General features: G+C 39.1%; 7 protein-coding genes and 2 non-coding genes across 13 annotated transcripts; 7 read left to right on the top strand and 2 right to left on the bottom strand.

Annotated features, from left to right (window-relative positions):
- The first annotated feature begins 4,031 nt into the window (after positions 1 to 4,031).
- Positions 4,032 to 7,723, top strand: LOC149389255 (ABSCISIC ACID-INSENSITIVE 5-like protein 6). 2 transcript variants are annotated; one of them, XM_089621738.1, is made up of 5 exons: positions 4,032 to 4,218; positions 4,741 to 5,828; positions 6,106 to 6,177; positions 6,269 to 6,298; positions 7,388 to 7,723. In XM_089621738.1, exons 2-5 carry the CDS (start codon positions 4,839 to 4,841, stop codon positions 7,460 to 7,462), a joined length of 1,167 nt encoding a protein of 388 aa, XP_089477864.1. In that variant the 5' UTR covers positions 4,032 to 4,218; positions 4,741 to 4,838; the 3' UTR covers positions 7,463 to 7,723. The 2 variants fall into 2 exon arrangements, with proteins under 2 accessions (XP_089477864.1, XP_089477863.1); XM_089621737.1 differs by lacking the exon at positions 4,032 to 4,218 and having other exon boundaries at positions 4,230 to 5,828.
- A 380-nt stretch (positions 7,724 to 8,103) lies between these two features.
- Positions 8,104 to 11,563, bottom strand: DJ1C (Class I glutamine amidotransferase-like superfamily protein). Its single transcript, XM_089621736.1, has 8 exons — positions 11,267 to 11,563; positions 10,823 to 11,023; positions 10,248 to 10,397; positions 9,955 to 10,134; positions 9,710 to 9,787; positions 9,126 to 9,326; positions 8,723 to 8,860; positions 8,104 to 8,655 (listed from the first exon to the last, which is right to left on the bottom strand). Exons 1-8 carry the CDS (start codon positions 11,522 to 11,524, stop codon positions 8,467 to 8,469), a joined length of 1,395 nt encoding a protein of 464 aa, XP_089477862.1. The 5' UTR covers positions 11,525 to 11,563; the 3' UTR covers positions 8,104 to 8,466.
- A 5,527-nt stretch (positions 11,564 to 17,090) lies between these two features.
- MCCB (3-methylcrotonyl-CoA carboxylase) lies at positions 17,091 to 20,766 on the top strand. The gene is made up of 10 exons (XM_089624487.1): positions 17,091 to 17,471; positions 17,576 to 17,695; positions 18,008 to 18,442; positions 18,581 to 18,671; positions 18,862 to 19,103; positions 19,196 to 19,360; positions 19,531 to 19,605; positions 19,870 to 20,001; positions 20,331 to 20,387; positions 20,485 to 20,766. The coding sequence occupies exons 1-10, from the start codon at positions 17,268 to 17,270 to the stop codon at positions 20,686 to 20,688; spliced, it is 1,725 nt and encodes a 574-aa protein (XP_089480613.1). The 5' UTR covers positions 17,091 to 17,267; the 3' UTR covers positions 20,689 to 20,766.
- A 567-nt stretch (positions 20,767 to 21,333) lies between these two features.
- LOC149389252 (U6 spliceosomal RNA) lies at positions 21,334 to 21,436 on the top strand. Its single transcript, XR_016301122.1, has one exon. It is a non-coding gene; the product is annotated as a U6 spliceosomal RNA (small nuclear RNA).
- A 53-nt stretch (positions 21,437 to 21,489) lies between these two features.
- LOC149389251 (Transducin/WD40 repeat-like superfamily protein) lies at positions 21,490 to 28,534 on the top strand. Of its 3 annotated transcripts, XR_016300776.1 has the most exons (17): positions 21,496 to 21,711; positions 21,870 to 22,041; positions 22,167 to 22,266; positions 22,368 to 22,408; positions 22,537 to 22,627; positions 22,828 to 23,711; positions 24,335 to 24,466; positions 24,875 to 24,947; positions 25,357 to 25,396; positions 25,572 to 25,644; positions 25,872 to 25,937; positions 26,017 to 26,094; positions 26,178 to 26,350; positions 27,071 to 27,117; positions 27,400 to 27,649; positions 27,735 to 28,241; positions 28,380 to 28,534. XR_016300776.1 is itself a non-coding variant. In XM_089623999.1 (16 exons), exons 2-16 carry the CDS (start codon positions 21,878 to 21,880, stop codon positions 28,070 to 28,072), a joined length of 2,550 nt encoding a protein of 849 aa, XP_089480125.1. In that variant the 5' UTR covers positions 21,496 to 21,711; positions 21,870 to 21,877; the 3' UTR covers positions 28,073 to 28,534. The 3 variants fall into 3 exon arrangements, 1 of the variants encoding a protein (XP_089480125.1); XR_016300777.1 differs by lacking the exon at positions 28,380 to 28,534 and having other exon boundaries at positions 21,490 to 21,711; positions 27,416 to 27,649; positions 27,735 to 27,897; XM_089623999.1 differs by having other exon boundaries at positions 27,735 to 28,534.
- A 278-nt stretch (positions 28,535 to 28,812) lies between these two features.
- On the top strand, positions 28,813 to 28,885 carry TRNAR-UCU (transfer RNA arginine (anticodon UCU)). Its single transcript has one exon. It is a non-coding gene; the product is annotated as a tRNA-Arg (tRNA).
- A 7,988-nt stretch (positions 28,886 to 36,873) lies between these two features.
- ATHM3 (Thioredoxin superfamily protein) lies at positions 36,874 to 38,842 on the top strand. The gene is made up of 2 exons (XM_089624720.1): positions 36,874 to 37,180; positions 38,289 to 38,842. The coding sequence occupies exons 1-2, from the start codon at positions 36,967 to 36,969 to the stop codon at positions 38,627 to 38,629; spliced, it is 555 nt and encodes a 184-aa protein (XP_089480846.1). The 5' UTR covers positions 36,874 to 36,966; the 3' UTR covers positions 38,630 to 38,842.
- Positions 38,843 to 50,659: 11,817 nt separating this feature from the next.
- Positions 50,660 to 53,672, top strand: LOC149389248 (Putative endonuclease or glycosyl hydrolase). 2 transcript variants are annotated; one of them, XM_089624782.1, is made up of 3 exons: positions 50,660 to 50,855; positions 51,573 to 53,080; positions 53,297 to 53,672. In XM_089624782.1, the coding sequence occupies exon 2, from the start codon at positions 51,594 to 51,596 to the stop codon at positions 53,073 to 53,075; it is 1,482 nt and encodes a 493-aa protein (XP_089480908.1). In that variant the 5' UTR covers positions 50,660 to 50,855; positions 51,573 to 51,593; the 3' UTR covers positions 53,076 to 53,080; positions 53,297 to 53,672. The 2 variants fall into 2 exon arrangements, with proteins under 2 accessions (XP_089480908.1, XP_089480907.1); XM_089624781.1 differs by having other exon boundaries at positions 51,573 to 53,672.
- A 1,022-nt stretch (positions 53,673 to 54,694) lies between these two features.
- LOC149389247 (Protein kinase superfamily protein) lies at positions 54,695 to 60,156 on the bottom strand. The gene is made up of 9 exons (XM_089624457.1): positions 59,888 to 60,156; positions 58,713 to 59,261; positions 57,963 to 58,253; positions 57,615 to 57,876; positions 57,241 to 57,293; positions 57,064 to 57,131; positions 56,897 to 56,986; positions 56,712 to 56,796; positions 54,695 to 55,537 (listed from the first exon to the last, which is right to left on the bottom strand). The coding sequence occupies exons 1-9, from the start codon at positions 59,970 to 59,972 to the stop codon at positions 54,996 to 54,998; spliced, it is 2,025 nt and encodes a 674-aa protein (XP_089480583.1). The 5' UTR covers positions 59,973 to 60,156; the 3' UTR covers positions 54,695 to 54,995.
- Positions 60,157 to 60,948: the final 792 nt, after the last annotated feature.

The following is a 60,948-nucleotide window of genomic DNA, read 5'->3' as shown; positions in this document are numbered from 1 at the left end:
AGGTATACCCTAACTTTTCCCTTGCAGTCGCCGTTCTCTCATGCGATCCGGACGCTGCGACTGGACGTTTGTCCAGCAGCGTGCTCCAAACTTTTTTTTTTTCCATTTTCTCGTTTCTCCGACCTGTTTTTCTTTCTCTTGCGACCATTCTCCACGCGCCACAATGAGTTTATTTTCTTATTTTCAGCTTGTGGTTATCGACTCTGAATCCATCGTCGTTGTGTTTCGACTTCTCTATGAATTCCGGCTTCGAGAGGTGTCGGAGGGGATGGTCTTCTCCAACGGCGACTTCCACTTCTTGGAGGCGGTGGTTGTCATCATCGGCAGTAACCGCCTTTGAAATATTGTCAATGATGGTACGTAGTCAGTTCTTGGCGAGGGTGATTGGTCTCAACGGAGGTAGCCGGTTCATGGAGGTTTTGTCCGTCATCAACTTTAGTGGTCAGATCTTGGCGAGAGTGATTAGTCTCAACGCAGGTAGCCGGGTTCATGGAGGTTTTGTCTGTCATCAACTTTAGTGATCAGATCTTAAAGGTGAAGGCTTTCTTCATCGATATTGGTCGGATCTCAACTTTAGTGGTAATCATCTTTATCAACGTTGGCCGCAGAATGGTTGTCATCTTTACCGACTTTGCGCTGTTGATGGCAAAATGAGGTGTTGACACGTGAGGAGGTGTGTTTGGAGATCGAGAAAGGGCTTTTTAGAGGTGAGACATTTTCGGAGGATTTTGTTTATTTGTTTGTGTCTTTTTCATGTTATCTTTGCATCTTTTTATTTTGTCTTTGTAGACCGTTTGATTTGGACGTGGTACCTGTCGTCCACTATTCCGGTGTGGGAGTACTGTTCGATTTTCGTGTATACAATATGAAGAGCAATCAATGTGGTTATGTTGAAAGAGCAAGATAAGTGATCGAATTGTAGTGTGCCTATTGTTCTTCTCTAAGGTGGAAGTGTACACATGATGCGCGATCCAACTTCGATTTATATGCCGCCTTGTTTAGAGATGTTATGTATTTTAGAGTGTTTTACCAAAATGTTAATGGAAAGTTTCGGCAGCCCTAAATATTTAAAGTTCAAACTTTAGCCGATTTGTTAAAATTAAAAGTTGAAGAGCAAATATAATACCGGTCATGATATTCTCACGAGATGATTACTTATTGTATTGTATATATGATGATTACTTATTGTATTGTATATATCTTATCTTTATTGGGTTGGCATATATCATCATCTTTTATTTTTCATATATGTGAGTGGGTAAATGTGCAAGATCTAAATAATAGAGCTATTCTATATATATATATATAGAATAGCTCTATTATTTAGATCTTGCACATTTACCCACTCACATGTTCCATCATAAGTAATTATAAAGAATTGAATGAAAAGCAACGACCACATCCACATTACATGAGCAAAGTCTTTAATATCAGTTTATATATTTCCATAGTAGATATGCCTCATCAATTTTGTTGGTTTTTGTGATTCTTCAAGCCAATATATGTATGTTGGTTAACTAAACTTAATTCAATTCCTAAATAAGAATTAGACGAAGCAGTTTATCAATAAATAAATAAAAAATAAAGGAAGTATATGGATGCATGAAAAAAAATACTATCTATTGTGAACACATGATCACAACATATATATATATATATACATACATATATATATATATATATATATATATATAATAAATGTGATTATTAACTTTCATTAATTGATTAAAGAAAAAAGGAAGTGAGTTAGAAAAAAAGAGAAGAAACTTGGACAAAAAGATAGCAAGTGAATGAGACAAATCTTTTTTGTCGATAACCTCAGACCAATCAATCGCATATTGATTAATACGTGATCGATCGAACACTACTTGAAAATGGCTCTTCTGCTCAGAAATGAAATGTTCCTGTAAATTCTTGCTCAAAAATTACGCTTTCATTATGGTCTTACAGAACAACAATTACTTAAATACGTTCATATCGCCGGAAAGGCAAAAGGGTCCACAGGTCAAGTTTTACTACAATTGCTTGAAATGCGGTTGGATAACATCCTTTTTAGATTAGGTCTAACTTCGACTATTCCTCAAGCCCGTCAATTGGTTAACCATAGACATATTTTAGTTAATGGTGGTATAGAGTTGCCACTGCAGAGTCTACAATGACAATATCATCAGAGCATAAGCGGAGAATGGCTTAACCGGTATGCTCTCTTTGCTGCCAAAACACGGTGTGAAAGCGCGAAGATGGCCCCGTAATATCCTAATGGTTGCCCTGAAACAAAACACAAGAAAGAAGGAACCTTCACCGAAAAGGATGGAGGACCAACATATATAATAATAATAATAATAATAATAATAATAATAATAATAATTATTATTATTATTATGATTATTAACTTTCATTAATTGATTAACTGTGAACTAGATTGGAAATCTGATCGACACTTCAATGAAAGTTTTAGATGCTTACTATTTTTACAAGCACAGATTGATAAAATCATCTAGATCTTGGTAGAATAAGGATAATAATAAGAAATCTCAACTTAAAGTCAAATGTTTTAAGATAACATTTATAAAATTAGTCAATATGATTTGTGCGCCATATCGACCACGTCCGAGTACATGATTGACAATATCATTACATTTAACTACATCATGGTCAACCATGTCACCATGTATGTAATTAAAGAAGGTAATCGACCAAATTTAAGTTAACGAGTGGTGCTTCCATGGATGTATCTCTAATGGCGAAAGTGGATCTTGGGCCTTTGACTTCTTTGACATTGTCATTTTTGTATTAAATTATGGTAAGTTGGTAAAACATATTGTTTGTTTGTCAGTTAGACCGTCGATCCTACTGGCGATTCCTTGCGTTTTTTATGCACATGCTAGTCGTCAACAAAAGTGCAGTCCTCGACTTAGAGTCTGTTTGGATACCGAGAAATGCGAGGGAAAGTGAAATGAGAATCCGTTCATTTTGCTTGTGTTGATTTGATTGAGAACAAATCGGAAATAAAATCAAAGAAACAATACAAGGGAATATATATATATATATATATATGTCACTCTTCTCATTATCTCAAAGAATTTCTTTGTGCTTAAAATTTTCTTAGATTTTCTTTCAAATTTTCATGCTTCTTCAAATTTTCACAACCTCTAGCATTTTTTTGGGTTTTAAATAGACATTTAAAGGTTGACGATTATTCTTGATAAACATCTGCGGCCGCGACAAAATTAACTTATCGTACATTGCAACAATTATTTATGAAATTATAAATTATTTTTTCTAAGGACATTTGTTGGCGGTGGGTATTGAACTCTCGATATTCACTTTAAAAGTGACATGAAAATACCAACAGATCAAGTTAGATACCACAAGAAATAAAAAAATATGAACATCAATCTATTGAGGTGAGCTATATGTGTTTTAATATATATTTTCGTTGTTTTTGCAGTGACTCGAATTGGCTCTCACATTGGGTTAAAACTGAAATTAGCTTATTTTATCATGAGGTTCATTTTTGAAGTGCATTAAATATTTCTATTTCAAAAACTTTTTTTTTGTCATTATGAATAAAATGTCTACAATATGACACGCTTTTTTTTTAAGGCAGCTTAGCTGCAGTGAGAATTGAACCCACGACCTCCACACATGAGGTGGTGTGGAATTAACACTAGGCTATCCTAGGTACCACTACAATATGACACGCTTAGAAGTTACATATAATCACTTGCTCTTACTCTTACCTTTTTAGATAACAAAAACAATAAATATAATTAATTCCATTACCAAATAAAATAATAATAGAAAAAAAAACTCATTCAAACAAAAAAATAAAAGCACTACCACGTCATTATTCCCGAACCACAAAGATCACCATCGAACATGATGTCGGAAAGGTCGATCCAACGGCCAGAATCGCTCCATTTATCGCAATCCCATTGGCCAACGCATCACATCACACCCTTAAACCTATTCTCGTTGGGCCACGTATCAAGTTCTGGATGGCTCCGAAAGTCTTTACCAATCAATCAAATTAATTAAATAATACAAAATATCGAGAGATCGAATCGAAGCTCTCTAAAAACCCTCCTTAAAATGGCGACCCGTGTCAAGGCCTCAAAGGACACTTGTCGTCTCTGCCATTGCCAAGGAAAGCTTCTCCGAGTCTCTCACTAAGCTCTGAATTTCGTATTTTATCTTCCTCTTTTTTTCTCACAGGTAAAAGTCATAACAGCTCGTATTTTTTGCTTTGTTTTACTGTTTCCATTCAGATTTTCATTTTTGTCTTTTCTCCGATTTAGTTCGTTTCTAGTAGGATTCAGTTATGCTTAAATGAGTTTAAAGCTTGTTAAAAGCTTGATTGAGAAAGATCTTGGGGTTGGTTATTGATTTGTTAGTTAGCTGTGCATTTACTTGATTTGGTACGATGAACTTTTAGTCTCAATGCATTGCAAACGTTTATGACGTTTTGATAGATCAGTCTGTGTATCTATTTTTTGAACCTCTTTATTGCTTTCTTCGGCACTGATTTTTTTGTTTTTGACTGTCTTTGCACTAGCTTGTGAAATCAAAACTGGAATTTTTCTATCTCGATATGTATCGTTAGAAGGAACAAGAAGAAGCTTCTCCAAAAAAAAAAAAAAAAAATTACTTCATTGAAATTATTGTAGTGAAAGAGGTTTGTGTATGATTTCATTAATGTTTCACTGATTCATGATTTTTTTTCAATGTTGATGGTAGACCTTTTGACGAACAGTGGAAAAAGTGCACGAGAGGAAATACACACACACAACACCGCATTCTGAAGAGTAATCTACAAAAAGAAAGTAAAAAAAAAAATGGGGTCAAATACTAATTTCAGAAACTTCGGGGATCCCCCAACCCCATCGCCGCCGGGGAGCCTGGGGCTGGCGAGACAGTCGTCGGTGTACTCGCTGACGTTCGATGAGTTCCAAAACACCATGGGAGGAGGGATGGGAAAGGACTTCGGGTCGATGAACATGGACGAGCTCTTGAAGAGCATCTGGACCGCCGAGGAGACTCAGATCCTCGCTGCTTCCTCCGCCGGAGCCGCCGTGGCCTCGGCCGGAGCCGGCGGAAACTTGCAGAGGCAAGGCTCGATAACCCTGCCGAGGACTCTGAGCCAGAAGACCGTGGACGAGGTCTGGAGAAACTTGGCCAACGACGACGAGCCGAGCCTCGTCGCTGCAACAGCATCCGCGGCGGCAGCGGCGGTGCCTCAGAGGCAACAGACTCTGGGAGAGATGACTCTTGAGGAGTTTCTGGTGAGAGCTGGGATAGTGAGAGAAGAGACTCCCCAAACCCAACAGATGGGAGGAGGAATTAGCAGGCCCAACGACAACCCGGGCTTCGGGTTGCCAAACCCGGTTAGAAGCAACGGGCTTTTCACCAGCGGAGCGGCGAATCAGATGACTCAGTCGGGTCTCAATAACCCGGCTCCGATTTCTCCCTTGAGCTTCGGGGGCGCGAGGTCTTCTCAGCAGCAACAAGCTTTCTTGAAGCCTATGCCGATGCATTTGGCGAGCAACGCGCAGTTCACGGGAAACCGGTCTTCGGTGGTGCAGAGCCGGGGGAATTGTGGGGTGACGGTGGCGGCGGCGGTGTCTCCGGTGAGCCACCTGTCGCCGGAGGTGGTGGCGGTGAAGGGGGGTCTGGACTCGCCGGCGGCGTCGCTGTCGCCGGTGGTGCCTTACATGTTCAACCGGAGAGGGAAGTGCAGCGCGGCTCTCGAGAAGGTCATCGAGAGGAGGCAGAAGAGGATGATCAAGAACCGAGAGTCCGCGGCCAGATCTCGGGCCCGTAAACAGGTCAGAGACTCTGGCTTTCTCGTAATTTAATTGGAGAGACATCATTATTTGGAAGTATATGCTCTGTAACATACAAAATGAAACTTTATGCATCAACTTTAGTGATTGCATCTTGATTCATGTAAATGAATATTAGCATCTCTTTGGACTACAAGTGATAATAATACTGTCGAGTGGGAAACAAAGGGAATAAGATGTTTTATTGCTCTTTATCTTACCTATTTTCCTGATTTTAATTATACATTAAATGTATGCTTTTTTTTTTTTTTTTTGGCAGGCATATACCATGGAGCTTGAAGCTGAAATCGCCAAGCTAAAAGAAGTGAACGAAGAACTGCAGAGAAAACAGGTTTGTATTTTTATTTATTAACGTCAAATTATTAATTGCGTAATTACTTCTAGACTTCAAATGATCTTATTGTACGTGGTTTCATTTGCAGGAAGAAATATTGGAAGCTCAGAAAAATCAGGTACATAAACATACACCGGCTTGCAATGCTCATATATGCATGCATGTAAACAGGCACACGTGGTTATATACATTAGCGCTATTTTAAAGCCACACATAGCTTAAACAAAGTATCACTATCGAGTCTTGACACTGTGAACAGAGTTCATGCATGTCATTCTAATCCGTAGCTGGATTAAAGCTTGACTTGATTGATTGAATATATACTGCCATCTAGCTTAAGTATATCTAGAAAATATTTATTGCATTATTTTTTTTTTGGATAATCATTTGGCTGGCTTAGATATAGCTGAGCCGATATGGTTAACGGGTCATAAAGTTTCCAAACTCGGACAGAGTGACAAATGGCCTTTGATTAGAGAGAGAAAGATCGTTTTGTAGACACAATTGCTTCTTTTTCTCAAAAGCCATATCGAGTCAATGAGTTAAGACCAAAATTTTATTTCTTAAGTGATATAATATGATTGATTAGAGTTTAAAACCGCAATGATAGTTGCAAAATATTTAAAACATATATATATATTATCTATTATTATTTGATTTTGTCATGTGACTGTGCGATTGATTACGAATATCACTGACAAAGGAACATGGTTGTTTAACCTACCAACAATATAGTAACTCTGGGGCTATGTGCTGGCATGACTTGCATGTTCTCTCACACTTTGAACTTAATTAATCCAAGTTTCTAGTATACTCTTATACTTTTTGTTAATTTATTTCGTACTTTGTAATTACTTTCCTGAAGTCACTTGGATGTTTACCCAAAATAGCATAACAATCTAGTGTTATTTGTACATTATAATACAAATTCAAACCACTGGGTCTCGAATTGATTAAAGTGTTGTCGTTTATATGATAAAGCTCCATGTCCTGTCGAATTTCACTGTATTAGTTTAAAATATATTAAGCATCATAATAATTAGTAAGCTCATCTACCACCTAGAAAGGGAAGACTATAGTAAACCGACATACAAAGCTGTTTAGGTCAAACTTAAGCTAGACATTATCCATGTATAGTTTCTCCTATCTTGTTGTATTTTGTTTCAAGTCAAATAAGTTTATCCAAAATTAATTTATGGGTTGGCAGATTTTGGAGTCAATGGATCAACAATGGGGAAGCAAAAGGCAGTGCTTGAAGAGGACATTTACGGGTCCTTGGTGACTCACTACTCTAGTGTGCCATAGTATTGAATGATTGTTGGACTTTGCAAAATACTCCAAGTGTCGTTAGTATATGAGCATTTGAGTTTGTGTAGAAAAGAAAAAAGAAAAAAGAAAAGGACAAGAAAGATAGGTTGGTTAGCGTGTAGAAGCTGTGCACTAAGCTTTGTAAATTACAAGAACTGTATGTTGTACATTATCAAACTTTTGACACGTGTGGTCTTTTTGGTTTTGGGTGATTTTGGATTTGACACTGACATCATATTAAAAGTGTTTTTTTTTTTTTGTAAAGTTTTGATTTCTTCTTGTTGATTGATGTTAGATTTTTTGACATGTCTCGTTATTTTGTCACACTCACAACTTTGAATTTTTATGATGTAATAATAACACAAATTAGAATACACTCGATTGGAGACCATTTTGAATGCATCCAAACTTAATCGCGTGGGTTAAGAAATGACTTGGCATGCCAATTTCTCAAAACTCGTTCTACAAATACGAATCAAAAAACTTAAATCCCATAAAACACCGGCAATCAGAGATATTTTCTTTCATATTTACATTTTTTTTAATTGTTAACCGTTGTATTTCCATTCAATTTAAAAAATTAGTGCTGAATTTCCCCTAAAAGTATTGGTATGATTAAAAAACATACAATAAAAACTTAAATTAAAATTTGAAAAACCAAAAATCCCAAAGTACAGGTTAAATTAGTATCCGTTTCAAGGTTTTCTAAACTTACATCGCAAGATTCATTAATTACTTAAAAACTTTCTTTTAGACACCCCCAAAACCATTTTTACCAGCACCAACTTCACAAGGCGATAGGTTTTTTTGTCTCAAGCAAGCTCGTTTCTGATAGTGCTTCCACAATTGCCATGTTATATTCCGTTTCCTTTCACCGGGAGTTCTTTTTCAGACCGTTGAGTCATCAAGTACTCACAGAACAGGTCATAACTACAGAACATCTTGGCACGAAATCGCGGCTCTTTCTCTAACCATGAATCAACTCTTGGGGTACTCATAAACGAGCCCTTCTGCGACACTTCTAGCCCTGCTGTGACCGAAGAGCTTGCTTACAATAGCCAATGCGAATTCCGTGACTGTCGAGAGTCCCTTGCTCGTTATCAGTTTTCCGTCAATGACCACTTTCGGGTCTCCAGCGATGGATGGGTGGGCCACGGCTTTCATATCCTGAGGGTGTTAAGATCATTTCAGCGTTAAAGAGACTGAACAAAAATTGGTTTGTTTATGTTCTGACCTTTAGCAAGCCCTGATTGTGCAAGATTTGTGGCGATGAACAGACCGCTCCGTAAAATCTTCCGGCAAGTTTCTGCTCTTTGAGTAGTTTCTTTAGGACCCTCGATTTGTTGAGCCGTTCAGTCCCGGCAATTCCTCCCTAGAAGATGAACAGTCCAAGAGATCTTGCAGATCAGTCTTTGCTGAGACCTAAGCAATATATTATAATGCATATATTGAAATTTGGACATTTCAATTCTAAGAGTGGAACAACTACAGCTAGCTTTATTTTATCAAAGCCTTTAGTACTAACTGAAATATTTACAATGAAGAAGATATTTGTTAAATCTGATTTTCTTAAAGAAGAACGCATTAATATAATCGTATATTGTATATATGACAGAAATTATCTTGAGTAGTCTCACCGGAACAATGATGAGATCATATATGGACTCGGAAACATCACCAATTAACTTGTCAGCAATTATCTTGGTTCCTCGAGATCCTAAAATCTTTGTCGATTTCCCAACTGAAGCAACTACAACATCTACTTTAGCTCGTCTTAGAATATCGGCAATAGTTACCACTTCAACCTCTTCGGAACCATTAGCAATGGGAATAAGAACCTGTCTGACAGCGCAATTATGATGAAACTTGCATTTGAATTGAGAATAAAGTAAAGATCAGGGTTCTCTGCTTCACGAATCATATTAACTTGTAGGAATAATCTAGTGGATACTTGGTAAAGACTCATGGATCATACAAATACCTAGAACTGGATTATTAATATTGATCATATAAAAAAAATAATGAGCAAAAGTATTTATATGTGAACCCATTTAAGATCTAATTACTAGTAGAGATGACATTAAAACACTTTTATCTCATGAATTAACCATTCAAAACTCGGCAATATAAAAAGAAAGACATTCTTTACAACGAATACAGTGGAAAAGAACAGGCACTCAACCTTATATTTATCTATTTTGCACAAAGAAAAGCTACTTACCCGAGGATGGTGATCAAGAGACCACTCGACTTTGTTATATTCTTCCTTTCTTAGCTCATTGCCTTCATTCGAGATCATCTAAAATGAAGAAGAAAAAAAGAAGATAAACTTCAGTACTAAAAACTTATCATAAAGCCTGAGCTTTCTGATCTAATGGATCACATACCTCTTCCTTTACGGATACCATAATTTTATACAGTAACGAAAGTTAAATTAAGAAAGCCCACACGGGTATATATAGTTACCAGTAATTCTCCAACTTCCGTGGCAACAGACTCTCCGAGTAACTGTTCTACTAGGCACAGGGCAAACTCAAACGATGTTCCAGGACCGCGACTTGTTGTTAGTCCTTTAGAAACGTGAAAGTTTGACTTAACAGCCCAGAAGGTCGGAAGCTTGTCCATGAACGCTGGATGGCAAGTCGTCTTGCATCACAAACTACATCGCCATTAGACACCAAAAGGACATTGAAAAACACAATACCAACATGAAATTTAAAAAAAAAAAAAATTATATATATAAAAAAGAAGCCAATCACCTGTTTTTTACTTGTAAGTCCCCACGGTAGAAGTGTGACCGCCGGAGCGGCACATATAGCTCCATAAAGCCTCTTTTCCTCTGCCTGTTTGCATGTGATCTCTTTCAGAATTTTGCAGTCTCTTAGCCTCACTGAGCCAGGCATACCTCCCTATATGAAGATTATGTTGAAATTACCTGATTAGATACCATTATCTGTACTTAAGGAAAACATATAATTATGAGTTATTATTTCGTAGAAACAGCGCTAAATCAGTGCTGCGTTGGAACCTCGCTTGGTCCAGATTGCCACATTTGACTTGAACGGTGATAATTTAGGAAATTTCTCATAAGCTCGACTTAAAATATTTGAAAGATGTGTAAATTCCTCAATACAGCCTTAGTTCTTCTTAGTTTGTGTTGGCTTGAGCTTAAAGTACTAGGAATCGAGCCAATGAATTAATAAATCATATCTGTTAGTCATATTGAACGAGTTTTTCGTGATTGTCTTCACAACCTAAATATCAGAACCTGTTCCGAAATCTCTGACCAAAAACTTCAACAGATTATAGCAAAGAAGAAAACAGACTCACTAACCGGCAATGCAACAAGATCGAAGATTTTGTCTGAGCAATTGGAAATCGAGGTATCAGCCACCAACTTTGTACCACATGAAGCTTCAACCACAAGCTCTGATTCCACTGAGGCCACTGTAACGTCTGCACCGGCTCGGCGGAGAACGTCGATGATGATAACTGCCTCCATTTCTTCTGTACCAAACCCTATTGGCACCAAAACCTACACATATGCAAAGACTCTTATTTGCCGGTACAAAATGAACTTTTATTTTTGTCTGTCAACAGAACTTCTTATATAGTTTTTTTTTCATTGATGTAACGATTGAACTAGCTATTCCTTGAATATTTTCTTGTGCTGAAGTACTGAAAGCAACAATGTAAAATGCGAGTTTTGTTGTCGTGGTTTTTCTTTTTCCAGTTAGTTTCTCATTCGACTAAATAAACAGAAAGTGAAGAGAAAGACCTTCTTCTTCGGAAGAGGAATGGTATCGCTCGATTCTGTGGAAAGTCTTTTGGTCGTTTTAGCCGAGCGTTTCAGAGTCGTGGTCGTCGTCGGTTTCGCTGTCGTGGTCGTCGCTCTCTTCTGACTCGACGTCATTGCCGCGACTGAGAAAGATTTCGAACTTGTTCCGAGAGAAGCCATAGGGGAGAGCGTCGAGCGATGGAATTTCGCGGCGGTGAAGGAGATAACGGAATACAGAGACTCCATTGATGAAGTCATGATGACTAAGACTCGGATAAATAAAATCTCTGAAGACGATAGTTGTTTTTAGTTTTCAACTTTATAAATGGTTAGATTTCGTGTTAGCTCCCGAAAGATTGCTCAAAGTTGCATTTTGGCCACTCAATTCAATTGTTCTACCTTGCTATATAGTTGTTTATACGCCTCGTATGGGAACCCAACAACCCACCTTAAAAATAGAAAAATTACACGGAACCATTTGAAAGGTTGGAATTGCAAACTATTGGATCTTGCTCAAATATAAGCCCAAATTTGAGCATTAAAGATGGTTCGTGGCTTAACAATTGTGAAGATTTGCTAGCAATTAGCAAAAATTGTATGTTAGTTGCTTACCATTATTTTGCAATTTACCTATTAGCTTATAACTAAATTATTTTGCTTAACTAAGCTACCTAACTTAGCAAATTAAATGAACTCATTTTTTATTATTTTTTTATTTAATAGGTGAGAATTGAATAGAAAATAATAATAAAATATTAATTATTGACATGTGGGATAAAGTTAAGTTAAGAGAGTGATTTAGCTTACCAATAAATAGTAAATTTGCTTAAATTAGTTGTAGCTTAAATTACTTATGTGGCAAGTTAAACAAATATGATATTTGTTTACCATTAATGCTTCAAGAAGCCCGTCAACAAAAGAACAAAGATTCGGACACATCATCATGAGTCTTGACACAGGTCATCAACACGGATACTCAATGTCAACCTCCATCGTCAAGCACTTGGACTAGTCTCGTTGATGTCGATCATAGAGCTGGAATCGATGCAAGTGAAATTTCAAGGATTCAAAGACAACATTCAAGCAACAATGATTTAAGTGGGCTTGTGATAACTGAACGCTAACTTTCTAATGATCCAATAAGCTATCAAGTACAAATTCTCACAACGTTTAGGGTTGAACATTTGAAAGAGGCTCTCTAAATGGGTTGATCAACTAATTGGCTAATAAGACCTAACAATTGTAGAATTCATTATGGAACCTAATTATTATAATTAATGTTCTAGAAACTCTTCCAAAGACCATGAACGTTCAAGCAGTGGGACATCAAGTTATATGAGTAGATGTAATTAGTTTAGAAGTAGTCAAATCATCACTAAAAAATGATATGATGAATTTGAAATTTTACATTCATTTAGCGTGTTGTTGTATGTATCTAGTTAGTGTTTTTTTAGGCTAAAATTTGCAATTTCAAAGTTGTAAAGGCTAGGAGTAATTTTCATTTAGCTTTAGTGTTATTTAAAAGAGTATTTTAGGTTGATTTTTAGAGTTGTTGGTGCTGAACGTTTTTTTTTTTTTTTAATCGTAGAGCCTCTCTAAGACTATAAATAGTGTTTTGATGTTTGCATTAAAATTACAGTCTATTCGAATGAAAAATTGTGAGTTTGTCTTTCTTTGCTCCTAAAAAGACTTTTTAAAATTATCAAGTTATCTTGCTACATTAAGCAACTTAATTTGTTATATCGATTTTGAAGTATTCATCTTGAGTATGTTGGCGTGTCATCGTGTAAATTGTAGTATTCATTTCTCTCTATATACAACTAACAAACCCCAACATTATCATATTTTGTAGATCTTGGGATTCTTTTTCAATTTTTGTTATTATTAGGCCTCATAACAATTAATTGGTGAGAGATTCATATCAGAGACCTCATAAAATTCTTTATTAGGTCTCTGATAAAGCCCTTTGGCCGAGGTTCCTCACCTAACCCCGCAACAAACCTTCGGCGAGACTTCTCGATTTGCATTACTCGCTGGACTCTTCACCCAAGGCCCTTGGCCAAGTATTCAACCATAATTCTCAGCTAGGTCCTCGGCTAGGTCAACGATTAGGACCCGATCTTTGACCCAGACTCTCATCTAGATCCACAGCCAGAATCCTCGACTAGTTCCATAGCCAAGACCCGGACCAAGGTCCCTTGAAGGAAGTCCTCTGCCAACATTTGCGACCATTCTTCACCCATAGTTTTTTTGCACATAGTGATCAATGCATCTCGACATACCAGGTCTTCTCGACTACGACTCCATGGTTCCTTGGCCATGAATTCTTGCCAAGACCTCAACCACCCACCTTGGCCAAGGACTCCGACCGCTCGACACGTGAGTTATTGGCTACCCTGACCCTCACACCCAAGTCCTCGACATACATACATCGAAAAAGATTATCAGTTAGCGTGATCCTCCATGGCCCACTTCAATCTTTAAGCCTCATACTCTTCTATAAATATAATACCATCTCTATGGGTCACATGTAATTCCTATGAACTCAAAACTATGTATCTCGCCCTACTCATTATATTACTCTAAGTTCTAGAGACCACATAATAATTAGACTAATGTTGAGTATCATAGAGTGCGTCACGAAAAATTCCTACGCGTCACAATAACTTATATGATGTTTTTTTTCCTCATGAGACGGTTGATCGGAGAACCATTTTCCGGCAAGGCAAGAGAGAAACGTTGAAAGTCAACCATATTCGAATATGACCCTAGATCGAACCACACAAGTTTTTTTAGTGTTGAAACAAACATTAACAATTGTCGAATATAATCAAAAGGAAACAAAAAGAAACATTATGAATTACTACATCAAAAACCATACCACCATTTTAATAAGAGATATTGTACACTAGTTAGATTTTCTTAAAAGAAAATTTAAATATAAATTTACTTTGGCATCTATGAGTTTATAAAAAATCAAAAGGTATAAGAGCCACACATAAATTTTATTCATGGTCTTATATAAAAATGAGATTTAGGCATTATTTTTTTTTTTGTGGTAGATTTTATACCTTATTTCATGTGTTTTATTAGATCAATATTCATTTTAGCGATAAATTAAACATAGATGTGGAACACTGTTGTTTATGCCATCGTTTTTTGTACGGAGGAAATGAAAAAGCACACTCGAGAAAGACGAGAAATATATGAGTTTGCTTAAAAAAACACAAAAACCCTAAGCTACGGTGTTGGGCCCTCACCCACCTAGGAGGTCCAATTGCGGGACTCCTCTCACATAAACCCGTGACCATTCACTCAGCAGCCCACGATCGAAGAACCTCTCGCCCAACCAATGTTCCCTTCAAACGGGCTTTGGGCGAGAAGGATCGACACCAGGCAGACAAGGCTCTCGCCCAGTCCTTCTCGTCTCACGGATCATTCAAACACGGCCAGAATTGTTTGCCAAGAGGAGGCTGGAAGACGGCTCCCGCCATGAGGCTCTCGCCAAAAAAGACTTGGGCGACGAAGACCCTTCTCGCCAGAGGCCGCGTCTCTCAGGCGAGAAGGCTTTCTCACCTATGACACAAGGCTCCTGTCCCAAAGGGCTTCGCGCCCGAGATGTTTAAGAAAAAGTTCAAGGGCCTATTTCACCTATGCCCACCAAACACTTCACATCTCATTGCCACAATCCCCAAGGCACTAGAAATTGGACCGCAACCACCATTTTGAGGTAACTCTCTCTCTCAAATAAAGCAAAATCATGCCAAATTCTCTACTCAACTAATTTTTTCACTCAAACACAACTGAGACTAAAAAGAAATTACATAAAGGCCCTTCACTGCTCATTATCACCAAGATTAATGTTGAGCGTTGAAAAGCGCAGGGGAGAAAACTCTCTGCGTCCCGATAGTTCACCTTTCTCTCATCTTCTAGAAAACTAAAGTCAAGAACTCACTTTCGAATAAAAAGAGATGGAAGGAGTCACCATCATCACTCTCAATCTTTCCCTATAATCATAGAATGAGTAGCATTTCGGGATTCACACCCTAAATTGCCACCTCTTTCTCGACTTTAAACAAAATAGATTCATCCTCCTCAATTGTAATTTAAGGATTCTTCCAGAACTTGTGGATATTTAGGTCCACACCTCAATCTTCAATGAATCTCGGAAAATCCGCAAAGAGTAACTCTAGGACCTGAAAACAGAACACGTGTCAAAGCCCGACACCACCACGTGACCTGTACATGGTATTTGAAAAATCGTATTAATAATTGTTATAATAAAAGTATGAAGATGGATTAAGAAATAGGGACTGCTGTGTTTTCATAAAAAATTCCGAAGAAAATAACAAACTTCATGCCGTTTCTTTTATCTTAGATATATATATATATATATATATATATATATATATATATATATATATATTGCGAAAATTTACATATTCATCTAGAAACAAGGAAAAATATCATATATTCCCCTTGTGTTAATCGAAATGTTTCATTTATTCCCACAGTTTTTAGAAATATCGGAAGTGTTCCTTAACATTCCTATTAATATCAATTGTATACTTTAAAATGCGTTTACATACCAAAAGACTCCCTTTGTAAATATTTTGTTGATTTTTTCAAAATTAAACTGCCCATTTTAAAAAAAAAGTGATCGCACTAGGCCACCGGCGACTAAGGAAAAGCTTACTAGAGAGAAGAGAAAGTATTATTATCGCCACCACCATAATTATCGAGCACCATGCAAGCTCTCTTAATCCGGATGACTAGTCCACTCAAACTCTCCATAGTAGTCATGATCAAAAGCTCTCTCTCTATATGTGGTTTTTTTCTCGTTCGAAATCTTAGAACTCTATTCCATTTGCTAAGTCATTAACAAAGACGAAATGGAAGGCAAAGTGCATGAGCCAAACAATTTTTTTATTTTTTATTTTTTTTATTATAAAAACAATTTAGGTATAAAAAGAGAGGATACATTAAGAATAAAATGAGCTATTCAATTTTTAGTTTTAAAAATCAACAATTTTTTTTTTTTAAATGGAAGATTTTATTTGTAATATGTAAACACGTTTTAAAATATATAGTTGATATTTATAAAAATATTAAAGAACATTTTTCATATTTTTAGTAAGGGAAAATATCAATAGTATCATTTTTATTTAATCGAAATGCGCGATTTGCACTATCGGTTTTTAAATATATCAGATATATTCATTCAATTTAATGCAAATGACATATATCTCTCATAAAATTATGATATATTGCAAATACCACCCTATTCATTTATTTTTTACAAAAGGAAATTTTGAACTCCCCAAAATATCCTTAATGAAATAACTTTTTAATTTTTATTTTATATATTAAAATTTTAAATTAAAAATATAAAACGTTAAAGATTTTTTTATATAAAGAAGTTTTGAATTTTTTTATTTTATTAAAATAGTAAATAAATATTTATTCTATTAAGAGTATTTTGGGGAATTCAAATTATTTTTTGTAAAAAATAAATAAAAATATGGTATTTGCAATTCAACATATTTTTAAGAGAGACATATTATTTATATTAAACTGAAGAGATATATATGATATTTTTAAGAATTGAAACTATAAATAGCGTATTTCGATTAGACAGAAGGGAATAACGACAATGTATTTTTCCTACAAACAACGAAACTATAAATCGCGAATTTCGATTAGATTAGACAAAAGGGAATAACGACAATGTATTTTTCCTACAAACGACGATGTATGTTTTTTTTTTTTTTTTTTTTTTCTCACAATGAAGGAAGGAAAAGGAAAGAAAGAAACATATAAAATGAGTTGAGTGAGTTCGATCAGAGTCAGCATCATTGTAGTAAGCCTAATCTCTGGGAAGTTGGGAATAGGATAGGAATTACACGTAATTACCAGTGTCTCCAAAACCAGCCGTAGAGCTTTTGAATAAATCGTCCTGAGCTTTAGAAGGAAGAGAGAGAGAGAGAGAGAGAGAGAGAGAATGCTTCGTGTCGTTGTGAAGAAACTGGTTTCGAATCCATCGAAGCCATTGTTGATCGGTTCAAATCGAGCTCATTTTCTACAGAGAAACGCTTATTCCCATGGAGTCCTTCCCGACGGCGTTGACCGGAGCTCCGACTCCTTTTCCCGCAACTCTGAGGCCATGGAAGCTCTGATTTCCGATCTCCGATCGCGCGTGAATCAGGTCTCTATATTCTCTCCCTCTCTCGCGCTGTGATTTTCTGAACCTTGCATGGTTTTGGTTCGAAGGTTAACGGAACCGAATGGTTGGTAATGTGTTTGTTGCAGGTTCTCAAAGGAGGAGGACCGGAGTCTGTGAAGAGGAATCGGAGTAGGAACAAGCTCTTGCCTCGAGAGCGCATTGATCGCTTGCTCGATCCCGGTTCTTCGTTCCTCGAGCTTTCTCAGGTTTTAACGATTAAGAATTGATATACTCTTTTCTTTTTATGGAAAAACAATTACGAGCTTCAAGGTGTCAGAAATACCTTTTAACTGTTCTTTAAATCAGAAATGTTAAGAACTTCAAGAAGAAGAAGAAAAAAGAAGAGCATGATTTGCCCCCAAAAAATAAAAAAAATTAGTGCATTGATGCATTCAGGTTCTAATTGTCATTAGAGTGATGAAACGTTAGGTAGTTGAGTTTTGAAAGGTAATAAGTAGTGAGTGTTTTGGCAAGTTAATTGGGATTATGTTCTGAATATGAGTCTTTATTGGATGAAGCTCGCGGGGTATGAGCTATATGATGAACCCTTGCCGTCCGGTGGAATCATAACTGGAATAGGTCCGGTTCACGGTAGGCTTTGTGTGTTCGTGGCCAACGACCCAACGGTCAAGGGAGGGACTTATTACCCAATCACTGTCAAGAAACATCTTAGGGCACAAGAAATAGCCGCCCAATGCAAATTACCGTGCGTTTATATTGTCGATAGTGGGGGCGCCTTCCTTCCCAAGCAAGCTGAGGTCTTTCCTGATAGAGATAATTTCGGTAGAATTTTCTACAACCAAGCTGTAATGTCTGCCGACGGAATTCCGCAAATCGCGCTAGTTTTGGGCTCGTGCACCGCCGGTGGTGCTTACATACCTGCCATGGCTGACGAGAGCGTGATGGTGAAAGGGAACGGTACTATATTTCTAGCTGGACCACCACTTGTAAAGGTTTGCCTTTGGCCTCTTGCTTAGCATATTGTTTAACTGGGCTCCCATTTAGGTTTCTGAGTGCTGTAAGAAATATCTGGTGCAAGGTTATATGTGAAATGGAAACCTAATTCTGTTTAAAAGGGAAATTTTAAATAGGCTGCTACGGGTGAGGAAGTATCTGCAGAGGACTTAGGCGGGGCTAGTGTTCACTGCAAAACGTCAGGAGTTTCTGATCATTTTGCTCACGGTATGTTATTCGCACATAATAACTCTATTTTACATACTGCTGTCGTAGAAAATTCTTTGTAATGATAATGTGTCCATAGTCGACTATGATGTTTGTTGCTGAAACATTATGAAATTAGGTTCGAGTCTTTTTATGAGACCCAAACTTCAACAAATAACAATTTACGATCATATAACATTGCATATTGCAGATGAACTGCACGGACTTGCCATTGGGAGGAATATCGTTAAGAACTTGCACATGGCTGCACAGGAACAGTTGCAAAGTGGAGGGCAAAGCAAATCATCTGAATTCGAAGAACCATTGTATGATGTTAGGGAGCTTCGTTCTATTGCTCCAACTGACCATAAGCAGCAGTTTGATGTTCGATCTGTCATCGCTCGCATTGTGGATGGAAGCGAATTCGATGAATTCAAGAAGTTATATGGCACTGTGAGGAATATCACACTCGCTAAAACTTTTCAATTTTGAGTTCTTGGAGGGTGTAACTGTGATGATATTGAATCTGAGCTGTTTTTGTACAGACTCTTGTTACCGGTTTTGCTCGAGTTTTTGGACAGCCTGTTGGTATTATTGGCAATAATGGTATATTATTCAGCGAGTCCGCTCTGAAAGGAGCCCATTTCATTGAACTCTGCGCTCAACGAAACATACCCCTGGTTTTCCTTCAGAACATAACTGGTTTCATGGTAACGTAGCTAGAACTCCTCTCGCGTTACTTGTACAGTACCTCTACTTCTTCCTGGCCTCGAGACACCGGGTCTTTTGTACTATAATTTGGTCTGGCGTGCTGTTTGAGGTTTAAAAAGACTAGCTTCCAAGTTATTTCCAATTGATACAATGGAACCATTTTTTATAGGTTGGTTCAAAATCTGAGGCAAGTGGAATAGCGAAGGCTGGTGCAAAACTGGTTATGGCGGTATCTTGTGCCAAGGTTAGTTTTTTTATTTTTTTATTATTTTTTTTTATGCTTAAATGAAGAATTCAATGTATCTCCTTACTAATTAAAGCCAAATACTCATATCGATATCCTTAATTTTTTGGGTGCTGACCTAGTGTTGTAACTGGTTAAGTGTTACGTTCAGTCATCACCTTCTAGAATTATGTCTTAGTTTCCTCTACTACGCTTTTCAACATCTGAAATTACAAATTACCCAGTAATTTACTGCTATTTAAGTGTCTGAAAAATTGTGTGCAGGTTCCAAAAGTTACTATACTGATCGGCGGAAGCTTTGGTGCTGGGAATTATGCAATGTGTGGTCGTGCCTACAGTCCCAACTTCATGTTCCTCTGGCCAAATGCCCGGATATCTGTAATGGGTGGTGCTCAGGTAAACCTTTCTAATGAACACCGTTGTCTATTATTTTACTTTACTTGACAGTTGACAAATACCATATCATCACACTTTTTGCTCTTATGTCCCTTTTGTATAGATGGCACAATCACATGTGCAATGACACTTATAGGGAGTAAAAGCCCAGTAAACTGTTGTTATACAACCTCAGAATGTTTATTTGTGCGAACACACGAAAGTCTCTTGTTGATTCTTGAAAGGGTTAAACTAGTTGATCTTACATGCATATCCCTCATCGCTTTAAAGACCCTTTCATTTTCGGTCGCTATCGCCACAATAAAACTTTCATTCACACATTTTTTTAGGCCGCCGGCGTGCTGAGTCAAATCGAAAGAAGCAACAAGAAAAAACAAGGAATTCAGGTACATAAAGACCATTTCTTTCTTTCTTTCTATTTTTTTTTCTTTTTTTTTTCTTGACGATTATTATATGACCTTTTTTTTTTCTGGGGCGTTGTAGTGGGACAATGAAGAGGAAGAGAAATTCAAGGCAAAGGTGGTGGAGGGGTACGAGAGAGAAGGAAACCCGTATTACTCGACGGCAAGGCTGTGGGACGACGGAATTATCGATCCGGCTGATACAAGGAAGGTCATTGGCCTCTCTATCTCCGCTTCTTTGAGCCGTGTCCCTCAAGATACCAAGTTCGGTGTTTTCAGGATGTAATTATATGCAGTTTAATGCCTCAACAAATCCGTATATATTTTCCAAGAATAATAAATATGTATGCCCATTGCCCATCTATATCAGATGTTCAAGAATAGTACGTTTAATAGATAGATAACCAAAAGGTAATTACACATCTAGTTCACGTTGGTTTAATAGATAGAGAACCAAAAGGTAATTACATATCTAAAAATAAGGAAAAATCAATATTAACCATATCCTTTAAAGAAACCTTATGATAAAATTCAAATAACAATGAACTAAAAAAATATAAAGCATTGTTTGATTTTTGTCCAACTTATATATTTCATACTCCTTTTAAAAATAGATTTTAGATTTTATAAAAAAAAAAAAAGATTTTAGATGATAAAATGATTTTATCAATATTATTCACATGAATGTTTTCTTTTTAATTTTGTAAATCTATATTAATAAAACATAATTTTTCGCCCTCTCGCTCACATTTATTTTAAAAATATTATTATGAATTTGCTCGTTTTGAGTCCAAGCCCAGTATAACAGTTGCTGGCCCAATAGCACAGCTTTTCTCAGTAGTATGGTCAAATAGACTAATGAAAAGTCCCACATCGTTCAGATAAATAGAAAATTTATAGGTTTATATACGATTGTTTGTCTTTAGAGCTTGTCTCTTCGGAGACACCCGATAAAATTGGAACGATACAGAGAAGATTAGCATGGCCCCTGCGCAAGGATGACACGCATAAATCGAGAAATGGTCCAAATTTTTTTTATTTCTGGTAATTATTTATTTCTGGTCTTGTTGAAGCTTTCGTCTCTTCAGTTGGCTTCCAGGAAATTTATTTAAAATTTTGCCCACCAGCTGTTTGACGATATTACTGATAGAAAAAAAGAAATGAGCTTGTATTGTATTCTGTTCTTCAATTTATTTAATCAAATTTTCAATTCAGTTACTAGTTGACTCAGAAAGCACAACAGACTGGTGACGTGTCACTGCCTAGTGCTCACTTCTACTCCGTCGCAACTTCGTCGTCCACATTTGAGGTTTGTTTCACAAAATTTCTCGAACTGAACTCATGCTGTAATTGAATTTTGGCTATTTTGCCTATTGTTTTTCACAAAATCTGTTGTGTTTTTTATTTTTATTTTATTATTTTTCTAACTCTGTATCGATGTATGTGATCCTATGCGATATATCCCAGTAAGCAAAATGGACGACAATGTACGTTGTGGCATCCGAGTTTCGGAATTTGACCACTCTGCGGTGAATCACTTCAGAGCAATCGACCAGATTTCCAAGCTCTGCGGTGAAGATGAAGAAGCCATCGACGAGACCGAGATTCAGGGCCTCTCTTCCTCTGTGACTTTCTTAAGGCAAGCACACCTTTTACTTTCCTTACCCACTCTTTGAAGTATAAAAATATAGCATATATTATATGGACGCATGTATAGGATGTAGTATATCTGTGTGCGTGTGCTTAGAATTTGAACGTGTGTAGAGAATGGAAGCTATTCAATTACGAGCCCAGAGATGTCAGCTTTGAAGGTGTTCGTGGACCACTCAACTTGCCTCAATTTTCATCAGCTTCTATTCCTCAGGTTCGTCTCGAGATTATTTTTGTTGCTATTTTTCAATCAATCACTAAAATGGATGTTGAACAGTTTTTTTTTTTTTTTTTTTTTTTTTTTTAATACTGCAGAATGAGGAACTATGCGGGGGCGCTGTATCTCCAGAACCGAGGTACTTTGCTTGGAATTCGGTACAAGGCTTTGCGTCTATTGTTTATGTTTTTCTTTTCAAGAACATGTCATGGAACTCGAGTAAATTTATGTTCGGGTGTTTTGTTTGGGTATGACTTTCTCCTCCAGGGACTTTGTTATGTACGTCGGAGGACCGGTTTGGGGATTGGATTGGTGTCCTCGATTGCACGAAAGTAGCGATTCTCGTGGAACATGTGAGGTAATTTGGCTATTCCAATGGAATTGGTTCTATGTGTTTACTTCTGAAAGTAACTGCATATTTTATATTCTGTCTGACGATAAAAACTTTGTGCGTAATATATATATATATATATATATATATATATTTTGAGGGAATGATCGGACAAACGGAATTTGTCAGATAATATCTAATTCTGTATTTTCTTAATCGTTTTTCAGTTTGTTGCCATTTCTGCTCACCCACCGGGATCGTCTTATCACAACTTGGGCGCTCCGCTTTCTGGCAGAGGGCTTGTTCAGATATGGTGTGTTATGAACATTAAAGCGGTTTCTGAAGACATCTCTATCATAGAGAAGCCAAAACGAGGGCGGAGAAAAAGTGTTGTTAAAAAAAAGGAAGAACCAAATAAAGTGAAGAAGCCCAGAGGAAGACCAAGGAAGTACCCGATCAAAGACCATGTTGCTGAGCTGGACGGCTGCGGGCAACACACGCTACCCCTTGATACCCGAGTTCCGGAAAATTCATCGCCACTGCTTGCGATCGAAGGCGTTCCTAGCTCCGTGCAAGAACATAATATTAACGAGCAAATGAGTGGTATTGGTGGAGATATGGTCCTGGAAAATAGCGGAGATGAATCTCTTTCGAGTCTGATAGTTCGAGAAAGATCTAGGAAGAGGTCGTTAAAAGAACACGCTTCTGAGTTGGATTCCGATCAACCACTCGGTACCCAAGTTACAGAAAGCTCATCTAACTTGCTCGCCATTGAAGATGCTCCTAGCTTTATTACGGAGGATTCCGTGAAAGAAAATGTTCTTGAAGGGATTGTTGGCAATGAAACAAATCAGTTAGTGCTTTCACAGAGTCAGCCTGGCGACGAATATGGACAAAGTTGCGATATTTCAAGTAACGGTAACTTAGATAACAGTTCAACCGATCGTTCAATCCCGGATGATGTGGCTCTACCGAGAATGGTGTTAAGTTTAGCCCACAATGGAAAAGTGGCGTGGGATGTGAAATGGCGTCCTTTGAACGCAGAAGATGCTAATTGCAAACATCGGATGGGATTTCTTGCTGTTGTTTTAGGCAATGGATCTTTGGAAGTGTAAGACTTCTGTTTCTACACTCTTTAAATTATTTAACCAATACGTTAACATTTTCCATTGTTCCTCTTTTTAATGACAAATTTGATCTCATATTTGTGAGCAACCTCTTTGGCAAAATTACTTCTCCTTACCTTTATTTTTATTTATTTATTCCTTACTAACTAGACGTGATATGCCGTAGGTTTAGCGTATGCCTTTTGTTTGTGAAGTTGGCTTAACGCTGTATATCTTGTACGTTCCTAGCTAGCTTTCTGTTTAAGAATTTAGCTTAGAAGACTTTAGGTTATCAACAATGGCATAAGAGGGCCAGGGACGGAGATAGACATACATTCTAGGTTATCACGTCAAGAAAGTGTTAGGATCTTAACGGTAGTATTGGAACTAGAAATTTATAGTTAGTTAATCAATTACTTAGTATATATAAGAAGAGAGTGAAAGGGAAAGTTAGACAATTCTTCAGTGAAGAATTCGGATGTTCCTCGGGGGATAGAATAAGCCTCTCGAAATGATGTAATATCTTGTGTTTTCCTATTTCTTGAATAATGAAAGATTCAGGGTCTTATCAGAAAGAAAGCGGTATTGGTAGATTTCTGATATATTTTGATCTATTGACTGAATATAGGTGGGATGTTCCTCTTCCTCATGCTATCAAAGCTCTTTATTCTTCTTCCGATGGCGAAGGCACTGATCCCCGGTTTGTCAAATTGAAGCCGGTATTTAGATCCTCGATGCTGAAAACGGGTGGCGTACAAAGGTATTCTCAATTCATCTTTTTGAAATGCGTTCGAAGATCTTTTTGTTGGAAGAAAAAAAATGTCACTGATAAACCTGCCTTTTGGACATTGGTCTCAGAAACTGTATATATCGTGGCGAGGCTTGTTTGAGTCTCTTGTCTTCTCTTAAGACATGAAATTGTTTTTACATAATTTAGACCTTTAGTTTTTTTTTGGAACTCTCTTTAAGTGGCAAGTGTTGGATTCTGAAGTTGTCATAAATGTGTGACCTAAATGAATGATTTTTATCTCTTAATATAGCTTACGTCTATCAAATACATTGATTTTGTAGGCGTGTGAATTATCGACATTCATGGTTTAGCTTATTTGCAACCTAAAGTAGTTTTATTTAGCTTATTTGCAACCTAAAGTAGTTTTATTTTGAACAGCATTCCTCTTACAGTAGAATGGTCGGCCACGGCTCCTCATAATTTCTTACTTGCCGGTTGTCATGACGGAACGGTAATTATTCCACTACCCAGAGCAAATACAAACTAGATTGCAAAGGACCAGTCTCGAATAAGGTCTACAAAGAGAGAACTAAACTCAGAAACTAAAGAAATCATCCAGATATTAGTTAGTTTCTGTATTTTAATAGTGTCTTAGCTGATATTAGTGAATTTTATATTTATGGCAAGGTTTTGTAAAATATCATCAATCTTTTGAATCTGTAAAATCCCAGGTGTTGTAGTAATCTTTGCTTAGCTAATTGTGTCCTATAGTTTTCCAATGTGTTCTAGAGTTATTTGCAATCCCAACTGCTCCTTTCTACTTTTTTTTTTCTTTCCAATTTCTCATACAGCATCAGTTGGGTGTTCAATGATCATGTAACAATTTGAGTCATTGACCTTAAACTTGCCCACAAATACAGGTTGCTTTATGGAAATTCTCAGCTGGTGAATCGTCTGATGGTAAGTAATGTATACTTTATACACGACTACACTGGTTTTTATTTTTTTATTTTATTCTTCTGAACTTATCGTATTATATTTTATGAAGATGGAGATTTTTCGCATGAATTGAACCCGCAACCTTACCACTGTTTTTGTTGATAATCTTTGAGGCGATGTTTTTTTTTTTTTTCAGACGCAAGGCCTTTGCTTCGTTTCAGTGCAGATACGGTTCCTATTAGAGTAGTTTCCTGGGCCCCGGTTGAAAGGTCAATTGTGCTACACATAAATATGCTAGATGCTTTTTTTATTTTTTTATTTTTATTTTTATAAAAAAAGAAATCTAAAGAAATCTATATACATCGTTAAAGCCACAGGAACAACATAGTTTTTTTGTATGAAATAACTTGACTTAAGGTTGAGCTGCACGTCTTGGAAGAGATGATATTTTAGACCATTTTCTAAATTTTTTCCCGTGTTACCTTTTGCGATTCAGCGAATCAGAGGGTGAAAATGTTATTGTAACTGCTGGCCATGAAGGCTTAAAATTCTGGGATATACGGTATGCGAAAAAAAAAATGTTTTCGTAAAATGCAAATGTAATTTCATTCTATGCTTTTATAGCCTTCCATTTTTTCCAGTGATCCATTCTGTCCGTTGTGGGACATTCACCAAGGGTCAAAAAGCATATATGGTCTGGACTGGATTCCAAATCCGAGGTACATGCATTATACTACTCTTATACTTATCGTGAACGGATAATCAAAATATAAAGGAAGACTTGTTAATTTTCTCTTTTTAGGTGTCTTGTTTTATCGTTCGATGATGGGACAATGAAGGTGCTCAGCTTGACTAAGGCTGCATGCGATGTCCCAATCACTGGAAAGCCATTTTCCGGGTCAAAGCAGCAAGGCCTTCACAGTTACAATGGTTCATCATATGCTATTTGGAGTGTTCAGGTCTCAAGATTAACGGGTCTCTCTCTCTCTCTCTCTCTCTCTCTCTGTGTACTAGAAAGTTTTCTCAAGGAACCTAGCTAATGTGTTATTCTTAACGCATCCGAAATAAACCTACAGTTTTACTTTCTCGTGCTTTCTCGTGTATAACATAAGCAAATCCAACCATTTTAGCGCAGATAGTCCATGAAGTCATTGGCATTTCGATCCCTAAACTATATTTTAAACTATTTGAGTCTTTTTTTTAAAGAAATAACTTTTTTATTTTTACTTATGAAATTCATCACTTAAACAACTTAAAATGTATTTACAAACATATAAAACTTGTATATAAGTTTATAAAATATCATTAAAATAAAAATTTACCCTAAACATCCAAAGTTGGTTTAACTTTATCTAGTGTTTTAGGGTCATAATATAATTTAAATAGCGTAAAAAATTAACAAGTTACTTAAGTTTGAAACAGCACTTTAAATTAAGGTTTTGAATGTCCTAAAAGGAAGTTTAATTTTTATTTTGTTAAATGATGAAAATGCTTGAAATCCGTTTGAGGACCTTTTTGCTCCAAAAAATAGTTTTGGGGCCAAAATGTTACTCCCATAATATTCATTCACTATTTGCAATTAGAAGTCTTGAATGAAAAGTAATCGCTTGAAAGTTCCGGGTGTCGCATTGCTTGAGCTTACAAAGTTACGTGGCCTGTTATTGCATGTCTTCTGAATATTGAAGCATTTTTCAGGTATGGTTGCGTATTGTTGTGCAGATGGAACTGTTGTTCGTTTCCAGGTGATTTCAGTTTTCTGGTTCTTTTGTTGACTCAGTCATTTCCATTTTTATGATAATTTTTTATACTGAAAACAAGATAGGACAATGTCATTAAAAAGGGAAAAAAAAGGAACACTTTTTCTTCCCTAAAATTTTTCCCTCCTTGCAGTTCTGATTAATTGTGCTTATAATTGTTAAAATCATTATCAAGTATAAATAGTCTGTGATGACCGAGCAAGTCCTTAAACTCCCACACCGCTGAGTCTTTTGCTTGATTGAATTTTGTGTTCCATGCTTTTTTAGCTTACAACCAATGCAGTGGACAGAGATTTCTCGAAAAACCGGGGCCCTCATTTTCTGTGCTGCTCGCTGGCCAAAGAAGAATCTTCTATTAGGATCGACACTCCTGCAATAGGCACTTCTTTCCCTCTGAATTTGCACGTAGTTAGAGAAGCCCGACACTCCTTGCGAGACATCTTATTCGAGTCTAGTCCGTTTGAAAGGGCCGATAAGAAAACAGGAAAAAGCCCTGCCTCCAATGATCAAGCTCTGGGTAATACCCAATTGAATTATGTGCACTCATTCGCACACCTCTGTGATGAAAACTAGTCTGACCATCGTTAAGTCTTTTCTTGCAGCACTTTGTTACGATGCTGATCCGCCCGAGGAAATACTGGCGTCTCTGAAGAAACAAAAGCCGTCGAAATCTGGCTCCGCGAACAAGAAAAAGACAGAAGACAACCTGCAATTGGCGGCCATTGACGACGAGCCACGGAGTAAAGACGGGAAAGAGGACGAGAGAGCGAGCAATAAGCACGAAGCTCTCCCTCCGAAAGAGGTAGCGATGCATCGCGTGAGGTGGAACATGAACAAGGGCTGCGAGAGGTGGTTGTGCTACGGTGGAGCTGCGGGGATCGTACGCTGCCATGAAATCGTCCTCTCGGAAATCGATCTCAAGTGGGCTATGAAGAAATAGCGAGCTCGTGTGTGTCTGATGGTTTCTCTTGCTGACACGGTTTTTTGAGTTCCATTGTTGCAATGAAAAAAGGAAGTGAAACATCAGAACTTGGCTTAAATCGCGCAGATCCAGAGGCATTGCCAGAGAGAGACCCACCAAAGCATCTTTAAATGCTTGTCCGAGTAAGGTGAGACTCAAAATCCTCTGTTTGATTCGAATTGCCAACCAATGATTACTGTAATCCATCAAATTGGGTTTTTTTTTTCTTTCTTTTTTTTTCCCATTGGTTTCTCTTTATTGTTTTAAATTTTACTTGCTTGTTCAGAAACTTATCTCTGCGGGCTCTTCGGGGGCGAAAGCACTTGGAGGAACGTGAATGTTCGGATGTTGGAAATATTTTTACGAAGCTTTGTATTCTAAAGTACTGAGCTATACAATTTCACGTTAAAATAAATAAAAAAAATTAAGGCATTTCCCTCCTATTTTTTTCTTCTGTGGAGTTTGTTTCTGGACCATCAGTGCTTTATTTAACTAAACTAAAGATCTAAAGACATGTTTAGTTAGGAGACAAATTGACGGAATAGAATGAAACTAAATGTATAAAACTTAGCATTCCTATGTTTCGGTTCACTTTTAAACGATGGAATTATGATTCCATGGGATATAGTTACTGTGATATAATGATCATTCGTAGGTTTTGAAATTTGCTAGTAATAATTTAATTTATATTTATGTAAAACTAATAAAATAACAGTAAGGCGCTCGTGGCCTAATGGATAAGGCGTTTGACTTCTAATCAAACGATTGTGGGTTCGAGTCCCACCGAGCGTGAGCTTTTTATTTTGTTTTCTTTAAACGAATAAATTATTATTTATTTCTTCAAGTAATAAATTATTATTTATTTCTTCAAGTTTTTTATGTTCAAAATAAGACGCTTCTTTGGCTATATTTAGTGTATTGGTGGAGGGATGCAGTTGTTTCCGTCATCACTATACACACGGTAAGTTTGGAGGAAATGTACTTGCTACATAAAAATGCGATAAAAACATTAGTTTTGTTTGGTAGGAAGGAGGTAGAACAGGTAGATGAATTAAATAGGAGGGAAAAGAAAGAAAAAAAATGTGATGGATTATAATTTTTTTAAAATTGTTTGGGTATGATAATTGATTGATAAGAGTAAATATTATTATCCATTTATTTGTAATTTGGTATAAATAAATAAAAGAATAGAATAATTAAAGGGCACTCTAGCAAAGTAGTCAAATTGAAATGTTGAATTTCAATTTAGCCAACGTTTTATAAATTTTTGAAAATTAGCCACTTGCTATTACTAACGGCCTAAATGTTATAAAATTACCTCCACAATTATACCAACACATAAGCATGGTTTTTATTTTTAAAAAAAAAATTATGTGATATACACGCAATCCTAATATCACTCAATTGTGGGGACAAGTCCCTAATACACGCAACAAAAAAATTAATTACCATTTCAATAAATAAATAATAAAAAGTCCATCACATTAGTTCTAACGTTTAGAGACAAGAAAACAAAAATTTACTGTATAATTTAGAATACTGAAATAACAATCACCAATGAACACAATCGCTTATAACCAATAATTAACAATTAATAATTGTGCATAAAACCCAAAAAAAATTGAAAATCAGCAAGTTATTAACACATATTAACGATTATTAGGCATAACAGAGGTTAAAAAAAAAAGCATAGCAGTTTTTAGTCGATAATAATTGTAATAGGTTTCTCCATGGTTGAAAAATGTGACGAAAGAGTGAGAGAGATAGAGATAGAGATAGAGATAGATAACTGAGATCCTAATAATTAGAGATTTTGAATAGTAAATTAGATTTAATTAATTTTGAAAATAAATTATATTAACTAATTAATAAAGGTAAAAATGGTATAAACAATGTGTCACATAAGTAAAATTGCTAGAAATCAAAAAAATTCTGAAACGTATGACAAAACGAATTTCTTAAGTTTGAATAGACTTAGTCAATTACAATTCTCATAATTAAATTTGTTTATTAAAATTACTTTTATATCTTTATATAATATCGAATTGGGCAGCCAAAGATTTGCGTTTAGGCCGATTATGAGAATGCTTTGAGCTAAGTTGGATAATTCCAAATCCCAGTTGTGGCAACCAATGGCTTGAGCCGGCTGAAGCTTAGAAGAAATTTTGAAGCGACCACGACTTTGGTTAAATATGAGACCAGCACGAGAGGTGTTTAAGATGAAAGCTTTCTGTTTGATCAAGTTGTGTGTCTAGTCCTTCAGTCGAGCATGGATTTTGATAAGATGTTGTTTTATATGAAAATGAAAAACGATGTTATAACAATTATGAGTAATATAAGAGGTATATTTTTGTTATTATTGGTTTTAAGAGTACACAATGTCATTTGATAAATAAAAAATGGTGTATTTATATTGTTATAATCTATAAAAGAAGAAGTGAGCGAAACTTGGCAATACAAAATCGAACTAATCAATTATAATTTTTTTTTTTTTTTAGGGAACCTTGCATTCATTAAACACAGTCTGGGGTATTAACATCCCCATTCATACAGTCTTTTAGCCACGGTGGGCAAGAGAACAGAGTACAATCAGAGATTACAAGGTTTGCACGGAGCTTAGCAATCCGGTCAGCCACGGTATTGCAGTCCCTAGGAATCCATGAGCAGAGAGTGAGACCCGCCGTTCGCCCGAGCTCGGAGCAGATGTCCCGCACTATAGGGCCTTGAAGCCCCCTGGTTTGTGTCCCATTAATCAGCTGGATCGCCCGGGAGCAGTCCGATTCGACCATCGCGACCTGCCAGCCATGCTGACGAGCGAAGCGGAGCCCCTCCCGGATCGCCTGGCACTCCGCCGTAAGCACCGAGTCCACGTCAGCCACTGTTTTAGCCAAAACACCCACCACCTTGCCGAGATGGTCTCGGACCACAGCCCCCAGCGCCGCTTGACGTGAGTCCCTCGCCCAGGCCGCGTCCACATTCATCTTCAGCAGACCCTCTGTCGGTTTCTTCCACCTCCGAGCGGCCGATGGCGCTGTAGAGGATCCTGCTTCAAGAGCACCTGCGTGGTGCTTAAAACTTTCCAGCCAGCTAGCCGTACCTGAAACCCACGACTCCGGAGTCCTTTCTATGCGCTCAAAGAGGCGGAGGTTACGATCCGACCACGCCGCCCATAGGAGTCCGCAGAATAATCCCAGGTCCGGGTCCGATAGGCATCGAGCAGCCCGGAGACAGATATCTTGGAAGCACATGGAACCTGTCTTCTCCGCCCACCTCCCCAGAGTTGCCCCATCCCAAATGGCTTTGGCTCGCTCGCACCCCCAAACCGCGTGCAACGCGTCCTCCGGTCGGAAACCACAAAACCGACAGAAAGGAAGGCATTGGATCCCCCTATGTCGAAGGTTTCCCATCGTCGGCAGCACATCAAACCAACACCTCCACACCAGATGTTTAATCTTGGGTGGGATCGCCAAACCCCACAATTTCCTCCACCACGAGGCCTCTTCACTGCTAGAACACGATGGTCCACAAGCCTGCCTCCGTCTAGCCAACCGGTAGCCGGATCGGACCGAGTAATTCCCACTCTCCTCATAATGCCAGACCAACTGATCTGTCCCCGCCCCGTCGCCAACCGGCAGTCCCAAAACAGCCTCGGCATCGTAAGGATTCAAAAGCGCTTCCACCACCTCGCGATTCCAGCCGCCCTCTGACATAAAATCAGCCACTCGCCATGGATAGTCATCGTCGGGCTCATCCGAGGTGAGCATGAAAGCCCCCGCTCTTGGAACCCAAGGGACCGCAAAAGCTCTTAAATTCCCGGACCCCACTTGCCATCTTGTCCCCGCTCGGATCAGGTCCAACGCCCAGCAAAGGCTCTTCCCCAAGAAAGAGAAATGGCTTTTGCATTGGAGAATGATGGCCGCTGAATGAGGAAAGTAATTCGCCTTGAGGACACGAGCCATGAGACAATCCGGGAATTGAATGATCCGCCACACTTGTCTCCCTACGAGAGCCCGGTTGAAATCTCCAAGATCTTTGAAACCCAACCCCCCTCGCCCTTTGTCTTCGTAATAAGCTCTCATCGGGTCCAATGGATTTTTGATTTGTCTTCCGAACCTCCCCACCAAAACCTCGCGATCATGCCATGGAGTTTGTCGATGAGTCCGCAAGGGAGCCTAAAAAGACTCATAGCGTAGGTAGGGATAGCTTGGACCACCGCTTTCACAAGGACCTCACGCCCTCCCGCCGAGAAAACCTTTGCTCTCCACGCCCGGAGTTGTTTTTGGACTCTGCTAACAATATTGCTGAAAGCCACCATCTTGTTTCTTCCCACACAAACTGGCAGCCCAAGGTAAGTCTCCATTTCCGGCACGTGGGGTATTCCAAGAGAAGCACCGAGGATTGCCATATTCTCGTCAGACACATTGCGTGAGCACGTAAGGACCGATTTTTCCAGGTTCACCCGCTGCCCCGAACCCTTCTCGTACGCTGCTAGAATACCCCGGATTGCCACACAGCTGCTCTCATTTGCCTCACAAAAGAGTAGGCTGTCGTCGGCGAAGAGAAGGTGAGACACCGATGGGGCCGAGGTTCGGCAAGAGAAGCCCCGTAAGAGTCCCAGCCTTTCTTGCCCGCGGATGAGAGCCGAGAAGCCTTCCGCGCATAGAAGGAAGAGATAGGGGGAGAGCGGACACCCCTGTCGGAGTCCCCGGCTGGGTTTGAAGAAACCCCCCACTCTCCCATTAATAACCACAGCAAAGGAAGGGGTCGATATGCACTCTAGGATCACCGCCACCAAATTAGACCCAAACCCGACCCTTTCCAACATAGCCGCAATAAAGCCCCACTCTACGCGATCGTAGGCTTTGCTCATGTCTAACTTGAGAGCTAGGACTCCCCGGCTGCCTCTAGTCCTTGCTCGCATGGAATGAAGGAGCTCGTAAGCGATCGCAAAATTATCGGAGATAAGACGGCCCGGAACAAAGGCACTTTGCGATTCGGAGATAACCAACGGAAGCATCCCTTTGATTCTATTAGCCAACACCTTTGTAACGAGCTTGAGGACGACGTTGCACAAGCTAATAGGCCGAAAATCAGTAACTCGAGTCGGGTTCTTGACCTTAGGGATAAGGACAAGGTTTGTCTCATTCCATTTCCGGATGCTACCCCCATTGTTGAGAACCTCGAGACATTCTGCTCTCACCACCGGCCCCACAACGCTCCAATTTTTTTGGAAGAAGAGGGCGTGGAACCCATCGGGCCCCGGAGCCTTTCTAGGACCCATAGATAACAGAGCTCTGTTCACTTCCTCCTCAGTGAATCTTTCCTCTGCCAATTCTCGACAAGCCTCCGGGAGACACTTCACATCTTCTCTAGTGATGGCTCGAAAATCCTCCACCGTCGCCCCATTTGAGCAAAAAATCCCGGCAAAGTATCTCTCGAACACCCCTCTCACTTCCTCCTCGGACGACACCCAAACACCATTCTCGTCTAGTATACCTCGAATGGTATTTTGACTTCTCCTCCTCGAAGCTCTCGCGTGAAAGTAGGCCGAGTTTTTGTCCCCTCCCTTGAGCCAGTCCGCCCGAGCACGTTGTTTCCAGTAGTACTCGTCAAGGAGGATAAGAGACTCCAGCTCGTCACCCAGTCGCTTCGCTTCCCTGCAGTTTGGGGAATTACTAACCTCCGCGTTGAGGCGTTCAAGCTCTGCTGAAAGGTCCTTGATTCGGCTCTCTCGACGCTCAAAGGTAGACTTAGCCCATCGTCTCAGAGCCATTCGACACCCAGTCAGTCTATCGGTGCAGTCCCTCCTCTGCATGTCGCCCAAGTCCCCCTCCCAGGCCCGCTGAATAACTCTGCCACAATCTTCATTCGTAAGCCAACCTGGCTCGAAAGCCCAGCGCCTCGTAGAAGCCACTCGGGAAGGGGGGCCAGGAGGGTGATCCACTGTATCGATCAGCAGAGCGCGGTGGTCCGACCCCCAGAAACCCAGCACCTCGACACATCCCGCCGGAAAGATTTTCATCCAGTCCGGGTTAGCACAGGCACGGTCAAGTCGACACTGGACATTTCCCGCCCCCGACCTCTTATTGGTCCAAGTCAGCATCTCCCCCTTGTACCCGAGATCGTGAAGGTCACACTCTTCCAAAACTTCAGAGAATCTAGCCATATCACTAGGATTGCGTCTCGAGTTACTAACATGCTCAAAGTCGAAGAGGACCTCATTGAAATCACCGCCGCATAGCCACGGAACACCTCCATCTCCCCTAAGACGCTTCAGAAGCTCCCAAGAGAGATGGCGTTGAGCTTCGTTAGACTCGCCGTAGAAACCAGTAAAACGCCACAAGTTCCCCTCTGCATCTCGGATCATAGCGTCGATGTGCCCTTTGCTAGCAGAGCGGATAGAAACCTCGACTTCTTCCGACCACGCCAGATACAAACCACCACTCAAGCCAACCGCTTCAACACCAAAGCCATTCGAGTACCCAATTCTCCATTTCAACTTATCCATCCTAGCCCCTCTCAATTTCGTTTCCGACAAAAAGAGGATGTTTGGACGCCGTTCGCGAATGAGCCTCCGCAAACGGCCCAGTGCCCGGGGGTTGCATAACCCCCGGACATTCCAACATATGGTCTTCATTAGGCCCGGTCAGCCCGCCCCTGGCCGGCTGCCGATAACAGAGGAGAGCTACCATCAGTCGTATCCCTTTGACGAGAAGGCGCCGATGGCAAGGAAGAGGCGGGGTAGCCCGCCGAAAGTACCGCCTCCGAGATCCCAGGGGTGTCGAGGGCGAGAGAGCCTGTAGACGTCACTCTTCGTCGTTTCCCAGCAGTGGGTCTTGGGTCAGAGCGATGCCCCCGGCTTCTTGCCTTGTTCTTCCCTGGTCCGGTAGTGCTGGGGGGAGTTCCACTTATCGAGGGTGAAAAGGCGAGGCGAAAAGACTCCTTTACCTTAGCAACAACAATTGGGTCATGAATAATCCCACCCTCCTCCCCATCCTTAAGAGATTTAGTGTTAGCAGCAGAGGAACTTCCCATAGAGTCCAGAGTCGGCCCAACACTTGGGTTCAAAACCAGGCCCAAGGGAGGGGATAAGGGAGAAGCAGCCAGGCCCTTCAATTTAAGGCCCACTTGTAGGCCCAATCCATCAAGAGAAGCTTCCTCAGGACTCCTCACATCTTTATCTCCTTTATCTCCTTGAGCCCCACGTGAAGAGGAGAGTGAGGATCGACTGACATCCTCTGAAACCAGACAAAAGGAAAGCTCAGAACGGGAATTCTGCACCCCTCTTTTTGCCTGATTCATCGGATGCTCAGAAGTCAAATCGACTAAATGGGGCGCTTGTCCCATTCCCTTCTTCAGAAGACCCGCTGAGTCCACCCTCCCAGGTTTCCTTGATAAACTCCCACCTCGGTTCACGCACCGATCTTCGTCCTTCCTATCGCGCGTGCTTGACACCCCATCCTGACTGGCCGGGATCTCACCTCCACCTCCCGTCTCTGTGAACTGGTGTCCTCCCGCCGTCACAGCTCGCCCACCATCGGCAAAGCAATCCACTTTGGGAGATCTAGCATCGAGCCACGCGCCGAAGATAGGAACCGCCTCAAAGCCTTCCTTCTGAACCAGGCGGTCCCCGGTGCGCCGACACTCCATAGAGTCATGGCCTAGACAACCACAACGGAAACAGAAAAAACCCAAATTTTCATACTTGGCCTGGATCCACAGTGTCGGAGAATCCTTCCGGTCAAGAAAGAAACCCGGAAATAAAGGCTTTGAAATAGAGATTTCAACTTGAATTCGGACCGCCTGGCCAAACCGGTTCTGGTTCAATCTGCAATCCAAAGCCTTCCCAAACACACTCGCATAGCGTTTGATACTCTGGGGGTGAATACAGTCTGGAGGGAGCCCCAGGAGGCGTATCCAGTAAGGGGAGCATTCAAAACCAACCTCATCAAGACTCTGATTTCTTGGCCAGGCCTGGACCACCATCAGAGCCCCCTTAACCGTCCATGGCCTCTTAGCTAGGACAATCTCTTTGTCAGCTTTCCTAGAAAACTGAAACAAAAACACCCCCGGTTTCACTTCCTTCGCCGACCACCGTCCTAGGTTCCTCCAGGCTTGGGATAGGATCGCCACAAGTGTTGACCTGCTGATCGGTCTCTTGGACAAGATCTTTGCCAACAGGAGGGGAGCAGCCTGAAGTGAGGGGTTTTCCCCCAGAGAAACTTCCGATGCCGCAATGGACATTGTGACATCCATTTCTTCTTCTTGATGGGCAATCCCATCTCCCACAGTGGGAGAGGATGCAGGGACTGAAGAACTCATTGTGAGACAGAGATGACACGCGAACGCTTGACCTCCAAGGACCAATCCTAAGATTATCCCACCGTTTGCAGTTGTACGGACACTAGTTGTACGGAGAGAAAAAGTCCATACTCCAATAATGTACAATGCTTAATGCTTGTGACAAATTCAATGGAAACTAACTGTTCATTTATCAATTATAATTCTTAGATGGATAGAATTCGATGGGCGAGTAAATCAATTAGAAATCTGATCAACTCTAGCTAATCGTAGTATAAAACCGAACTAATGAATTATAATTTTTATATAGATAAAATTATATGGGCGATCAAATCAATTAAAATTCTTATTAAATCTAGCTAATCAATTTCCTCCTGCCAAATGTGCTCGCCCATCGAATTATCTCTATCTAATTCTTTATTTGATCTCTCTCTCACCTGAATCACCGACTTCTATAAAATACAAGCAATCTCACTTTTTCGCATTTCGCTAAATTTCCTATTCCAAACTTCTCTCTCCCACTAATAACAAAAAAAAAAAAAAACAACTCTCTCTTCCTCGCTCTCGGACAAATGGCTTGTTCTTACAGCCCTACCATCCCTCTCTCACTAACGCGTGCGTGCTCACGCGCCGCCGTTAAACCATCCCAGAGTCTCCATCTCCGGGTGGCTTTTTCTTCTCCGTCGGTCTACCGCGCTTCATTTCCACTCTCTCACAAACAGACTCTCTCTCTTCTTCCCAATTCCCTCCCATCTCTCAAGCCTCACTGCGTTAGCGACTCCAAAGGTATCTCTCCTCTCTCTCTCTCTAAATTGAATCTTGATTTTCGGTAGTGACGAACGATGTACTCTATTACCGTCAATACTGTAGTACGTAAAAAAAAAAATCTTTGTTTTATTTTCTTCATTGGTAATTTCTAGAATTGGTTTTCATTAGGTATATTTGAATTCGATTCTTAACTTGTTGATTTCGTGCTTTGTACAGATCCCTAAATCGCTTTGTTTTAAAAAAAAAATTGTTGTATAGGTGTTTGTTATGGTTTGAGAAGTTAGGTTTTGTCTGTTTCGGATCGAGGTGTATATCTAATGTTTGGTCTCCATTGGTTAGAGATCCAAGTGATTCGTTTTTTAGACTCGCATCTATACGTGAAATTACTTAAGACACTGTTAAGCTGAGGACAATTTAGTAAAGAAATTGTGTCCACATGATTAAGAAAAAAGAGATTCTGGAGATGATTTACGATTTGGAATCGCCTCGGCATCAAACACTCGAGCTTAATCCTATTCTTTATGTTATGCAATCTGAAATGGATCTGAATTCTGAACCTGGTGTTAGGTTTTTTTTTTTTTTTGGTTGCTAAATAACTCTGTGTCGACTGTTCATCGCGAAATAATCTGTGCCGAAGAGGTAACCACCGTGTTTGTGTTAATCTTAAGGGAAATGACCGTCCTTGAACTGCGATACTCTGATACGTGACAGTGGTGGGTTGATTATAAGATACTGGTGAAATGGAAACTCGTGAGAAATGGGATACTCTCTTGTTCATGTCCCAATCCAGGTTTTATGAAAAAAGAGCATTATTCTTAGGATGTTGTAAAAGATCGTACTAGTCGTCTATAGTTATTATTTCTCGGTCTCGAGTCCTGACCCGTCAATCTCACCCTCACAAAGAGCAAAAAGAGTATAATACCAGTCACGTTCAGTGTTCTTTCCACCGCCACAAAATCCCGTCATGATTCTGTTATTAATAAGAATACTTCGAGAGACCCGTAACGCTCCCTCAAACTACCTTATATATATATATATATATATATATATATATATATTTACAGACTAAGATACACCAGTCATTCTATAATCACCCCTCATCATTATCACACTCGACTTTGTGCAGCGCCGGTGGTGACCCAAAACTCGTGGGAGAAGGAGGTTCTGAAGAGCGAAACCCCAGTGCTTGTGGAGTTCTACGCCAGCTGGTGCGGTCCGTGCAGAATGGTCCATCGAGTGATCGACGAGATCGCCGAAGAGTACGCCGGAAGGCTCAAATGCGTTCTTCTGAACACGGACGACGACTCTCAGATCGCCGAGGAGCACGAGATCAAGGCTGTACCGGTGGTTCTGATCTTCAAGGATGGTAAGAGACGCGAGATCATCGCCGGAACGATGCCAAAGGACTTTTACGTGTCTGCGATCGAGAGGGTCCTCAACCCCACCACGGCAACCTCATCTCAGTGAGAAAAAAAAAAACTCGGGCATTGTGTTTTGTTGGGAATTTTTTAACTGGGAATTTTCTTCAATTCAAATATGGCTGTACATAGTTTTTGATAGTTTTTGTGCCAAAAGAGGTGTCTTGATATTCTATTTTCTAATAGACAGTTTCACATATTTGACTTGGGAGCTTTTTTGGGTGTAGCTAATGCGACGTGTTGGCCTTCCTCTTTTCTTTTTTTCCAAGTTCGGAACAGTATTTTTTTTAAAGAAACAAATGGTGCAAGTTGCTTAGCTTTGCATTTTCGCATCGTTTTTATCTTTGGCTGTTAGCCTTAAATTAGTATAAGAAAAAAGGAAGAGAGATTAAAATTCTCAATTTCTGCATTTGGTATATATACTAAAAATTGTTTGCAAGAAATGACTTGTGTTCTACTCCACTAGAGAATCAAGGCATTGTTCTGTAAGTATTCTTTCTAATGAGTCTTTCCCCAGTAAATTTTGTAATTTATTTATCTTTTTCAAATTGCAAGTTTGCAACCAGCTCAGCAGTGTTTGTTTAGTTAATATTGATTGATTACTACTTCTTGTTTGTCTCGACTGGAAAAAAAAAGACATTAAGAACATACACTGGAAAACGTGTTAAAATTGACTCTATTCATTTCAGAACGAAAGACAACTGTGTGGTTATAGATTTTGTTAATCAAATAAAATCATTTTCGGTTTTATTCCCCACGTCAGAACGAAAATTCAAAGTGTATTCTGTGGCTTCTATTGTTAGCCCATTTTTTTTTTTTTTTTGTATTTTTTGTTAAAAAAAAATGGAGCTATTTCCATCTCATTGCCCTTTAATCTCTTTTTTAACCAAAGAAATTCCAGTAGATATTATATAAGAGTGATAAATTCACAAACGGAGGCTTTCAAAGTCACAATAAAATAGATATGATCTCTCTCAAGTCAAATTGCGTCATCGATGACAACCAAAAAAAACGTCTATGTAATTTAAATGTGTTGTCAAATTTTGATCGTGAAATATCAATAATACATGCAACAAGTTTTTTTATTGGACGAATACCTCAAGCTTGCAAAACTCTGGGTCTGCCACGAACTAGGAACTCTATAAGATGCAAACAAACAGCACAAATTAGGAAGATGACAACCATGAAATCATACTGATGTAGCTATAGATACGTTGAGGCAAAGCCGAGAATGACCCGAACCAGTTGAAGTCACCAACCTCCAACGCATCCAAATCCTCCAAGCACTCGCAACTACGACTACACCAACGCTGAGCCCCTCGAACCCGTACCTCCCAGAGAAGGATTCATGACCAAGTAGCCTAACGAAAAACTCGCACCGACTTCCAATGTTCATGTCTCCCTTGCTTCTCGGACGAGCCCGTCCCGAGAAAAAGACCAACTGAACACGCCGTGCACACCTTGGTTGAGAAAATCCTCCTCCCTGAAGCCCCATCCCACGCCGCTCCTAAACAAAATATTGTTTCCAAATTGATGAAAAAAATAATATAAAATTGATGAAAATATTGGTTAGGTAGATTAAAAAGAATATATTAATACTATTTTTCATGTTGATTTTCTATTATAAATAATTTTTCATTATTCTTTTCTTCTTGATACAAACATTTCATGCACGCCATGGGGATTAGTATCAGGGGAAAGACTCTACATGTGAGATGATTTTATACATGAGGATGATGGTTCGATTTTAATCCTTGCAAAATACAAAAAACTGTTGAATGGTGGTGGGACCAAATGGTAGTTGAGTCTTCAAACTCGAGCATGCGGTGATATAAGAGATGGACTCGAGATGCCACATGTATGATTGGTGTTGTTAACTTTACTTTTTTGACGGTTTCGAGAGGACCATGATGATGAAGGGAAAGACCCAAAATGTAGTGATCTTTAAGGAGTCATCGGAATCACAACTGGAACAACATACCGTTTTTTGGAAGTCCCGAGAAGACCGTGACGCTGAAGGGTAAGAACTGAAATGGCACGATCCCCAAAAGCCCGTAGGAAAGACGACTGAGATGAGGACGATGGTCGTCGGTCTTGATTTAATCTTCGCTGAAAAGCAAATTTTATGGTCTCCGTCACATGAGATAGAAGAGAAAATAAGCTAAGAGAGTGTAGAGGGATTTTTCCAGATGTGCACCGATGCTTAACATTAGTCCGATGATAAAAGTAAGGTGGGGTGGTCTCATCTCATCTCTTTAGATTGTAGAGAGCGGAAGTGAGGAACATGAGAGAGAATTTTGGAGAGGTTTGCCTTTGTGAAAAATGACTTATCTCAAATGGTGTTTTGAGGGTTGATATGATCCTCAAAACGAAAAAATGTATTCCGAAGAGTCAATTCCAAATTCAACAGTGCATGACTTCAACGAAGAATTCCACAGTTTAAGCCAAGCTGGATGGAAAATGTATAAAGCATGGCTTGTTCTAATATACATGCAAAATGGTAACTTTATCGACAAAGCAATTGAAGATGTTATGCAGAAGCCAAACACGTTTTTTAAGCCTTCTTCATACTACAAATGAGCATGAGTATTGAGCTTTCGTAGTGTTATTTCAGCTCTAATTAATGGTTTTAGTGTGCTGAATTCAAGTGTTATATTTGTCTGTCTTAATTATGAGTTAGTGTATTTCAATTATGTAGTTAGTTTTAATTATATTTAGTGTGTTTTAAATATGACTTTTGGTATGAAAGTTGTTCATGCCTATGAATAGACTTTTATTTTAATGAAAAAGGTTCTAGAATTCTGTTGATGAGAGTCTTCTCTTGTGTTCTTTATGAGCTTTTATCAAACTTAGCAATTTAAGTTTATGGCTTTCATCTCGGACTTATTAAGCAATTTTTTCCATTCGTTTGTGACGTCCTTGTTATTCAAAGGTTTGAATATCTCTAGGCGCTAGGTCGCGGAGTCCCCAACTTGAAGTTCCTAGTTTACAAAGGCACCAACATTGGTCTCGGGTCACTATCACCGTTGTTGATGTGGTTCACAAAATTAGTCCGAGGAGTTATGTGAGGTGGAGGGTCTCATCTTGTCTTTGGATTGTAGAGAGAGAAAGTGAAGAGTGTGAGAGAGAATTTTAATAGAAGTTTGCATTTGTGAAGAATGACTTACCCAAAATGATGTCTAAGAGTGGTATTTAATTGTAAATATGATACTTTAGGTGAGCTTGGAGGCACCATGGACGTAGCGGGCGATGATGGGACATTACCCACACTGGTTGGCTCCTTGCCCGGGCGTGGGCGAGGGGGTCATGCGGGGTACGGGATTCTTGCCTAGGCACGGGGAGAGGGCGAGGCAGGCTCCTCGCTCCGGCGCGAGGCGATGGGACCTTTTGGCGTGCATGGTATCTTGGGCTGAACTAGGAAATGGCCTCGCCAAGGCGCGCAATACATCTTTGGGCGAGTGAGGAGAGGGTCTCGCCAAGGCGCGCATGGAAGGGAACTCGCACAAGCGCACGTGGCAGGCTTAGTGTCGTGGTCAAGTCCTAGGCGCAAGGATTGGCCAATGACTACTTTTGCCGTGGACTTGGTCCTTAGCCGAGGATCTTGACTTTAGTCTTCATTTTTTGGCTTGGGACTTGCCATTGAGCCCTTATTGTCATTTTTTTAGCTGTGTGTCATTTTTTCGGGATGAAAAAATAACACTATAACACTAATTATTATTATTGTAGTTGCTTTAACACTGATATTTTAAAAATTAAAGTAATGCGAAATTATTAATATTTTTGTTATTTAACGAAAATAAAATATAGTTATGCCAATTTTCGAATCAACACTTGAGACATACATGAGGACACCAGCGATTAACGTTAAGTGTAATGTGCACCGCATATCGTCAACGTTGCTTTTCTGGTAGTCTTGAGAGCAACATGACGAGTGTGGGAGTAGGATCCGACCTCCTCACTATAATGCTCAGTTGGGTAAAGCCCAAGTGCTAATACGATAATGTTGAGTTTAGCTCAGCCCAGTTCACCCCGTCCATATGAGCTAACTCGATACAAGCGTAAACCCAACACATTCAGGGCGTCCTCTCTTCTTCAGTCGGACTGAGTCTCAGCCCTCACCACGTCAACCTGGAAGAAACGGTCTTCACTCCGACTTTCGCCCTCAACAACTCAGGTCAACCAACGAACTAGCTCTAAGATGATCTCCAGTGCGACCACGCGTTCTTCAAATGGATGATCGGGACGAGTCGACCTCAGCTATAAATAGACTAGATCTAGACGACGAGAAATGACTTGAATTTTATAATTATTCTTTCTCTATTCTTCAAATTTGTACTCACTGAGATCGTCAATTAGCCGAGCTTAATCCCAATTGTACTGTTTGATCTCGCATTCAATAAAATCATCATTGCTTACGTTCGTTCATTATTTTCGCTTTGTTTCGATTCTATTACATCAAATTCTTGAGATTCACATAAATATAATATATAGTTGGGAAAATAACACATATATACACTGTGTTTTAGTGAAATGTCGAGTTTAACCTTTGGTTTTCAAAAATGTCGAGTTCATACCTTCTGTTTAACTAAAATGACGAAATTATACTATTTGTTTAACTAAAATGAAGCAATTATACCCTGAAATGGATAACAATATCACAAATCTCCATTTCATTAATATTAACTCTTATATAAGAAAAACCGAATCAAATCGAAACCAGTACCCTAATTTTCAAATTCTCAATTTTGAAATAAAATTAGCCTTAAATTGAAATTAAATAATAAAATTCATATCTCTCAATAGATTATTTCATTCTGTGTTCGAATTGCAACTCTGAATCCTTGATTATATGTTCGAATATGTTATTTTGATGACTATCAACTGTCGATTTTTACCCATTTGCATATTTTTGTGTTTTTCACGACTAAGAAACTGTTGTTTTTTTTTAGTTTTTAAATAAATTACATATATGGCGTGAATGAATAAAGACAATTGGTGTTTATATATAAATATTATAGTCAACGTCAATGAAAATTCAATAAAAAGAAGATTTGTGGTGCTGTTGTCTATTTCAGGGTATAATTGCGTCATTTTAGTTAAATAGAGAGTACAATTTCGTCATTTTAGTTAAACAGAAGGTATGAACTTGACATTTTTGAAAACCAAAGATTAAACTCGATATTAAACTCGATATTTCACTCAAACTCATTTTCCCTATATAGTTTCATGATTGTTGATGAACCAAATTCGTATTGTCTTGAACAACGAGCAGGGTAAATACAAAATGCACAATCTCTAGAAGGCCTCCAGAATCACGATCTTTTGGGATTGCGACGAAGAGGGGTAAAACTTACAATTGCTAACGAGGCCATGAATTCACCTTGGTAGCTTTGGATTGTAGTTCCTCTCGTCACTCTCCTCATTGAAATTTGGCCTTCTAATCAGCCGTCACCTAAGCGAAATAAGAAGAGTTTATGAGTCTGGAGAGGGTTTTTTCCCGATATACGTTATAATGATCAACATTAATTTTGGTGAAAATATGACTTCAGGTTGGAGGGTCTAAGTTCTTCTCATGAGTTTAGAGAGAGAGAGCGAGAGAGAGAGAGTAACGAGAGAGAATTTCGATGTAATTTCCCTAAAAAAAATGGTATGAAATAGCCAATTCAAACTATGGCTTTTGCAAAATAGCCATAGTTTCATTTGTTTGGTAAAATAGCCATCTCTCAAAAACTTTAATCAGGATTGAATCGGCTTCGTCCTCATCGACGGAATCGGCTCCACTCTCGCCGCCGGGGGAATCGACTTCGTCCTCATCGGCGGAATCGGCTTCATCCTCCTCGACCACCACTCCCTCCGCGATCTCGCCGCCCTCGCCGTCTCCCTCATCGCCGCCTCCGGTGACGACGTTGCTCCGAGAATCGTCTTCGAAGAAGGCGCCCTAAGACCGTCGAGTCTTCTCCCGCAGCGATCCGGTTCCGCCGCCACCGTCGGAGCGATCGGGAACATCGTGAGCGTCGAGGGCCTGCTTCGCCGAAGAAGGAGATGTTTCGGTTCTGCTTCAGATCCTCGTCTCCGGTGTCGGATCTGATGCACGGCTGGATCTGTTGGATTTTCAGATTGTCATTAAATTTAATCCTGCCTTCATTAATTTTAATCTTGTCTTCATTAGATATAGCAAAATAGCCAATTGAGAGTACTACAATTTTTAATCCTGCCTCGATTAATTTTAATCCAGCCGTCATAAACCTTACATTCTGTCTTTATAGTTCGTTGAGATTAAATTTAATCCAACCTAGATTACTTTGGCTAGTTTGCTTATAGTTGACAAACTATGGTTATTTTGCAAAAGCTTAAGGTTGTGTTTGGTACGTAACTCAAAAAGTTTTTTGTTTTTTGTTTTCTAATTTTTGTAGTTGTATTGAAAAACTGTTTTGTAGTTGTTTTCAAAAAGCTGTTTGGTGCAGTTTTCATTTTTTTTTTGAGAAATTGAAAAAACTGGAAAAACTGTTTGGTACACTTTTCTCTTTTTTTTTTTGAAAAAATGAAAAGTGGAAATTGTTTGGTACATGGAAACAATTTCTTAACTAATTTTTTTTTTTTTAAACATAAATTTAACTACACAAAATATAAATATGACATTATTTATTAGATTGAATACAAAATTTTTTTGGTCATCATAAATATGAAATCATTGTACATATTCATCCCACATAGCTTCAGCAATAACATCTCTAAACTGGGAATGTGCACGTCGAGCTTGTGTAGTTGCGCTTGTGTACGACGGTCCACCATCTTCTGACGCACCTTGACCTCCGACTCCTTCAGAACTTTGGCCTTCAATGTCCTCCGGAGGAACATCTTGATTCCATGTTGTAAACAAAGGGTCGTCGTTTGTGTACATTTTTATTAAATTATGCAATACAAAGCATGCCATAATTATACGAATTTGTTTTTCTAACGGATAACGTGACATATTCTTTAAAATAGGGAACCGAGCTTTTACGATGCCAAAACATCTCTCTATCACGTTGCGTAACGACGAGTGCCTGTAATTAAAAAGTTCTTGGGGTCTACACATTTGCCTGTCCTGTCTGAACTCGGATAGGTGGTAGGTGCGATACGGTCCCAAAAAACCTGGCTCATTAGGATATCCACTATCCTCTACGTAGTACTGTCCTCCTTGTGGTATTAAAAAAGATGGATCGTTAGACAGTAATACCTCACGTAGTATTCGTGAATCGGACGCTGAACCTTCCCATCCGGCATTTACGTACGTAAATCGCATGTCAAATGTACAAGCAGCCATGACATTCGTCGTACATATTCCTTTCCGTCCTCGATAATTCTGTTGTTGCGCAGCGGGGACGATGACACCAATATGAGTACCGTCAATAGCGCCGATGCAATCCTTTATAAAATATTAGAACAAAACTTAGTTTGATAATTAATATAACTTACGTTAGAGATAAAATAAATTCATTAAACTTACTTTAAACCATGGCCAGTATTTTGGGCTGTTGGCAATCTCCGGGGGTGTGGTTGTATAACCGGGATGCTTTATGACGTTGGGTGTCAAGTGAGTTATGGCATCAAGGACATATCCAAAATGTCTGCTGATGGTCTCACCAGAGTGATTGAATCGGTCTTGAACGACTCTATTCCGGTCCGAATGTGCGAGAACTTTCATGAACATCATGAAAGACTCTTCTGGTGATATGTGACCGGGCGGGAGGAATTGCTGAATCAGTCCAACGATTGCTATGAATGGGTCCTTGGACATGCGACACATCTCAAACAAGGGCGCTCCGTTGGGATTACTTAACATAGCATACACGTACTCACTTCCACTTTCCGTGGTCGTTCGCCGGGGTTGGCGTTCAATTCTCCGTGATTCTTCGGCATCTCGTTCCCGCCTTGTTTGATCACGCCGCCGTCTGTGACGACGAAGCATGGCGTCTACCGCACGCTGTTCGTCACCATCTGAATCCATGGTCTTAGAAATAATGACCCTAAAAAATAAAGTGAAGTTACGCAACAAAATAGCTTTCATTAGTGAGTTACTCAATTTCCACATTTTTTTTATTTATTTTTCCCGTTCATAAACCTAGAAAATACGTCTTAAAAATAGAAAAGTAAACGACACTACGCATAATTGTGGCACGCACTAGTTCTCCAATACTATACAACACAAGGAATGTAAACCCAAAGTATTATGATGTGCAAGTGCATGTTTGCTCATATTAATATTTTCATAAATCAAACTCAGAGATACAATTCAGTTTTTATCTTTAGTACAGAAACCAGAGATGCCGCGGTAAATGCTCAGCTAGACAAGTAGATGAAACTAGCTAACTAGGGCATGAAACTAGCTAACTAGGGCTAATCAAAATTTGCTCTTCCCCTTGGCATTTTGCAAAGCAATATGAAAGAATTATTGACCACTTTTTAAAGAGAGACTTCTAAAAACACACTCAACGTAAATAAAACTCAATCCGAAATAACACATTCCACATAACACATTCCACATAAAACACAATCCACATAAAACTCAATCCGAAAAAAAAACTCAATCCACATAACACATTCCACATAAAACACACTCAACGTAAATAAAACTCAATCCGAAATAAAACTCAACGTAAATAAAAGTCAACGTAAATAAAACTCAACGTAAATAAAACTCCATCCGAAGTAAAAGTAAACGCAAATAAAACGGAAAGCAAATAAAACTTAATCATAATTTATGCCTTGCACAAACGGTAACACCGCGTCGTCCGGGAGTGACATGAAAAGAACGCGCAAGTCTTTCTTATTCACAAGATCCATCATGAATCCGTTGTATTGTCTCAGCGTAAGCGAATCTCGAAAACTTGTAACCTTAGCCCCATACAGTTTCAGAAGCTCGTTGTCTGAAGTAATCGAGTCCGCCTGACTAGACGCTCTCCGTGCTTCTTTCTCTTCCATAAAAGAAAGCAACTGCTGACTTGTGTAGCGCTCAGTTTCATTTTGAGATTCAATTGCCTCTTCCCACCTGCTTTTACTGCTACTCGAGGATTTCCTCTTGCGTGCCGTAGATTTTTTCTCCGTTTGTTTCTCGACCTCCCGGACTTCATCAGATGAGCCCCCTCCCTCTTCCCCATCACGCGCACTTCCCGCAGCCGATACGCACGGATTCTTTTCCCGAGCGCTTATTGCAGCCTGGCCGATGACGGCTACCTGGCTTGGTCCCATCGCTAACGCACTGGTTGCGGACTTACCAGCGAATATTTCCTTTAGTTTGTCGTAGTGCGGCAATCCCTTTTTCTTGAACCTTTTTGAATCTGGATATTTCTGCAAATAATTAAAAGCAAGCAATCAGGAAGAGAAATGACCCACGGCCATAACAAGACAAAATGAATTATTATCACAAAACAGTCAAAATGAATCACACAGCCAAAACAGGTCACACGGCCAATGCAGGTCACACGGCCAAAACAGGTCACACGGCCAAATAACACACGGCCAAAACAGGTCACACGGCCAAAACAGGTCACACGGCCATAACAAGACAAAATGAATTATTATCAAATCAACCATCTCAGTCAGTTTTTGAGGCTCAGAATTTTTATCAAATCAACCATCTCAGTTTTTGAGGCTCAGAATTATTATCAAATCAACCATATCAGTTTTTGAGGCTCAGAATTATTATCACAAAACAGTCAAAATGAATCACACAGCCAAAACAGGTCACACGGCCAAATAACACACGACTAAAACAGGTCACACGGCCAAAACAGGTCACACGGCCATAACAAGACAAAATGAATTATTATCAAATCAACCATCTCAGTTTTTGAGGCTCAGAATTTTTATCAAATCAACCATCTCAGTTTTTGAGGCTCAGAATTATTATCAAATCAACCATCTCAGTTTTTGAGGCTCAGAATTATTATCACAAAACAGTCAAAATGAATCACACAGCCAAAACAGGTCACACGGCCAAATAACACACGGCCAAAACAGGTCACACGGCCAAAACAAGTCACACAGCCAAATGTATTTCCAAACCAAACCTCACCAATTCCCAAATTCATCATAGCCTCTCCTAATTCGAGCAACAAATCCAAATTTCAGGAACGCTAACTCATATTTTCGTCCACGTCAAGAAAAAATTCAAACAAAAATGATACCTATATCTAATTCACACAATTTCAAACAATATTACACACCGGCTGATTCTTAAATACACAGATATAAAACAAATAAATACAAATATAAACTAAATACACAAAAAAAAAGCAACATACCTGTATATACGTATCCCAAACTTCGTCATCGGCAGTCACTGTATTCGTGTCCGTATCCCATCCAAAACCAGTGGCTTCCGTAAGTCCTTGGAAGATCTTAGTAGTAGTTTTAAGTCGATGCCACTTGTGCTTCAATTTATCAACCTTATAGGCGTTACCAAACGTACCGACCATTTCCAGCTCAATTTTCATCCAAGATCGTTTGTCAAATTGAGCTGGTCCCATGCGGCGTTGGACTTCTTCATGACAAAGGTCAATGAACTTAGCCAAAGCCGCGTCCGGCCAATGAGCGCCGTCACCCATTTTTCACAGAACTGAACCATATAAACATAGTATAACAAAAGACGAAAAAAAAATTCACTACCTAGCTATCAGAAAAATACACAACTTCATACTGAAAATACTTCAGACCAACAATTCATGTGCATATCAAACCTAACATGAAATCAGAACATAGAAAGCCAATATCAAAACATGCGTTTTTGGGATTTCATTCGGATCGTACATGATAAATAAATTACATTTAAAGTAAGCATGTGATTACTTGCAACAAAAATCTTAAAAGAATAATTCAGGCTATGTTTCACGACAAATAAGGCAGTCTGCAAATTATTTTTAATTCTCAAATACACCCCGACCAAACTTTTCTCCAGTTTCTCACTAACCAAACACAAAGTCAAGCTCATACAAACACCCAAGGCCCTAGCTCTCAGATTCAAGAACACAAATCCCCAATTTTGGGTTTCACTTTCGATTTGTCTTTATTCTAGCACGCTTACATATCACAAATAAAATTATAGCCACAGCCGAACTAACAACAGAACAAAACAACAGCCCAACCCAAACAGATCTATTACCTAAACACAGTTTACTCAAAGAATACATCACAACTACGACAACATGAACAAAAAAATTTGAAATCCACTCACCGATTCAACAGATCCACGAAAGCCTCGGCGAATCCACAGCAACCGCGCAACCGTAAATAGATCTACAACAAACCCGAAAACAAAAAGAAACGAGAATAAAACAGAAATCCTTCTGCTGGTTTCTACAAAACATGCAGCCGAAAACGAAGAAAATTGACTAAATAACAATACAGAGAACGAAGAAAAAAGTCTCACCAAATTGCAGAGACCAAAGAACGAACGGAGAAGAAGACCGAGAAGACACACCGACAACTCTCCGGCGACTCTCTCTCTCTCTCTCTCTCTCTCTCTCTCTCTCTCTCTCTCTCGCTCTCGCTCTCGCTCTCTCAGATCTGCTCTCAAAATACTCAAATCTGCTCTCTCGCTCTAGCTCTCGCTCTCGCTCGCTCTCTCTTCTCTCTCTCTTCTGCGTTTTTCTTTTTCTCTCGCTCTCGCTCTCGCTCTCGCTCGCTCTCTCTTCTCTCTCTCTTCTGCGTTTCTTTTTTTTTTATGTTGCTCGACAATAATGACAGAGGACAGAGTACTACACGCGACAAAAAAGTGAAAAAAATTTCGGAAAACACCTCTAGCCTGTTTTCAATTTCCTTCACCCGGTTTTCAAAACAATTCCAAAAATTTTTAAAAAGTTTTCTCGAATATTTTAACCAAACACTGCTTTCCCCTTTTTTTTCCTATTTTTTTCACTCAAAAAGTGGAAAACTCTTTTTGAGTTATGTACCAAACATCACCTAAGTTTTTTTTTTGCTATATAGCCGCTTGACAAAAAAAAAAAACTTACTTCAAGCTATGCTGATGTGGAGGTAATTAAAATAAAATGAAAATAGCAATATAATTTTCTATGTTCATTATATACGCTTCACGTCCGATATATAGAAAGAAACCGACATTCGAACTCGCAGTCGCCGAGTTTTCTCTACCTCAATTCCGTAGTTTCATTTTTTTTTTCTCTTGAGTCTCGACTTTTTATATTTAAATCTCTCTCTCTTTTTCTCTGAATTAAAAAAGGAGATCGCTTATCAAGCCTAGGTCGTTACACCGGCGAAGAACCACCGTAGGCAAGGTATTTCCATGAATTCTCTGTTCATTTTCCTTTTTCTACTGCTAGGGTCTTCGAAATTCTAATGCCAATTCGAATCTCTGGTTTGTTGAAATTCCTTTCAACTCAAATGAAATAAAGTGTTTAAGACCAAATCGATTTATGTGTTAGCTTTTGTAGGATGAGAACAAAAAATTGATTTTGCGATTTCCTTGGTGTTTCTGTTATACTCAAGGAAAAGAAACCGATCTATTTATATTATCTTCGTCGCCCATTTTGAGCGTGTATATCCGAGATTATTCAAGTTGATTAAATTTGTAGTCTTTATCATATGAATGAGGTAACAATTGATTGTTATCATGTGAATCCGTCTTATTTATGTAGAAGACAATCTTTTAGGTAGCAAATTTCTTATATTTGGCAACTTAAGACTATGAGTGACACTTGGTCTATACATCGATTCTGTTAAGCAGACATTTAAGACGTTAGATTTCTCAGTTATATTATTATGTACTTTTTTGTGCTTACATAATTGAGGAAAAACAATTTCTAGTGTCTAATGAGTAGTACTGAAATATGTCTAAAGCACGTCCTTGCGTCTCTCCTTCGCAACAGATCTTTAGTTCTTTGCAGAAACTTCGACTATTGTTGTTAAGTTTCAGAGACACATCTTTTTCAATCATATTGTTCTCAGAAGGCCACTCTAATGCAATTGCCATATGTTTGGACCTTAATGCACAGGGAATCTCAAGTTACAAAAGAATGATGTCGTGTCCCAATGCAACGACGACGATAATGCGTTCAGTATCGTCAGAGAAGACAGAGTATATTGCGGATTTGAGCACAAACACGCTCGAAATCCAATTGAACAACCAGCGGAGCCGAAGCTCCTCCGACGGCCCCGTGGGTATCTTCTGGGACATCGAGAACTGCCCTGTCCCGAGCAGCGTTCGCCCCGAGGACGTGGGGGTCAACATCAGGATGGCCGTGACGGTTCACCCCGTGGTCAGAGGAGCGGTCACCATGTTCAACGCCTACGGAGACTTCACCTACTTCACGAAGAGAGTCCGAGAGGGTTGCCAGAGAACCGGCGTCAAGCTCGTCGATGTCCCGAACGGAAGGAAAGACGCGGCCGACAAGGCCATTTTGGTCGACATGTTCTTGTTTGCCCTCGACAACCCAGCTCCGTCAACCATCATGTTGATCTCCGGCGACGTCGACTTTGCTCCGGCGCTTCATATTCTCGGCCAGCGCGGGTACACCGTGATCCTCGTCATCCCTCAAGGGGGCGTTTCGTCAGCTCTCTGCAACGCCGGTAAGTTTTTGTGGGACTGGCCCAGCGTGGCTCACGGGGAAGGGTTTGTGCCTCCGGCTAGGGCTTCAATGCCTCCTCGACTGGGACCGAGCGAGGTGGGTCCCAGCTATCTTATGGGGTGTCAAGTCAGCGAGGAGAACTTCCAAAACGAAGAAGACCATGTCGTGTATAAAGGGCTCTCCCAAAGCTACCATAGCTCGAGAGATTGGTCGGTTATGCCGTGCTCCGTCTCCGGGTACAACAATAGTTCTTCGACGCCTTTCTATCCCTGCAATCAGAGTGGTGAGTGGGTACCGCCCCGGGACTTGAACGGCCTGAAAGGGCAACTCGTGAAGCTTCTCGAAATTTCGGGAGGAGGGTTGTATCTGAACCGAGTCCCCGCCGAATACCTGAGGCTCTACGGAAGGCCTCTTTTCATATCGGATTTCGGCGTGTTCAAGCTCGCGAACCTTTTCAAGAAGATGGGAGACACGATGTTGGTGACGGGGAAAGGGAAAAAGCAGTTTGTCTGTCTTGTGCAAGAGAGAATGTGTCCCAGTGTGCCGCCTTTGATTCTCGCCAGGAACGACCACGGCAGAGGAAAAGAGACCCAAGAGGAGGTCATTATGGGTAATAACGCCTCGTCGGATGAGCTTTCGGACGAGGGTAGGGCAAGCTTGATCGGGGCGGATCTTCTCGGAGCCTCCAACGACGAAATGCTCGAGGATTTCAAGTACGAGCTTCAAGAGATCCTAGTGAGCTACTCTTGTCAGATTTTCCTCGATTTGTTTGAGGGATTATACCAGCAGAGGTACAAGAAGCCGCTGGACTACCGTAGGTTCGGCGTGGTTCGGGTAGAGGAACTTTTCGAGAAATTCGGGGACGTTGTGGCGGTACGCCAAGACCCTGGGAGTGATAAGTTCTTCTTGTGCCCGGTTGGTCGCGGCTAGTTCAGGTCGCTCTCTCTCTCTCTGCATAAATTTTAGTTTTTTCCTTTTTATTTATTTTTTTCAGATTTTTTACCTTCTTCGTTGCATACATATAGTGTTTATATTCACGGACCAGAAGATTCTGATATCTGAAATCACTACAAAAAAATAAATATTTATACTTTTTTACAATTAAAATATTTTCAATCGTAAGAATGTGTTATTATTATTTTTTTGTACAGATTTTCAGATGATAAATATGCTGTTCCGTGAAGATAGATTCTATCTGTATACGTGCAATTTGAAAAAAAAAAAAAATTATATCTTTCAGAATACAATATGTCCGGAAAATCGTTCAATTCCAAGGCAGAAGGGTCGAGTATGTTTTTTTAAGGTATCTCAACATCTTTCTGTATACGTACCATGTTCTCTGTCAATTTCCTTCGTGCATGTATGGTCATGGTTATGAATATTTTATTTTATTTTTGTTATAGTCAATTTCCATGTAATCATGCCAATAACTGTTACAAATCAATAGACAGCGAAAGATTCATATAAAATATGTAAAGGTCAAAACTATATTTGTATATTGAACAGCATTTTCTTTATTTAGTTCGACATTAGCTGACCCGCTTCGTAGCTTTATACTGGTCAGTTGTGCTTTTATAGCTTTTCTGATGAGAGTAGTTAATTTTGACATATTATCATCAATTTATTTATATGGAGGACAAATAACATGTCAAGTTTGTGCCTAGTTTTGGTGAAGTTGACACAAACATGCATAATATCTAGTAAGATATTATCACGTCTAGATGTCTTATTTAACATTATCTGATGTTTTTAAACCATTTATTAACAAATTAATCATGGAGGAGAGATTTAAAAATAAAAATAAAAATTCGTCACGATCTTAGGTATACACGTCAAATTACCAACTCAAAACTGCAAAATTGCGAATAGCATTGTTATAATCTATATTCCATCAGAACCAATATGAAGTTGTAAACTCTTGGGAAGTAATTAAGCGAACAGTCATGTGACATTTATACGAAACATTACATTATGGTCCCTCCAAAGCATTTTTGTCACTTCTTTCGATCTCATCCTACTAGAACTGCAGAACAAACCAAGTGTTGTAGCTTTCGACGTTACAGATCTTGGTCGGGTCGTTTTTTCATAAATCTCAATTATCATAATCTTCTTGATAGCAACACCACTGCATGTTTTTTTACCCTCCTCAAGGACGATGTAATTGTACACGAGAAATCCCTTTCATGTTTTTTTTAAGGTTTTACATGCATTTTTACTGTAAAACCTTAAAAACGTAGAAAAGCATTTTTACTGTAAAGTTGTTAATACCTTAAAAACACAGAAAATAAATTCAAACGCTAATAAAACTTAAAACTCACTCTTACTCTATAAGTTTCACATTTTTTGGTAGATTTTATTATATTTTAATTCTTATGGGTAAATGGTGTTTTTGCTGATTTTCTAATTGAATTGTTCTCTACCAGTAAAGTTGGATACAGTTACATAATCGTAAAAACAGGTTACAAAATAATTTTACAATATTACGGTAGATCGGTAATCAAATTTCTCTTTTTCCAACTCTTTTTAGCAAGCAATTGATGTTAAAAAAATAAAAATAAAAAATAAACCCCCTTAGTAAGCAAGTATATAATCAAGGCAGGTCTCGGGGGCGTCGAGTGTTTTTTTTTTTTTTTTTTTTTCTTTGGCATAGAGTCTGAGTCGAGCTCGAGTCAATTCAAAATTATAAAAATTAAAAACTGATAATCCAGTTTTCAATCCTTAAGTACCAAAAACACACTATTTTGAACTACTTTCATTCACATACGTGGAACTGGGTTACCAAAAAACAAAAAAATTACAAAAGAATAAGCAATGTGATAACTCAAGGTATAAATCAATCAAATGAATGAATCAGATGGACAAGATATTGGAGGGCGGGGACTGAGGAGATCCGTTCCCGTTCTCGAGCAAGAAACTGCGGCTACAATACGACCTGGACGTGCTCGATGACGAGGCGAGACACCTGGCGTCCCCGCTGTGCACAACCTTCCCTTTAGTGCCGGCGGTCCTCCTCGACGACCGGCCCTCGTTCTCCTCGTCTTCGATGGCCTCGGCGAACGCGCTTTCGTCCATCGGATCGGAGCTCTCGTAGAGCACCCTCAGAACCTGCTTTATCGACGGCCTCGACCACCCTTCCTTCTGCGTGCACCACCGCACGATCGACCCCATCGCCGACAGCTGGTCGAGGTCGAGCGACTCGAGCACCGCGGGGTCCACGATTTCCGGGAGCCTCGACTCCGGGGCCGAGTGTATTTGGGACCACTCGATCAAGTTGAGGCCGTCTTGGACCGCTCCGCGTCCCGTGACAATCTCGAGGACCAAAACGCCGTAGCTGTACACGTCGCTCTTCTCCGTTAGTTCTTGAGTGATCGTGTATTCTGGGTCCATGTAACCTACCAAGCAAAAAAAATAAAAAATAAAATATTGAAATTAATGGATTTGTAAAATAACCAAAAGGTTTGTCTAAAATTAATGAGATAGTCCAAATGTGCAAGTACCAGGTTTCAATAATTTTTAATGACAATATCAAAAGTGATAAATTGTCAAAAAAAATTTAATGACAAAAAAAAAAAAAATTTGCTAAGTAACTCAGACTATTTTGCTGAAAATTTAATAGCATAACTTAGCTATTTCGCTAATCAATTAGTTCTAAATTGTCTATTTTGTATCATATTTCCCTTTTTTTCATGGGAAAATAACATATTTATACCATGTGTTTTAGTGAAATGTCGAGTTTAACTATTGGTTTTCAAAAATGTCGAGTTCATACCCTCTGTTTAACTAAAATGACGAAATTATACCCTCTGTTGAACTAAAATGACGAAATTATACCCTGAAATAGACAACAGTGTCACGAATATTTTTTTATTGACTTTTCATTGACGTTGACTATAATATTTATATATAAACACCAATTATCTTTATTCATTCGCGCCATATATGTAATTTATTTAAAAACTAAAAAATAAACAACAGTCTCTTAATCGTGAAGAACACAGAAAGAGGCAAAGGGGTAAACATCGATAGTTGATAGTCATCAAAATCGCATATTCGAACAGAGAATCCAGGATTTAGAGTTACAATTCGAACACGGAATGAAGTCATTTCTTAGGAGGTATGAGTTTTATTATTTAATTTCAATTTAAGGCTATTTTTATTTCAAAATTGAGAATTTTGAAGTTAGGGCACTAATTTAGATTTGATTTGGTTTTTCTTATATAAGAGTTAATATCAATGAAAATGAGATTTGTGACGCTGTTATTCATTTCAGGATATAATTTCGTCATTTTAGTTAAACAGATGGTATAATTTCGTCATTTTAGTTAAACAGAGGGTATGAACTCGACATTTTTGAAAACCGAGGGTTAAACTCGACATTTCACTAAAACACAGGGTATAAATGTATTATTTTTCCTTTTTTTATTAGTTCTTTTTGTTATTGAACCTAATTTTACAGCAAATAGTCCCCAAATTATTTATGATGACTCTAGCCCGAGGACTATTTTTCTTAAAAAAATGAAAAAAAATGTACTCAGATAGGGTCTTAATTTGTGTTCTCGTTCTAACCTGGAGTTCCACAGACATCGGTGTTCACGGGCTCGAAACATACAGAGCCATTATTGGATGCATGTGCTAGGCCGAAATCTGCAACCTGGGAAACAAAAAAAAACAATGTTGTTGAACAAGATTAGTGTTTATGTTCCAACGATTGGTCGAATCTTATTGTAGAGTCTTTTTTTTTTTTTTTTAACCTTTGCGACAAAATTCTCGTCTAGCAAAATGTTGCTGGACTTGATGTCTCTGTGGCAAAGAGGAGGGTCGCAATAGAAATGCAGGTACTCCTGTCACATTTTTCAAATCTGTCATTTAACTCCAAAAATAAATAAATAGGAAACCATGATTCGAAAGAAAGACATACGAGGGCATTAGCAACGTCGATGGCGATTTGTATTCTCGTTTGCCAACTTAACGGGGTTTTATTTGGAGCTACAGAAGGAAAAATAAAAGGTGAGAAAATCATCAATCAGATTTAACAACACAAACACTAAAATTAAAACTATTATCTTCCTAAAAATTCAACTGGTTTTTAACATACAATGAAGATGATCCTTCAAGCTGCCATTTGCCATGTACTCGTACATTAAAAACCTGAAAATGATAAAATTCATTGATAAACTGACAAAAAATACAAATATAATTGGGTACTTGAGAGACCAGTAACTGCCCCAAAATTAATTTCTTCATGGCTATTCTTTCATATGATTTTCATGCCTTAGTCCACCCTAATCATATATCTATTTATAGACGAAGAAATCATCAATTATTATAAAACCGCCCTTTACCTAGTAGCTTATTGTTGCAATTACTCAAGCTCTTATAAGTAATAAGTTTCTCTGGTAATATACACAAACACAAAAGAAAGAAAGGAAAGTTTATATATATATATTAAATAAAAAATAAAAAACCGACCTTTCTTTTTTGTCAACGCAAAAACCGCGGAGAGAAACGAGGTGTCGATGATGAAGCCTAGCGAGAAGCTCAATCTCTCGGCAGAATTCTTCCTCGCCTTGCTTCGAAACTATGTTCATCCTCTTAACACCCATTACTAGACCGTCACTGAATTGGCCTCTGTAGACCGTTCCGAATCCTCCGTGTCCGATCTCGGTGCTAAAACCCTGTGTTGCCTTCTTTATCTCCTTGTAACTGAATTTTCTGAACATCGACGTAGGACCTGCATTTTTGAGCTCTCTATCATAAAATCATGCAGATCAAACGACGTTTTTTTTTCTTTTGGTGGCTCGGGGCTAATAAATTTACCGTCTTGAAGATTCCGCACGGAGCGAGGAGGAGGGAAGGCTTTTGAGGACGCCTCATCAATATTTTCACCGTTTTCTAACTCTTTGCTTTTTCTACGGATGAGAATAACGAGTACGATGAGCATTATAACGGCAAAGACCGTCACAGCGATTCCGAGAGCGGGAATCAGAGTGAGGTGGTAAGAACGGCGGTGGTGTTGGCCTATCGGTGCAGCGGTCAAGCTTTGGTTTGGACTCTCGGCAGCCATTGGACTCGGCGGAGATTCTGGCATGGTGATCGGCGAGGACGGCACTGAATGTAGCAATCAAGTGAAGGGTTGAAATATCAATCAAACAACGAATTAATTATCCGATATCGCTAGTACGATCCTCAGAATACGTGATGACACAGTTTTCGACATACCATCCATTACTCTGGCAAAAAGGCTAAACCATGTATAGACAAGTAATTACTCTTTTTCTAACGATCCTAATACTTCTTTTCTCAAAAATTGACAAAAGGTCATGTTTGGTGGGAGGGAATAGACCGGAAACAGAATGGAAATGACTATCTCCATTCTCGACTTTTTCAAAAGAGAAGTGTTTACATTCCATTGTCATTCCGATTCCAATTCCTCCTATTCTCTTTCACTTCCATTTTTTATTTTCTAACCAAACGTCCTCGTTGCATGTTTGAAAAGTCTACATCTTCACTTTCCCTATAATCAACAAGAAGCATAGCTATAGTAGAAAATTACAAACCATTTCATACCTGAAGGAACATAAATCGAAACCCCGAAAAAGCAGTTTGCAATATCAACTGCCGAGCGGTTATTGACTCGGCTCGCGAGAGCAGAAAAAGTAGCATCGCGACAAGTACTCATCGTCAAGTTGTCTTCAGCCCCGACGAGATGACGAAGATACGAAATCTCGGAATTCAAACACCGACGGCAATTGTCTCCCTCCGAGAGAGGTACTTCGCAATTCTCGGCGACATCTCCGAATTTCGGGGACTCGGTCATTTGAGTCACGGTCTCTCGGCCCATGCACCCATAGTTCACCAGAATCTTGGTCCCGAAGCCGCAAAAAGCAGTGGCGCTTGAGGGCACGCCGTGTAGCCCTAGAGTCCGGGATATGGTGCTGAGGCAGATCTCAGACGAGTCCGAAGGAACTCCGAGATAGCCCGTCTGATTGGCGTACCGGCCAATTGAGAGCGCAATGAAGGCGTTTATGTATCGGCAACACTTTGCTCTCTCGTCTTTGTTCGAGCATAGAGAGGCCACGAGAGTGAAGTTTGAACCACTCATGTCTAAAGGACACTCTGCCAAATTCAATAAAATAGAATTGATGTGAATATCAATGCCTTTGGATAAATTGATATCTAAGTCATTTGTGTTCATTGGTTTTAGCTCTAATGTCTATACTCCTTCATGTCACTCATTTGATTTTGATCAGTAAGCAATAAATATTCAGAAAACTCACACTTCAATGCTGTTTCCCATTAGTAAAACTTGCCTTGGAAACACATGGTCCAAACCCAAACAAGGCAGAGAAGAAAACTGAAACTGTAAGACTCTCTGTGTCTTAATCAATTAATACATCTTCACGTTATGAGACAAAAAAAAAAAAAAAAAAAAAAAAAAAAAAAAAAAAAAAAAAAAAAAAATTCCCAGAAACCCAGAAAAAAAAAAAAAAAAAACTTCATAAGGCAACTAAAAGTAGAAGGAGAAACGAAGTAAAGTCACGAACTTTAAAATGCAAACGAATCCCATTTTCTAAAAAAGCTTCTCATTTACAGCTTTAACCCGAAGTGGGTCTCGTGGGAATACACGGCAACGACGAGTGGTGAAATGTAGCTTCTTTTATAGCCAACTCAAAAACAAGAAGCAAAACACCATACTAAAACCCATTAATTGTTTAAAAAATGATAATAAGCAGAAGAATTACCTGCTGTTGTAACATGAATCAAGTGCATCGACAGAAATGCCGTAATTAGAAGAGCCCCGGAAAAGCAGAGACCGTACAACGCCATGAACGATAAAGAACAAGAAGAAGAACTGGAAGAGAGAAAAAAAGTTGAGAGAGAGAGAAATTAGCTGTAGAACATCTGGGGTCAAGCGAGGAGAAAGTAGAGAGAGAGAGAAAGAGAGAGTCAACACAAGCTCTCAATTGCTTGACGCTCTCACTCTCATATTCTCTCTCTCTCTCTCTCTCTCTCTCTCTCTCTCTCTCTCGTATATAATATAATTATAACAGGAGAAATAAAGGGCAAAATATAAGAAAGTGTTGATAATGGCCCACTACTATCACCATGCTTGTAATTTTCAACCTCGAATTTCTACAAACTAATAAATTTTTACTTCGACCTGGCGATTGATTAGGAGCCAGAGAGAGAAAAGCAGTAAATAGGGGTTAAAAATAAAAACCCACCACTATTCATATTTTCTAACTTCCATTTCTCTACCAAAGTTACCTCTTCAAGACTTCAACAACTTCTTAATAAATCCTTTTATTGTTAGTAAATTATTTACATGTACACTATCTGGAACAAAAAATTGTTTTCGTATATTAATCAATCGTTATATATGTTTTATATAAGGTCTAATGAATCATACACATCAGAAGAAAAAAAGAATTCCAAAGCGCAATAGCAATAGGCATTTATCACGTTTAAGCATTGTACTAGGATTAATACATTGTACTTGTAAACATAGTAATTAATTTTTGTATATTTATTATGAATACATAGAACATTTAATTGTCTTGAAAAAAACTATTGTTTACGTATTGTACATTTATTTTTTATATAAGGTCTAATGACTCCTAAACGTTAGGAAAAAAAAAAGAGTTCCAAAATGCATGCAAATTGTTGATCTTGAGTTTAAGCATTGTTCTAGGATTAATACATCGTACCTATCAACATAGTTAACTCTTAATTAAAAATTTATGCGTAGTATATATACACGTGTCCAATAAAAGTGAGCTCGTCGGTAATGCAAATTTGTCAA

Source organism: Urtica dioica, chromosome 8 (genome assembly GCF_054948205.1).
Source record: "Urtica dioica subsp. dioica isolate 48M chromosome 8, U.dioica_male_clone48M_v1_H2, whole genome shotgun sequence".
In the NCBI taxonomy this organism is placed as follows: Eukaryota; Viridiplantae; Streptophyta; class Magnoliopsida; order Rosales; family Urticaceae; genus Urtica; species Urtica dioica.
Note: the sequence above shows the minus strand (reverse complement) of the source record. Positions and strands in the feature narration are given on the sequence as shown.

Bases quoted from the DNA above. Each gene is read 5' to 3' on its own strand.
- LOC149389255 (XM_089621738.1), top strand. From the start codon at position 4,839: ATGGGGTCAAATACTAATTTCAGAAACTTCGGGGATCCCCCAACCCCA. The intron at 6,178-6,268 runs GTTTGTATTTTT...TTTCATTTGCAG, and splicing joins AAGAACTGCAGAGAAAACAG to GAAGAAATATTGGAAGCTCA. The intron at 6,299-7,387 runs GTACATAAACAT...ATGGGTTGGCAG, and splicing joins TGGAAGCTCAGAAAAATCAG to ATTTTGGAGTCAATGGATCA.
- DJ1C (XM_089621736.1), bottom strand. From the start codon at position 11,524: ATGACTTCATCAATGGAGTCTCTGTATTCCGTTATCTCCTTCACCGCC. The intron at 10,398-10,822 runs GTTAGTGAGTCT...ATCTTCATATAG, and splicing joins TCGATCTTGTTGCATTGCCG to GGAGGTATGCCTGGCTCAGT. The intron at 8,861-9,125 runs GTGAGACTACTC...TTCATCTTCTAG, and splicing joins ATGATCTCATCATTGTTCCG to GGAGGAATTGCCGGGACTGA.
- MCCB (XM_089624487.1), top strand. From the start codon at position 17,268: ATGCTTCGTGTCGTTGTGAAGAAACTGGTTTCGAATCCATCGAAGCCA. The intron at 19,361-19,530 runs GTAACGTAGCTA...CATTTTTTATAG, and splicing joins AGAACATAACTGGTTTCATG to GTTGGTTCAAAATCTGAGGC. The intron at 19,606-19,869 runs GTTAGTTTTTTT...AATTGTGTGCAG, and splicing joins TGGCGGTATCTTGTGCCAAG to GTTCCAAAAGTTACTATACT.
- LOC149389251 (XM_089623999.1), top strand. From the start codon at position 21,878: ATGGACGACAATGTACGTTGTGGCATCCGAGTTTCGGAATTTGACCAC. The intron at 25,645-25,871 runs GTCAATTGTGCT...TTTGCGATTCAG, and splicing joins TCCTGGGCCCCGGTTGAAAG to CGAATCAGAGGGTGAAAATG. The intron at 27,650-27,734 runs GTAATACCCAAT...CTTTTCTTGCAG, and splicing joins CTCCAATGATCAAGCTCTGG to CACTTTGTTACGATGCTGAT.
- ATHM3 (XM_089624720.1), top strand. From the start codon at position 36,967: ATGGCTTGTTCTTACAGCCCTACCATCCCTCTCTCACTAACGCGTGCG. The intron at 37,181-38,288 runs GTATCTCTCCTC...GACTTTGTGCAG, and splicing joins CTGCGTTAGCGACTCCAAAG to CGCCGGTGGTGACCCAAAAC.
- LOC149389248 (XM_089624782.1), top strand. From the start codon at position 51,594: ATGATGTCGTGTCCCAATGCAACGACGACGATAATGCGTTCAGTATCG.
- LOC149389247 (XM_089624457.1), bottom strand. From the start codon at position 59,972: ATGGCGTTGTACGGTCTCTGCTTTTCCGGGGCTCTTCTAATTACGGCA. The intron at 57,877-57,962 runs GTAAATTTATTA...TCAAAAATGCAG, and splicing joins CGTGCGGAATCTTCAAGACG to GTCCTACGTCGATGTTCAGA. The intron at 56,987-57,063 runs GTATGTCTTTCT...AAAATGTGACAG, and splicing joins TCGACGTTGCTAATGCCCTC to GAGTACCTGCATTTCTATTG.